At 33.8% G+C, this 69123-nt stretch overlaps 5 protein-coding genes across 10 annotated transcripts; 3 read left to right on the top strand and 2 right to left on the bottom strand.

Annotated features, from left to right (window-relative positions):
- Window positions 1-5856: 5856 nt before the first annotated feature.
- LOC142643956 (uncharacterized) lies at window positions 5857-6348 on the top strand. The gene has a single exon (XM_075818656.1). It carries the CDS (start codon window positions 5857-5859, stop codon window positions 6346-6348), a length of 492 nt encoding a protein of 163 aa, XP_075674771.1.
- Window positions 6349-12617: 6269 nt separating this feature from the next.
- Window positions 12618-22768, top strand: LOC142642031 (RAF-like serine/threonine-protein kinase 24). Of its 2 annotated transcripts, none has more exons than XM_075816379.1 (9): window positions 12618-12820; window positions 14127-17200; window positions 17297-17377; window positions 19435-19587; window positions 20005-20168; window positions 20267-20414; window positions 20858-20980; window positions 21233-21320; window positions 22274-22768. In XM_075816379.1, the coding sequence occupies exons 2-9, from the start codon at window positions 14321-14323 to the stop codon at window positions 22474-22476; spliced, it is 3840 nt and encodes a 1279-aa protein (XP_075672494.1). In that variant the 5' UTR covers window positions 12618-12820; window positions 14127-14320; the 3' UTR covers window positions 22477-22768. The 2 variants fall into 2 exon arrangements, with proteins under 2 accessions (XP_075672494.1, XP_075672495.1); XM_075816380.1 differs by having other exon boundaries at window positions 12621-12820; window positions 14113-17200.
- A 6462-nt stretch (window positions 22769-29230) lies between these two features.
- LOC142644674 (potassium transporter 11-like) lies at window positions 29231-37119 on the bottom strand. The gene is made up of 8 exons (XM_075819248.1): window positions 36991-37119; window positions 35478-35703; window positions 34255-34500; window positions 33421-33471; window positions 32752-33012; window positions 32474-32641; window positions 31179-31433; window positions 29231-30334 (listed from the first exon to the last, which is right to left on the bottom strand). The coding sequence occupies exons 1-8, from the start codon at window positions 37117-37119 to the stop codon at window positions 29289-29291; spliced, it is 2382 nt and encodes a 793-aa protein (XP_075675363.1). The 3' UTR covers window positions 29231-29288.
- Window positions 37120-37983: 864 nt separating this feature from the next.
- LOC142642962 (urease accessory protein D) lies at window positions 37984-51879 on the top strand. 5 transcript variants are annotated; one of them, XM_075817436.1, is made up of 11 exons: window positions 37984-38137; window positions 39409-39537; window positions 39679-39744; window positions 39879-39953; window positions 40138-40182; window positions 40643-40876; window positions 41483-41565; window positions 41702-41870; window positions 41961-42048; window positions 42223-42404; window positions 42509-44017. In XM_075817436.1, the coding sequence occupies exons 2-9, from the start codon at window positions 39436-39438 to the stop codon at window positions 42009-42011; spliced, it is 825 nt and encodes a 274-aa protein (XP_075673551.1). In that variant the 5' UTR covers window positions 37984-38137; window positions 39409-39435; the 3' UTR covers window positions 42012-42048; window positions 42223-42404; window positions 42509-44017. The 5 variants fall into 5 exon arrangements, with proteins under 5 accessions (XP_075673551.1, XP_075673549.1, XP_075673548.1 ...); XM_075817434.1 differs by lacking the exons at window positions 41961-42048; window positions 42223-42404 and adding an exon at window positions 51716-51879 and having other exon boundaries at window positions 42509-42687; XM_075817433.1 differs by lacking the exons at window positions 41961-42048; window positions 42223-42404 and adding an exon at window positions 44068-44376 and having other exon boundaries at window positions 42509-42687.
- Window positions 51880-53447: 1568 nt separating this feature from the next.
- On the bottom strand, window positions 53448-64355 carry LOC142642961 (UDP-N-acetylglucosamine diphosphorylase 1-like). The gene is made up of 15 exons (XM_075817432.1): window positions 64011-64355; window positions 63451-63505; window positions 63202-63353; window positions 61145-61184; window positions 59962-60054; window positions 59723-59835; window positions 59522-59596; window positions 58537-58576; window positions 58329-58411; window positions 58153-58230; window positions 55968-56111; window positions 55321-55388; window positions 54367-54481; window positions 54098-54254; window positions 53448-53742 (listed from the first exon to the last, which is right to left on the bottom strand). The coding sequence occupies exons 1-15, from the start codon at window positions 64185-64187 to the stop codon at window positions 53645-53647; spliced, it is 1488 nt and encodes a 495-aa protein (XP_075673547.1). The 5' UTR covers window positions 64188-64355; the 3' UTR covers window positions 53448-53644.
- Window positions 64356-69123: the final 4768 nt, after the last annotated feature.

Below are 69123 nucleotides of genomic sequence, written 5' to 3'. Positions count from 1 at the left end.
CTACTTATTATAAATTAAACTCACTTCCTGAAAATAAAAAATAAAAAAATAAAAAACTCTCACCCCCTAGAAATTAAAGTAGGATATATAAGTCATAAATAGGTTATTTCTTCTAGTCCACATCCAAGTGAATCTAAGACCACAAACTATTCAACAACTTTTTACCACAATTCTAATGTGGTAAACTGTGAGTAGTTGTTTGTCACTTATATATAGACTCATTATTTTTTCTTCACTACTTACACTGTTTCACATCACAATTATGACAAAGTTGTGCAATAACTTGTGAGACTAAATTTTTTTTCCCTCCACATCTTGCTTAAATCAAAATCATTTGCTAGCTATCAGCACAATTCCTGCTAGGGTCAACTATGCTTTCCTTGTCCTTGCTTGTCATAAAAGTTCCAATCTCCTCCATCCATATAGACTCCTACTCATTAATGATCATTAATCCCATAGTCAACAAAGCTAGCTCACCAAAAAATGAACCAAGTTTTATTTATTTATTTTTTTATTACAAACTTTATAGCGAACCAACATTAAATATCATAGCCATCAGAAGGTTGGACTCTCACAATGTTAAGAAGCCAAGGTTAAAGAAATGCTGAAAAGATAGCAGTAGCACAACATAAGCCATACCATCATCCATGGTATCTAAATTTGACAATTAGTGCTCCATGTTCTTAAGAAACCAATGGTTTTATGCATGTAATGTCATTTTTTTTTTCTCTTTGGTAAAAGAAAATAAGTGGATAAGATTTACAAGCATTTGTCATGATCAATCTATCAGAATACACTAAAGTATAGTAGCTCAATGGCATGGCCTGCTCTCCTTTATTTGGAGAACCATTATTTGAATTCATATCCCCTATTGTTGTAACTACCAAAATTTATATATATATAACCATTAAAAAGCACACTATCCTTCTTAACAAAAAAGAAGGAAAATAAAACTCTTTTGATTAATGATATAGATAAGTTAAGCCTTTTTTTTAAAATACTATTTAAAGGTCTCACGTAAGTTACTTACTTATTTTATTTTATTTTTATATTATATTTATAGTACTTTTAATAAAAGACTTTTCAGCAAAAACTGGATAAATGGTTTTAAGCGGAAAATAATAATATAGTATCAAAGCATGGCAGATTACAAGGCCCATGGTTTTCCAATCCTCCTCAAGTCCAATTAAAAGAAAAAATAAATTGCAGCCCACATGTCTTACCATGTGCTTCACGCAATCCATTTTCCACACTCCAACTACAGAAGCCAACAAATGGTGAAAGCAGCATATGCTTTTGTACCATGTCAAGTTTCCATAAACTCTTTATTTCTAGCTCATAAATCACTTGAGAATTACGTAAACACTCATAATAATAAATCTATGTTTAGCATAACTTATTTTTATAGGCTCAAGAATACAGTTATGTCTAAAAAAAAGGAGAAACTAATTAAAAAATAAATCAACTTATTACCCCACTTGTCATAAGAAGAAAAAATTCTATGGATAGAACATACATTTTTTTCACAATTTATTGAAATGAAAAATAGTGATTGATGGAAAATAATACACGAGTGATGGGCTCATTGATCTTGGGCATGATTTAAATTTAAAAGTTTCAAGTTCAATTCAACTATATTATCAATCCGTTGGATTTTCTAGGTGTCTTACGAGTAGAGAATGGATATATAGTGTGCGTTTAGCTCCAAATTAAAAAGTTAGCTTATTTTTGCTACATTCATGAGTCTCATTGCACTTTTTGATACTATTCATGAGTCACACTGTACTATTTCAGCTAGCTTTTACCTTTATCTACAGTACTTTTAGTAAAAAGTTTTCAATTTCAACAAAATAAGACGATCTCAAATAAACCCATAGTCTGGCCAAATATTGAGACACCATTTCATTTTATATACAATGGATCCATATAAAATTGGTCTTTTTAGTTGTTGTTGATAATAGCTTATAAAATTGGCCTTAACCTTATTATTCTCCAATGATAAATGTTATGTCCCTTCCGTTCAGCTCTCCAGCTTTCTATTTCTTTTCTTTCTTCTGTTCAGCTCTCCAGTTTTATATTTCTTTTCTTTCTTCTCTTCTTCTCAAGCTCTCAACTCTCATAGACAACGTTCAAACTCTCATCCTCCACAAAGGCTTTAGCTTCACCGATTCCCATCATCCTCATCCACAAACTCTCACTAACTCATCAACCTCCTCATCGTCACCACCAAAGCTCACACATAGTGGCAGAGCCAAGAATTTAGGTCGGGGGTGGGGGGGCAAGATTAAAAGTAAAAAACTAATCTAAAAAAATTAATCAATATTAATAACAAAATATATAAGCAACTATATGCTAATGTAATTGTCATATAGAATCCAACATAAAATGTAAACTTTAATTTGGCTTTTCACACCTAGCTTAATTTACTTAATTGCCTTCGACGATTTTTTTTATTTTGAAACCGCTACCGGGGGCTTGGAAACCTCCGGTCAATTAACGTCTTGGAAAAGGTTGTTCGAAAAAAAGATCTCAAACTTGTCTTCCTCATGGAGACAAAGTCTGATAAGAAGAGTTGGATGGATATGGTTAAGGATAAATGTAACATGAAAGATGGTTTATTTGTTCCGAGTATTGGGAAGAGCGGGGGCCTGGCTTTATTCTGGAAGGAAGGGGTAACAGTAATGGTTCAAACGTACTCTTAAACACACATTGATGCATTAGTGGATAGGGGTGTAGATGTTGGGTGGTGGCACTTCACTAGGTTTTATGGAAACCCGGACATAGCCAAACGTCCTAAGTCTTGGGAAAAACTTAAATACCTTAAAGGAACTTCAACTCTGCCGTAGTAGACAATTAATGACTTCAATGAGATCACCAGGGCATCGAAGAAGGAGGGGGGTAGTGATTGATCGAGACAACAGATGTTGAACTTCATTGAGACTACAAATGCCTGTGGGCTCCGTGATTTAGGGTATAATGGACCAAAGTTTACATGGAACTATGAGAGGGCAGATGGTGTGCGGATACGTGAGAGGCTGGATAAGCGCTAGCAACTCTTGAATGGCTCAGTGTGTTCCCTTTGGCAAAGTTATACCACTTATCTTCATCGGTCTCAGACCATACTCCCTAAGTGCTACATATGGCACAAAAATCGAGGGGTACAAGACAAAAGAAACATTTTCGTTTTGAGTCGATGTAGTTGAAAGACCAAAGATGTGAGTAGGTGGTGACTGACGCATGGGCAAAAGGCTCTGTGCAATGGAAGGCAATGTTTTACAGAATTTTTTAAAGCAATGTAGGTCTAGTCTGGATGTTTGGAATAAAAAGGTATTTAGGCATGTGGGTAAAAAGGTGTCTGAGCTCCAAAGGAAAGTAGAATGGTTGGAATTTCAACCTTCCTTAATTGAAACTAATCAGGTTCTGAGAAGTACGCGGTCCGAATTGAACAGTTGGCTTGACAAGGAGAATGCAGTGTGCAGACAACGATCACGGCTAAAGTAGTTCTAAGCTAGAAACACGAATACAAGCTTTTTCCATGCAAAGGTTTCATCTCAACAAAAAAAGAATTTCATTACGGGTTTACTAGATGATGAAGGTGTGTTGCAGGAGGAGGAGGGTAAGGTGGAGGAAATTGTAGTGGGTTATTACTAAAACCTTTTCCGGACAAACAACCCCACGGAATTCACGGAGCTGCTGGTTGCCATCCAAAGAAAGGTTACTTTGGTCATGAATCAACAGCTCACCAAAGAATACAGTGAGCAGGAGGTGAAGACTGCTCTAAACCAAATGTATCCGTTTAAAGCACCAGGTCTAGATGATATGCCCTCCCTATTTTTTCAGCACTTTTGACCTACCTATGGTGATACGGTCTCTAAAACGGTTCTGGACTTCTTAAACTAAGGTATCTCTCCACCTAATTTCAATGAGACTCATATTGTGCTAATCCAAAAGAGTGAAAGAACCTAAACGAGTGACTGATTACAGGCTCATAAGTCTATGCAATGTCACTTATAAGATTGTATCAAAAGTTATTGCAAACAGACTGAAAAAAGATCCTACCTTCTATCATTAGTGAAACCCAAAGCGCATCTGTTACCTATTCTATCAAAATCGATGGAAGTCCTAAGGGCCATATTATTCCTTCAAGGAGCATCCGTCAAGCTGACCCTTTATCACCATCTTTTCTTGTTGTGTGCAGAAGGGCTCTCAGCTCTTATAAAAGCTTTAGTGGCTAGTGGCGACATGAAATGAGTTTTAGTGTGCCGAGGGGGTCCCATTTTATCTCACTTATTTTTTGCAGATGATAGCCTCATATTCTGTAAAGCGTCCCTGGAAGAATGTGATACACTTCAGAAGGTCCTATGAGTGTACGAGGAAGCCTCAGGTCAACAATTGAATAGAGCAAAAACCTCCCTCCTTTTTAGCAACAACACCTCCACTACTATCAAGGAAGAAATTAAAGGGAGATTTGGAGCATAAGTGATGAAACAGCATGAGAAATATTTAGGCTTACCTTCCTTGGTGGGTAGGAATAAATGTAACTCTTTCAATGACATAAAGGAAAAATTGGGCAAGAAGCTAACTGGTTGGAAGGAAAAGATGTTATCCAAGGTGAGAAAGGAAATCCTAATTAAGGCAGTGGCATAAGCAATCCCTACCTACATGATGAGTTGTTTCAAAATTCTAGACTCCCTTTATGATGACCTTACCAGTATGGTACGTAACTTTTGGTGGGGTCAAAAAATAGAGGAGAAGAATATTGCTTAGCTAAGTTAAGAGAAAATGTGTGAATCAAAATCCAAATAGAGGTATGGCTTCAGGAAGTTGAAACAATTCAACTTGGCCCTTCTAGCCAAGCAAGGGTGGCGGCTGCAAACCGATCACACATCTTTGGCCTATAGGGTACTCAAGACCAAATATTTTCCTAGATGTGAGTTCATTAAAGCATCTTTGGGAAACAATCCGTCATATACATGGCGAAGCATCATGGATACTCAACCCGTGGTTAGGGAGGGGATTAAATAGAGGGTTGGCAATGGTAGTAGCATTCGGATATGGGGTGACAAGTGGCTGCCTTTAGCCCCAACCCACAAAGTGGCTTCTCCTAGGTTATTTATGCACCCAAATACACTAGTGGGAGAGCTCATTGACCACGAAAATGTCCGATGGAAAACTGAAGTCTTGGTTGCTTTGTTCCTGCCGTATGAGGTTGACATTATATAGAGTATACCACTAAGTTCCCGGTTTCTAGAAGATAAACTATTGTGGGCCGAAACATCAAATGGTAAATTTAGTGTTTGTAGTGCTTACACAATAGCAACACGACTTTCTTCCAACCCTAACAATGGCACTAGCTCGAATATGGGTCAAGGTCAACAATTTTGGAAAAGGTTATGGGCCCTACCTCTCCCACCCAAGACTAGACACTTCGCATGGTGAGCATCCCGCGACATACTTCCCACCAAGATGAACCTTCTAAAGCGTAAGGTAGTGCAAGACAACCTCTGTGATGGATGTAGGTTGGAGGTTGAAACAACAGGTCATATTTTCATCTCTTGTCCAAAAGCACGTGAGGTGTGGGCATGCTAAAAAATAGTGCTGCCAAATGGAGCTTTTTCTATGAATTTCTTTTATGATCTGTTGTGGAAGATGCTTATGGTAGACAAAGTTGATGTGGACATGGTGGCATGGGTGGTCATTCTAGCATGGGCAATGTGGTATCATAGGAATGAAGTAAGACTGGGAGCTCAGAGAAAGCCAGGTAACATATTGGTGGGTTGGGCAGCATCCTATTTGGAGGAATATAATGCTGCTACAACAGCACACATAAACGTGGAGCCAATGATGTAGAGAGCCATGACATGGTCCCCACCACCAAGACCTTTCTTTAAAATAAATGTGGATGGTGTGGTGGATAAAGTCACAGGGAGGACAGGTGTGGGTGTGATTGTTAGAGACGAGTTGGGCAGGGTAGAGGCAGCGATATGCAGGAACTTGGGTGCCCCTTTCGGTGCCATTGAAATCGAGTCCAAGGCTATTAATGCTAGGTTGTTGTTCGCACAAGATATCGGTATTCGAGACATTATGGTGGAAAGTGACTGCTTGATCATGATTCAAGCTCTGAATGGTACCTCAGCTCCACCGTCCGTGGTCTCAACAGTTATTCAAGGCATTATGGATCTCAGTAAGGGCTTCCATAGGGTGGAATTCTCCCATGTCAAAAGACAAGGGAATAGGTTGGCTCACGTGTTAGCAAAACATGTTTTTGGTAATGTTGATTTTATTGCATGGATTGAAGAGACATCTTGCTTTTTAGAGCAAGCTCTTGTCCACGATGTAACATTTTAAGTATTTCATTTTCTCAATATTCCTATCCAAAAAAAAAAAATAGTCTTAAATATATCTTTCTAAACAATCATTCATCAATTGATTTCTCATTCGATTGCGTAGTCGATATTTAATTATGTTCATTGTAGAAAAAGCTCTTTCAATAATAACTATTGCAACTGATAAGATCAATGCTAAGGTTACTAATGAGTAAACCAATGGAAATGAAACATCCTTTTTCATTTCTACCATCTTTTCAGCAAGCTGTCCAATTCCTTTAAGTGCTAAATGCTTTTAAAAACTTAACAAAAACTCTAACGTACAAATCGAAAGAGACTGGTATCAAAAGAATTTTTTTTTTTAATGTGAGGCATCCTTTACTCCTTTATACTATATATATATATATATATATATATATATATATATATATATATATATATATATATATTATTTATTTATAGAGTCCTATTAATATTAGTATTATGTTGTGTAATTCCTTTTTCGTTTGGCAGTAGGATCCTCTTTTCTTTTCTTTTCTTCTTTCTTTTTTTTAATCATTTTAGGTCAGCCCCATTCCCCTATTATTTCTATTTCCTTATGGCAGTAGGATTTGTGTCTTGTGTACAACTACAACCTAATGTCTTTTGTGTCAGGGGAGCATGTGTGATACATGTACCATAGTAGTACTAAAAAAATTTGAAAGTCAGGGGGCACCTGCCCCCCCCTTCCCTCCGCCCCTACTCACACACCATTGTTGAAGCTCACGCACCTGCTGGGTTTCCACCGATCTTCATCTTCATTTTCATTTGTGCTAAGTTTTCGCTGAGCTTCTTCTTCATCTATGCCCCAGCTCGCTGATCCACCCCTTTCGCTGACCCAGCTCGCCGACCCATGCCTTGTTTGGGCTATGTTGGTGATTTTTTATTTTATTTTGTGATTGGTGATTTTTGATTTTGTTTGTAATTAGTGATTTTGTTTGTCTAGGTTGAAGAAAAATATTGAGGATTTGGGTTTTTTTTTTTTTTGGTGGATGTTTTTATTATTATTCTAATGAGTTATTTAAATTATTTTAATCAAATAGTTAAAATTTTAGATCGGTTGGTGTTGAGTGTGAGGAGATAAAATAGATAAAGTGACTTTTATAGATGCCAAATAGCTATATTTTTAGCTCCACTGCTATGAATGTTTTTGCTAAAATTTATAATCAAAATTTGTTCCATTAGTAAATGTAAAACATAGCAATGACAAATAAAACAATTAAATTTTCCATTTAAAAAAAAAAGGTTAAATTCTCCCTCCCATCTTCATCCTACTTATAAATTAAACTCTCTTCCTCCAAAAAAAAAAACTGACCTCCTAGAAATTAAAGTAGGATATATAGGTCATAGATAGGTTCTTCTTCTAGTCCACATCCAAGTGAATTTAGGACCACAAACTATTTTACAACTTTTTACCATAATTTTAATGTGGTAAATTGTGAGTGGTTGTTTATTACTTATACATAGATCCATTATTTTTTTTTCACCACTCACACTCTTTCACATCACAATTGTGACAAAGTTGTGGAATAACTTATGAGACTAATTTTTTTTTTCCTCCACATCTTGCTAAAATCAAAATCAAAATCAAAATCATTTGCTAGCTATCAGCACAATTCCTGCTGGGTCAACTATGCTTTCCTTGTCCTTGCTCGGCAATTAAGTTCCAATCTCCTCCATCCATGTATACTCCTACTCATTAATGATCATTAACCCCATAGTTATAAAGCTAGCTCACTGAAAAATGAACCAAGTTTTTTTTTTTTTGACCAAAAGGCATTACAGACTTTATAGTGAACCAACATTAAATATCATAGTCATCAGAAGGTTTGGACTCTCACAGTGTTAAGAAGCCAAGGTTAAAGAAATATTGAAAGCAAGCAGTAGCACAACATAGGCCATACCATCACACATGGTATCTTAATTTGACAATTAGTGCTCCATGTTCTTTTCTTTTTTTTTAATTTTTTATACAAAATAGAATTCTACTATAATCTAATTTAAGTGTAAATGTGTGTGAAACTCTCTTCTGGAGACTTGAACCCCGGCCCTTGCCCTTTTCCCATACAAGTGTTTATACTTGTGGAGTGACCACCGCACCAAGGGTGCGCGGTGGTGTATGCTCCATGTTCTTATGAACCCAATGGTTGTATGAATGTAATGTCCTTTTTCTTTTTGGCAAAAGAAAATAAGTGGATGAGATTTATAAGCATTTGTCATGATCCATCTATCGGTATATACTAGAGTGCAGTAGCTCAATGACATAGCCTACTCTCCTTTATTTGGAGAACCATTATTTAAATTCATATTCCCTATTGTTGTAACTACCAAATTATATATATATATATATATATATATATATATATATATATATATATATATATGTATGTATGTATGTATGTATGTATATAAACCATTAAAAGGCACGCTCTCCTTCTTAGCAAAAAAGAAGGAAAAAAAAACTATTTTGATTAATGATATATATAAGTTAAGCTTATTGTTTTTTTTAATACTATTTACGAGTCTCAGACAAGTCACTTACTTATTTTATTTAACTTTTATATAATATTTATGGTACTTTCATCAAAAGACTTTTAAGCAAAAAACTAGATAAATGGTTCTGAGCAGAAACATAATAATACAGAATCAAAGCATGGCAGTTTACAAGGCTCATGGTTTTCCAATCCTCCTCAGGTCCAATTAAAAGAAAAAATAGATTGCAGCCCACATGCCTTGCCATGTGCTTCACCCAATCCGTTCTCCACACTCCAACTACTGAAGCCAACAAATGGTGAAAGCTGCATATGCTTTTGTACCATGTCAAGTTTCCATAAACTCTTTTTTCTAGCTCACAAATCACTTGAGAATTACGTAAACACTTATAGAATAATAAATCTATGTTTAGCATAACTTATTTTTATAGGTTTAAGAATACAGTTATGTCTAAAAAAAAAAAAAGAGAAATTAATTAAAAAATAAATCAACTTATTACCCCACTTGTCATAAGAAGAAAAAAAAAAAATTCTATGGACAAGGCATACATTTTTTTCACAATTTATTGAAATGACAAATAATGATTGATGGAAAATAATACATGAGTGGTGGGCTTATTAATTTTGGGCATGATTTAAATTTGAAAGTTTCAAGTTCAATTCAACCACGCTATCAATTCGTTGGATTTTCTAGGTGTCTTATGAGTAGAGAGTGCATATATAATCTGACCAAATATTAAGACACCATTTCTTTTTATATACGATGGACCTATATAAAATTGGCATTTTTTGCTATTGTTGATAATAACTTATAAAATTGGTCTTAACTTTATTATTCTCCAATGATAAATGTTATGTCCCTTATTATGCTAAAATTTATAATCAAAATTTGTTCCATTAAAGTGGGATACGTTGTATGGGTTGATTGAGATTGATATACAACATGTAACAATTTTATGGACAACAATCAATTTCCGAAAATGTTGCATGATAATAATAGGATGTTTTATCTCGAACTATATATATATATATATATATATATATATATATATATATATTATAACACATGAAAGAGACTTTAACAACTCGTTTATATGAATATTAAAAAAAAAAAAAAAAACTTTGATTTATGATATGATAAGATTATCTTATCTGATTGATTGATGGGATGAGTAATGATGTAATTTCAATTTCTATAGATGCATGAAGAGAGAGCATGGTAAGTGTGACAAGGACACCCGTATACTATTCTTGCTCCTAGCTTTAATGTATATTAGTGCCACTACGTCCGGCAAGTGGGACCCACATCCCACCTTGACACCTACGAAAGAGAATATTTTAAATTCAACAATTGGACCGTAATTTCAACGCTCTCGTACACGCGTGGGGTCTCAACAAAATCCCAAATAACCGACCTATCTTAGATGGGTAAAACTAAAGCTGTGTTTGGTAACTAAAGCAGTGGAGCTAAAATTTAGTACGTGTATTTAAATAATAATTTTTAATTTTTTTAAAAATATATATAAGTAAAAAAATGTGTGAAAATACGTGTAATGTTATTTAAAAACTGAAAATATATGTTTAAATACATGTATTAAATATGCCCTAAATTTTAATAAAACAAGTGTTTTTCATAAAAAGTTAAAAACAGTATACACTTTTTAATAGCTCCTTGGAAGAGTATTGGATCCCTTTCTAGTACCAAACATGCCCTAAATTTAGGTCATTTTAGTTAATTTGAAAATATTGTGTATTTTGTTTTTCATTTCCTATTTTTTGTAGGATCCACTAATGAGAAACTATTTTGAGTTTGTTCTTTATTATCGTTTGAGTTTTTAATACCCAAAAAATGTGAGAATAAAAACAAAATATGAAAACAACTTTTAGACATTTTTATTTTCAGTTATATGAGTTTAGTAGCATTTTTGTAAAGAATTAAAGATTTTGAGCAATCAATTAAAAAAAATAGCTTTTTTCATATGTAAGGTAACTAGTGTCTTTTTTTTTTTTTGTTCTTAGATTCAGAAAATAGATACATAAAATGAAAATGAAAATGAAAACAAAATATTAGTTATTGGAGGAACCAAACAAATTATTGTTATTATATAAGAGATTTGAGGTTCAATTTTTATCTACACTAAAACCCCAATTAGTATCTTAGACTGATGACATGGAGCAATCATTAAAAAGCAGATGTCATAAATTTTAAATATTAACATATTTATTAATAAATAAAAACTAATGATCAATAGATACATTAACACACCATCCATATGCTTTTAAACTTTTTATATCTATCATTGGTTATCTCAATCCATAACATAACATAATAGAATATGGTATCTCTAGTGTCCATATATTATGGCAAACTTGTTTCCAAAAAAAAAAATTTAAAGAGAAAAAACTTAAAAATGTTGAAGATGTAGAACATCACATGCGTACATTGCTTTCATTATTTTTAGTAGCATAAATTACAATGTGCTACCTTAATAGATGAAAACCAATTATGAAAAGCTTTATATAGGTAATTTTATGATTTTATACTTTTTTTTTATAATAATGGGAAATATGTTTATAATATATAAACAGTACATTAATGTACAATATCAAGTTTATAAAAATATCCATGTTATACATTATTAGCTATTTTTGGTTGGGACAATGAAACGTACAATTTCCTATTGGAAGGATACACAAGGGAGAGAACAAAAAATTATTATGTTTTTCACCATGTGTATTTGATAGAGAGGATGAAAAAGTTAAAAGATATAAAATAAATTATTATTATGTGCTTATTATCAAAAGTAAAAGATTAAAAAGGTAGGGTAATTTTGTACTTTTATTTCTTATTATAATTTTCTCTCATTTTTTTTCATCTCAATTTGGAAGTAAAAAAATGGTGGGTTTTGGTGGAAAACTCCAAGCGCCCTATTTTCTTTCCTTTCAATTTTCACTCCATCCAAACAAAAAAAAAACATTTTTCTCACTCTATCTTCCCCCTATTTTTAATCATATTTTTCTCACACCAACCAAAGCATATAAGAATTATCCATTTAGACACTTGTCTTCTCTTCAATATTTTCTTTTATTTTTGGGAAAATACACTTATGAATAATGTTAATTGTGCAATACATATTGGTAGTTGGAAATTAGATAGAAACAAAACTACACTTCCATGAAGGTAGGGTTGGTACATATTAAGTTACAACTAAAATCAGTAAGGTCATATAACAAAAAGAGAGGTAACTCCACAAATAGAGTGTCCAAAATAACAAAATCTTGCTGCAATTGTGCAATATTATCAACTTATAAAAGGAAATTTTTATCATTATTTTTAGACATTTATTTCTCTCTTTCTCTTCTCTTAATCATTTTTTTTCGATAAACTTTTCTCTCTCCTCTTAATCATTTTTTTTGGATAAACTTTAAACACAAACAAGCAAAATTGCATGCGGCTGTTTAGTCTTTCTCTTAATCATTAAAGTATTGGATATTTGTGCAAATTAGAGTGGGGGAGAGAAAGGTCCTGAGCTGTGCCCTGTGCCCCCTGTCAGCGTGTGTATTGTTTCTATCTACCAAAATAGTTTTCAAAAAACATGTCGTCCAAACAGGCCCCAATGCAGAATGCCCCTATCTCTCTCACCAAAAAAAAAAAAAAAAACTATCATTACCTTACAAAAAAAGTCGTAAATAGAGAGAGAGAGAGAGCTCAAACTAATCAAAAAACACTTAAAATATTGTTTTTATTCTATTTAAAAAAATTAAATATTTTGAAAATGGAAAATTAGAGAGAGAGAGAGAGAGAGAGAGAGAGTCTTTGAGCTTTGGAAGATAAACTATCTTAGAGAGAGAAAAAGAGAGAAGGGAAAATTTTGCTTAAGTCCACCTGAAGAGTAAGCAAAGCTCTGAGTCTTTTGGTGCTAATTATTTCTTTGGGGGCTTTTTTATTTTTTAATTTTCCAGGTAAATATATATACTTTGAGAGCTTGATCTCTCTCAAAATTTGATTTTTTTTTTTTAATTAGTGATTTGTATTTTGTGTTTTGATGGGCGATTTTGGATTTTGATGTTGAATTTCGAGCTGATCTTGATTGAATTCAAGTGGGTCTGACTTGATATGTTAGATTTTTAAGTTTAATTTTTGTGGGTTTTGTTAGTTTTTGTTTGGTGCTGAATCTGGGTTTTTCTGGGACCTTAAAGATTAAATCTTTATTTATTTTTTTGAGGCTGATTTCTGTGTACCCAAAGTGTTTGTTTTCTGGGTTTCTATTTTTTTGTGTGCTTACTTTACTTGTCTGTTACACTGGTTTACTTGTTAATATCATTTTCAAACCAAGCAATATTTAGTCAAAGTGGTGCACTTGGTTTGACAATTTCAGTTCTAGTCAACTCTTTAGGTGTGTTTTTGGTGCTTACTTCGTCTGGTAATGCTAATTTTATGTTGATTTTGGTACCCATTGAAGATAATTGTATGTTAATTACATTTAAGCTAGTATAATTCAGATACCTTTTTGGCTGATTGCAGTTTTATCCAATTCTGTTGGGTCTATTTGAGGTTCGTTAATCATCAGTGACTAATTTACTGGTTAGGAACATTGATTCTTGGTTACATTTATGTGTGCATGTGTGTTTTTTGTTTAATTTTAGCTCCAAGATGTACCCTTTTAATGTGATCGAATGTTAATCTAAAACTATGTTAAGAGTCGATTCTAGGATTATACTAATCTTTCATGGTTTTTCTGTTTGTTTGTGAATTGAGATGAGAAACATGAGCCATGAATTTATACTTAGTCAGCTGTGTTGCTGAGAAAATGAGAAGTAAAACACAATAGATTGATATTTTGAAGCTAAGATTTTGCCATTGTCTAGGGCTCGTGGGTAATTGGAAGCTTAAAATCAATGGGATAAGCCTAATACGGTTCTTATATTGTTTACAAGGAGTTAGCTTTGTTCTGAGTTGTAGTGATGACATCTTTAATTTAATTTATGTTAAGATGTATGTTGATTTATAAATGCATTACTCAAATTCTCCAAAATTCTGTGCTTATTGTGTTGAGTGGTTTGACTACTGTCTTTGGCCTGTTTTGTTTTAGATGTAAATTTCCTTTATACAGAATTATCTTTTACAATTTTGTTTCCTTTGAAGTTTGCTGAGATCTTCGATATAGTGATACAAGATCTTTGTATTTATGGTGTATAATTAAATGCTTTAAGTATCCTTTCTTGTTGGAGAATATTGCTAATTTTTCTTAAAGATTGCTTAATGTAGGAGAGTTCTATATCTGGGTGACTGAGTTACTGAAAGCTTGTGTACTCTTTGATTCCTGGTTGAAGATCTGAAACACTTGTCTGCATTTGAGGGCTATCTGCAGGAAAAATGCACTTAAGGTTGTGCTGATATTGCACTGGGTCAATATTTATGGTATCTCACCTTGGGGGTTTCTCCCATTGAAGTTGAACTGAATGGAGAGAAATCTCGGTAAGGGCACTGGGGATCAACAGATTCGATACAGCAATGTTGAAAGTAGAGATGAGGGATTTGGGTCTGCAAATCAAAGATTTTCCCAGGATCCATCGAGTAATATTAACACCAACTTGCGACCTCCAGATCACAATATGTCAGTTGCAGCTAGACCTGTGAATTTCTCCATTCAAACTGGTGAGGAGTTTGCATTTGAATTTATGCGGGAAAGGGCGAATCCTAGGCAGCAGTTCATTCAACATTCTTATGGTGAACCTCACGGTACAACTGGGTATATGGAGCTCAAAGATATACTGGGAAATAATCACAGGGGTTCAGAAAGTGGGTCAGATATCACAATGCTCAACTCGGTGGAAAAGGGCCGCATTCAGGATTTTGAGAAAGGGGGATCTTCCACACATGAGGACAAAAGTGGTTATGATTCTGTGCGATCGGTGCCACGAACCTCATCAAGGAATGACGTTAATCGAGGACTTCATGGTTATGCCTCGTCGGGGGCCTCTGATAGCTCATTGACAAAGGTGAAGTTCCTCTGCAGCTTTGGTGGTAAAATTTTGCCTCGTCCAAGCGATGGAAAGCTTAGATATGTTGGTGGTGAAACACGTATTATCCAGATAAGGAGGGATATTTCTTGGGAGGATCTTGTGCAGAAAACATTGACAATTTACAATCAAACTCATTCAATAAAATATCAGCTTCCTGGTGAGGATCTTGATGCATTAGTGTCTGTATCTTCTGATGAGGATCTACAAAATATGATGGATGAATGCGTTGTACTGCAAGATGGGGGATCACAGAAACCTAGGATGTTCTTGTTTTCTAGTGTTGATTTGGAGGATGCTCATTTTGGTCTTGAAAACCCTGAGGGTGATTCTGAGGCTCAGTATGTAGTTGCTGTGAATGGTATGGACTTAAGTTCAAGAAAGAGCTCAAGTGCTTTAGCAAGTGCTTCAGGAAACAATTTGGATGAGTTGCTCAGCCTAAATGTTGAAAGGGGGAGTGGTCGAGTAGTGCCAGAATTAGCCGGGCCCAGTACTGCACATTTGACAATTAATGCACCTTCATTGACTACTCAATCATCTCAACTGCAGCCACCAAGCTCATCTAATGCTTTTGAATCCAAATCACAACCTTACCAGGGACAGAGGACACATCATGGAGAAGCTGGGCAGCATCTGTTCTCTCCTTTCAACCCATTGGAGAGCTTCCCTAAGAAAGATGATAAGACTGTTCCTTTGTCTGTTCCATTGCAATATGTTTATGGTTCTGACCGTTCTAACCATGCAGCAGCTGGGGAGAATTTACCTCCAATACACGTCCATGGCCATCTGACTCAACAGGCAGGTTTAAATGAGCAGCTGTATAGTGGCTTTCATGCACAAGATTCAGAAGTATCTGTGAAAGAGCCAAAATTGAAAAGAGATAGCTCGGGCCAGAAGCTAAATGAACCTGAGAAAATTCAATTGCTGGAGAAGGAAGCATCTTTTAAGGAGGCAAAAATGAAAAGAGAGAGCTCACTCCAGAAGATAAATGAAACTGATAACAATCAATCTTTGGCCCATGAGTATGATGTTTCTTCTCATCCACATGATTCTTCTGCTCCGAATTATATTTCTAGGGAAGAAGTATTGGTTGCTAGTTCAGCAGCAGATATAGGATCTCCCTTGGTGTCTACAAAAAGTAATAAAAAGCTCCAGGAGTCCATTCAGAAAAAAAAGCTCCCTGAAGGTGTACATGATGGGACAAAAAATGGTGATGATGGCCATTTTTATGCATCTGGTGGACGGTTCACTCCGGGACATGGTGGCTCTGAGGGTTATCCAGCTGACTTTAGCTATGAATCAACCATGGTTCCTCCACCGGTTTTTCATTCTGAGAGACTTCCCAGGGAGCAGGCAGAGTTGAATCGTTTGTCCAAATCTGATGATTCCTTTAATCCTCAGTTTCTGATGTCTCAAGCACGTTCTGATCGTTCTCAATCAATTGCAGAATCAGTTGATAAATTGCATGATGGGCAACATGTTTATTTGCAGACTGAGCAGGTGAATTCATCTTCAAAACCACTATATACAAATAGTCAGACTGTTGAAGATGAACTGGCAAAATTTGGAAAATATAAAGAGTTTGCTGACAATATCAGTAACATAAATTCGAATATTTCTGGGGACGCACTTGAGTCAAATTTACAGAGATCTGAGTTGAGACATGTAATTAATCCTGTGGATAATCGTGGATTGGCCTGGGTAAAAGAAAACTACAAAGACGCCTCTATAAAGGATACAAACACAACTGGTTTGAACAATGTAACAGCAAGTCAAGGAACTTCTGGCAAGCACATGGAAGAGTCTGCTGTTGTTGGCACTCCTGAGCAAGGGGATATTCTTATTGATATTAATGACCGCTTTCCTCGTGATTTCCTTTCTGATGTATTCTCAAAGGCGAGAATCTCAGAAAATCTCTCTGGTATCAGTCCACTGCATAGTGACGGAACTGGCTTGAGTTTGAACATGGAGAATCATGAACCTAAGCATTGGTCATACTTTCGAAACTTGGCCCAGGATGAGTTTGTTAGAAAAGATGTTTCTCTTATGGATCAAGATCATCTGGGTTTCTCATCCCCACTTACAAATGCTGAGGAAGAGGTTGCTATAGATTACAGCTATCCGCCTTTAATGTCTGATGGAGTTGCCCTTAGTAACATTGACTCCCGAATCAATTTTGATGAGGACATTCGACAAGGGTCTGCTGTTCTTGGATCCAACACCATGAATTTGCATCCAGATTACAGTCCTGAGCTCAAGGGCAATGAAAGTGTGCAATTGGATGGGGTTAACGTCAGAATGCCAGAATCAGATTATCAGGTACATTGTCTATACATTTTTCTTTAGCAATCCCTGTTATTACACTTGTAATTCTTTCCTGTGGCAATTCATTCTTATTTCTCTTTTCACTTGTAGGATGGGAAATTGGATATTCAGAATACTGGTGCACCTCTTGTTGATCTTTCTCTTGAAGATTTTGATATTAGTACCTTGCAGGTATAATGCTCATAGTTTGAGTTAAATCATGCCTTATTTTGCCCATCTGAAACGAAGCTACGTGTTATTTTTATATGAAAGCCTTTTATCTTACACTCCAATAAATTTGTCAAGGCACTGTTTGGATAGGACTTTGTAGTACTTTTCTTGCATTAGCAAGCAATTGAAAAATAATGCATTAAAAGCATGTTTGGTATGGACTCTGAAGTTTCATTTACAACTGTGTGTCAGTGTGTGTATATGTGAGAGGCAAGATTATTGGATTACTTGAAAAAAAATGCTGCCTTCCCCTCTTCTTAATTTTATCACTACAACCAGATAACTGCAGATTTATCTTTTAGGTCTAGGTTTGCGTTTAAAGCTTTCCAAGAATTTTAATGACACATTAAGATGACAGTCTCAATTGCTCACTGTTGTGGCTTTCTAACATACATGTTCTGATGTGTGATGTATGTAATCCCTCAAGTTGCATGATTATTGGAGTATGTTATTTTGAAAAGAAAAGTACTGCCTTCCCTCATATTTTTTTTGATAAGTACAGCTAGTTAACTCCAACTTGATTCTTTTTGGTCCGTGTTTGCTTTAAAAGATGTTCAAGATTTGTTTTTTGATAGCTAGATAGTGGGGGAAGTGGGGTTCAAACAAAAGCTTTTCAAAAATTTTAACTAACATATAAAGATGCTAGTCTCTATTGTGTAGTTTTGTGTCTTTACAACGTAAATGTAATAGTGTCACTTAATATTATGGAATTGGAAGGGTCTCACATACTGTCTCAGTGGATTGTTAGGTGATTAGGCTGATATGCTCATGTTCTTATGTCTGATGTTTGATCGAAAGGCTAGCTTAGGCTCACACTTGGTTTGAAAACATTGAATATCTATGTTGACAAATATGGAAGTTTAGAAACTACAGCATGGAACAATATTAAAGAAGAGGAGTGAGAGTGTTTATTTCAGAATACCTTAGGATCCACATGATGTCCAGAGCATAAATAGATACCTATTCTATTTATGTCTCTGTATATGATCAGATGTGACAAGTATAAGAAAGTGTGCATGGTGAAAAAAGTAGTGCAGTGGTCACAGGAATACAATTCTTAGTTCAACGGTGTGTTTGAGTCAATTAAATTATGATCTACTTTTTGACTTTTAAACTTCTAATTTTTTTTCTTTTGTGCGTGCATCTTTTAGAAAATTCCGAGGCTTTATATGTTCTTTGGTTTCTAGAAGCCATTCGTAGGTGTCTGAAAGACATTTTAAAGTGATTGAGATCTAAGCATCATCTCCTTCTATTAGTACTGTGTCCAGCATAGTAAAATCAAGCTCATCCTTAGTTAAAAACATATTCTGCAGTCATCATTGTCGAAGACTCCAAAATAGCTCTTGAGGCAAAAAGCTTTCCCTTAATGTGGGAAACACTGGTAATTCCACCATGACCTCCTCAGTTGTTGTTTGATGGCTAAGGGAAGGAGTTTTATACATTGGAGGTGCAGTAGTCTCTGAGAATCCATTAAACAGTTTTGTTAACTCATTCTCCATACTTGTTACCATTTTATTTTTCCAACCCACAATCGATTCAGTTAACTGATTCTCTTCATACTCATTCCAATGCACATATGAACTGACTGCTGTCCCCCCTTCTCTCCAAAATAAAAAACAGAGAGAATGAGCTCTTTTTTTCCACCCAAAAATCATTTTGATTGTTGTTTTCTCTGCCTTTAAAGCTAATGAACTCTAACTCAAATGACACTTCCTCTATAAGAGCGAAGTGGAGTGTGAGGTCGTGGGTTCAAAACTTACTGGGGGTATGTGCAACTTGCTCATAGGAAAAAAAAAAAGGTTTTCTCTGCACTGCATGTTGTTTTCTTCCATGACAGGATTTTCTGTACTCGTTTGTGTTAAAGTTTTGCAAGACCATCTGGTAATTTATGCATTTATGTTGAACCAATTTTATGCTTCACTTGATTGATTACTTCAGGAGAATGTCAACTGATGACATTGATTTTTAGTTTTTCTATATAAACCCTTTGTTGTTTATATTTTTGGATTCCATAACAGATCATAAAGAATGAAGATCTTGAAGAGCTGAAAGAATTGGGTTCTGGCACATTTGGGACTGTTTATCATGGAAAATGGAGAGGAACTGATGTTGCCATTAAGCGAATAAAAAAGAGCTGTTTTACGGGTCGCTCATCAGAGCAAGAAAGATTGGTGAGTTTTCTTTCATTCAATGGATCTTTTGAGTGTTTATCTTACTTATAATAAAAGAAATTATCTTGCTCTTTAATTATTGATTATAAGCACATAAAAGGCTTAGTTGTGAAAGTTTCAGTTGTGATAGTCAAATTTAAGTTGGTCACTTAACATTTCACTTGTATTACCCAAATTATGAAATGGAAGCCTGGGAAGGATTTATGTTACCAATTTGAGATGGCCGTGATCCCTCAATTATTACCTTGGTGGGTAGTTCTGTTTGTGGTGCTTCAGTTTCCTTCTTACACTTACTGGTGGATGGTGGTCTTCATCAGCAGTGTTGTGTGTGAATTTGTTCCTTTGGTTTCTTTTTGCTCATTAAGGGAGATTGATTTTGTCATATGTTTCTCAGTAACCAGTAATCATACTTTTCAGACTGTGGAGTTCTGGCGTGAAGCTGAAATTCTTTCAAAGCTTCACCATCCCAATGTGGTGGCATTTTATGGAGTGGTGCAAGATGGACCTGGAGGAACACTAGCAACTGTGACAGAGTTCATGGTAAATGGCTCGCTTAGACATGTGTTGCTAAGCAAGGATAGGTAATATTTTGGTTTTATTTCTAATATGTCAGAATTCCCTCTTATCTTAGACATGTTGCTGAGGTTTATTTTGTCTAATATGTTTTCTGAATATCCAGGCATCTTGACCGCCGCAAGCGACTCATTATTGCAATGGATGCAGCTTTTGGAATGGAATATTTGCATTCAAAGAATATTGTTCATTTTGATTTGAAATGTGACAACTTGCTTGTCAACCTTAAAGATCCTTTACGACCTATTTGCAAGGTAAGTTTTACTGATGCTTTGCTTTTTTTGGCAGACCTCATAAATAGTTTGAGAAGTTAAGATGAATCTTGAGTAAATTACTTGTTGTTCTAAAAGCCTAAACTTATAGGAAAAGGTGAATCTAATCACTTAACCAATACTATTCTAACAAAGTTCTCTCTCTCTCTCTCTCTCTCTACAAACAATAGAGTAAAAACCTAACATCACAAACCCCCACTAAGAGGTTGAGCCTTAGACTTCCACCTTTTAGAGGAAGAGACATACCACCGGCCTGCAAAGCTATTAGTAAATGTCTCTCTTTTAATGATCCACAAGGCCTTTGTAGTGCCTTCCTTTTTTTATTATTTTTTATTTTTAATTTTTATCTTCCACCCATATTTATTACTAATTACCAAGTTCTGAATCAAACAACAGTTTTTAGGTGAATTGCTACTCATTTGCAGGTAGGAGATTTTGGCTTGTCAAAAATTAAAAGAAATACCTTGGTTACTGGTGGTGTAAGGGGAACACTTCCATGGATGGCTCCAGAGCTATTAAATGGTAGCAGCAGTAAGGTCTCTGAAAAGGTGAGATGCTAAAATTTTATCTAAAATTTTATTTCTTACTTGCAGATTGAAGAGGAAGAAATTAGCTATAAACATTATAGTGGATGATTCTTTAGTACTTTCAGGAGACGCAAACTTGGCCTATACCATCTGTTGGTTTGAGAAATTTCTATTATACTTAAAAAGAGGATTTTCTTGCATGAACCTTTTTTATCTGTTTTGAACCCAATCAATCCTAGTTGCATGCATGTGTAACGTGTTGTGTTTTTGTAGGTTGATGTGTTCTCGTTTGGTATTGTCCTATGGGAGATTCTCACCGGTGAGGAGCCTTATGCAAATATGCACTATGGAGCAATAATAGGTTAGAAACAATCTCTCTCTCGCTCTCTTTAATGTCTTACAAATTTTAGTCTAGAGGCATGTGGGCTTCAGTCCATTTTGCAAATTTCGATTTCCCTGGAATTCTAAAACATTGCTGAAACAGCGTGCAAGAGAAATTCTTTTCTAAGATTAATGCATGAGCCTTTTTAGTGGGGAGTTTAATTTCGATTTATAACATAGTTTATTAAGGGCTATCAGTTAATGGTTTAAGAGAGGTTCTTGAGGTGTCCCTTCAAGGTGTGGCACACTAAAACCCTTAAATTTTATTTGTGTGGCACACACTCCTGCACCTGGAATGTGAAACTTTCCTTTTTAAGTGTATCAAATGGCAAGTGAGCTTTCTGGCACACATTGGAAAAATATGTAAAATATGACTTAACTCTTAATGCGGTAAACTAGCATGGTAGGAAATAAACTTAATCCAACAAATCAAAACATTGAAACCAATTGACTGGCAACAGAGCTGAAGAAGGTCCTAGCATAGATATCAGAGACCTAACTTGATGGCCAATATTAGAAAATGATCACTGCCAAATCAAGTCTCTCCAGCAAGCTTTACAGCAGATAATCCTTTTAATTTCTGAGTTCAATTTGGGACTTCATTTAGGGTTTCTTTTTGAGACTCAGCCTCTCCAAAAAAAAAAAAATGGTGGTAAGGCTGCCCTAATCACCTCTCCCAGATTCCACAAAAGCGAGAGTTTTGTGCTTTGGATAAGACCTTTATTTTGGGTTTCTTTGGCCATATTTTCTATTCTCTTCCCTTTTGGAATTAGTACTACTAGTTTATTAAAGAAAATGACAATTTCTAATTTTATCTTTCTAATATTTCTTGCCAGTTTGATATTTCTGTGGTTTCCATCACACCTTAGTGGATAGGGAAGTTATGCTAGAAATGATACTCTATTATCTGATAGCCTCTCTTTTTGCATGCAGGAGGCATAGTGAACAACACATTGAGACCGCCTGTGCCAAGCTTTTGCGATTCTGAATGGAGACTACTAATGGAGCAGTGTTGGGCCCCTGACCCAGTGGCCCGTCCATCATTTACAGAGATTGCCAGGCGCTTACGGGAGATGTCTGCAGCTTGCCCAACTAAGCCACAGGGTCATCAGCCACAGACCTCAGTGCCCAAGTGATTGTCCTCGATGATTCCTTTAATCCATTTTAGCTCTTATCAAGATTTGTGATGTTGAGCGTTGTTTATCTTTGTATACCATGTAAAGATTGTGTATTATATAATTAGGGAGAAGGAGCTCCCATTTAGAGGTTGAAACTATAGGTTGGTACCAAATCATCATTGGACAGTATGTTCGTGTTTGAGAGAAAGCTGAAGAAAATTAGTTTATATGTAAAGCTATTTCTTTGTATCCATAGTAAATACAGACATTTGGTTTTATGTGTGAATAACAAAATACAAATTTGTCTTTATGGTGGAGCGTTGCCGGGTGATTGTTGTAACTTGTAATAGTAAATATTATCATTTTTTATTACTCTCAGGATGGAAATATTTTGGAGTGAAGATAAAGTACCAACCCTGTTTGTTGTGTAGAACTTACATTTTTCAGTGTTTCCTGGCCTTAAGAATATTAGGAAAGAAAGCCTGACCCTTTGTGGCTTTTCTTATCGAATAGTATTTTGTAAGAAAACTAGTATTTTCTTGTGGTTGTGATGGGGAGAAGCTTATATCAACTTAAGCAATATGAATTTGAAGTAGATCTACAAATTTGCTTGTAGGGTCCCTGATCAGTGTCACATGGGTCAAGGTCAACTGTGTACTGTACTCCCCTTGTGTAGGAATCATGGTTTGTCATTTGTTCAGGGCAATGCAACCTTTAATTAGTTCATGAACTTTATAAATTAAATCAAATTCTCTTGAGATAATGATGGATGTTGCAGCATTGCATATCAGGAAATATAACCTGTTTCCTGGAAAGAAAGTAAACATTTCTACTGGAAATCATTAGGTTCAATTTGGCACTCGTTTGTAAGAAGTGATGTAAAAACTATAATAGGAATTCTTTTACATCTTATAAATCTTCTTTGTCAAAGGTGAAATATTTAACTCACTTCGTAAAAGGTTTACCAAAGAAGAGTACACAAAATTTTATCTTTTACGAGTGTGATAAAGGAAAAGCATCCTGAGTCTTGAGAGACAGCTGTCTTTAGGGAATAAAGTGCTGACATAGACGATATGCATAGGCCATATAAAGAAAAGTGTGGAGTGGTGGATTGATATCAATAGCCAAATTTGAATTATATCAAGAATGGAATGGATTTTGTTTGGAGTTTTTAGACTGCTTTAGAATACGATAGGTTGTTTGACCTCAAAACAACATTGACATGATTATTATCCTCTACATGTTTGTTTGTTTTTTTTTGTTTGTTTGTTTGATTGTTTTTTTTTTCAATTCTCTTTGGAATGCGTGCCTATATTGGATAATCTATATAATTTTTAAAAGTTGAAGTGTAGTATTTATTATTGCTATGCTCTTGTTGAGCTACAGCAGTGTAGTATTTTGATTCATTTCAGTCTACTTCGATCTGGTACGGTCTACTTTGGTCATTCAGTCCCATTTGGTCCACTTCAGTACTTTAGCTTCAATTTGGTGCTTTCGGTCTAATTGGTCCACTTCAGTCCCACTTTGGTCCATACCTTTCACACTATTACACATGGACATACGTGAATATACATATTCCTTAGTGAAGTGCTTTATCAATAACAATATCACAACAAATTTTAGGTGGCAAGTTCTATTGATTTCAATATGGGCCTATCTCTGAAGTTACTTTTTTACCTATTAATAATAACTTGTTACTAAAGATATATGGTGATAATCATTAGGACATTTGAAAACATAACAGCTTGCTACTTAAGATTTGTTACAATATACTTATGCCATTTTTTTTCTCAATTTGGATATGGTCTTTGAGTTGGGTATATGTTTTGGATAGGGTATACTTTGATTATATTTTATATTCAATTAAATGTAATCACCTGATTAACACTATTTTTGGGCTAAACCGATTATGGAGTTAAGTGTTTTTAGTTGTGAGAATATAACCTTTTCAATTTAGGTGTGATTCTAGATTTTGGTACACATTTGAGGTTAATTCTATCTTGATTGTTCTTCCTACATATTCTTTCTCATGTATGTTATATATTTTGATAAATATATGTAAGTTGTAGGTTGGGAAGGATATAAATAATTATTAAATTGTAAAATATATTAGTAAATAACTAAATGAGTTAATTCAATTATTTTGTCCAAATAAATTAGTACAAGAAGTCATTTAAGCAATTTTTTAAAAAATATTATCAAACAATAATATCTTTTAAATAGTGCATCTTATAAATGTTTTCAGTTAAAAAATTTTAATTGTATAAAGAACATTTAAACGATTTCATTTACTAACTAAAAGATTTAGACAAAGAATTAGATTGACTATTTAAAAAAAAATAATGGACTAAACTGATAATAATTTTAATATGAAAAACTAATTTTATGATTATAGTCAAAATTAAAGGACTAAATTTACACTGTTTGATTTTTATTATTTATTTATTTATTAAGGATATTAACAATTTTAGTTTAATCATGAATGATAGGCTCCAATAATATTGCCTTGATGTTTTTTTTTCTTCATAATTTCATGATAAGCTCCATTTGGTCTGGTGGTGATGATGCTATTGGTAAGTATTAGGATGTTTCTTTTGAGACTCCAGTTTTAGAGCTAGAGTTGTAAGAATTATGTGTGTTGTGGTGATTTTTCACCTGTTAGTTATGAAATGTGTGTCACTAGGTCATATGATCACATGGTTAAGCTTTGGGATGTGAGAGTGGCAAGTCTGAAATCGGTTATGGAGGTTAACCATGGAAAACCAGTTGACAGCATATATGACAGGTGAAGGTGCATTTGGGTTTTAATTGGATTGTGGGGTGAGGATGATTGGGAGTTTGAATGTGGTGATGTATGTCGGGAAGAGGAAGATGAAGGAGGAGAATATGAAGAGTGGTTTGAGGAGCTTTTGGAGGCCTTGGTACTCTATTTGTTATCATTTTGATTGGTTTAGAGTTTTGTTTAATATATAATTATTATTGGAAGTGGGTATTTAAGTTTTATATAATACTAGTCGCAACCCCGAGTAATGTGTGGAAGTATCTAATTATTTTAAAGTAAAATGTAATATATAATTTATTTTTTAAAATATTGATAAAATTATATATTAGGACTAACATAGTATTTTCTCATAAGAGAATTTCATTTTAAATGTATTAAACTATTAACCAAGTAATTTTTTTTCTTATATAACTATTTACAACACCAACAAAGGGCAAGGGTTTTTTTTTTTTTTTTTTTTAAGTAATGAATTTTTTGTTCCCTATAAATAAAAACTTATATATATATTTTTATTTTATTTTATATTAAGATTATTTTCATCTATTCATATCATGAGCCTATTTGCTTTTTGATACAAGATATAATTTTTACTCTAGCCTAATCTAAGTGTAAATGTGTGTGAAGCTCCCTCCTGGAGACTTGAACCTCGGCTCTTGCCCCCCTACACTTCAGAAGCATTTAAACCTGTAGAATGACCATCGCACCAAGGGTATACGGTGGTATTATGAGCCAATTTTCTAGTGATAGAATATAGTGTGGATTAAAATTTTCCAATTATGACATTTAGAAAAGAACGAGAAAAATAGTTTTCTTCCACCATTAATAAATTTCAACTTGTAGCATCCTATTTTAATGTTATTTTTAATTCCGAACAATCTATCTCTTTTGAAGTATACAAAGTATAATCATGATATCTCTTCTTGAATACATTACTTATCTCAATACATCCATAAAATACATCGAATCAAAACATACCTATATGAAGACGCTTTGCAAAAAAACAAAATGTCTCATCAATCATCGTTTTGCAAAATGTCATATCAATCACCGCTTAACAATGACTAATTTGATCGATTAGGAAATTTTTATTTATTTATAATCTATTAAGATTATTTTTTTTATAGAAACTGCAAATTTGTCCACTCAAAAAAATTACAGAATAAAAAATTATTGGCAAAATCTCATAATTAAGTTTCTATGTGCATCATTATAATATTTAATAACAACAACAACAAAAATAATAATGAAAATATAATTGCGGAAGCTAAAATATGTCACTCATTCAATTATTTCCATTTGATTAACCTTTGCTTTTATCTAAATAAGTGGCACTATATAGTATTTCTAATACAATTATTAAGAGTACTTTCTCTACAAAAAATACAATTCTGTTCACCCAAAATTATTTAAAAATAAAAAAATTAATAAAGTCTCATAGTTTAACATCTAATTGAATCAATAAAAAAAAGAGGAATTTTTTTTATTGGGAATTGGAATACCAAAATACCAAAATATGTATAAAAGTCTATGCAAATTTGCCAAAATGAGAAACAAATGTGAAGTGACAATTAGATCAACAATAACAAAAAGAAGCATTAGGGGGGGGGGGGGGGAGTGGTTGAAACAATAAAAAAATCAAAAGAGACAAAATTGGGGAGAGAGAGAGAGTTGAACTTTTTTGCAATGAACAACTTGGAAGGAATAGGGAAGAGAGGAGGAAATGAAGTAAAAGAAATTTATAAAAAAAAATCAAGTTGGAAGAGGAAGAGTAAAAGCAGATGAAAGGTTCAAAAAAGTGAAACTGTAGAATTTATGAAGATGAAAGGGTGGAAGTAGTTGAAAGGTTCAAAAAAGTGAAATCGTAGAAATTATGAAGATATAAAGGAGAAAATTTATAAATTTATAAAGGGAATCAAATGAAAAATTTTAGAAGCCAATGATCGGAGAAGATGAAAAATTGAACTAAGAAAACAATGGTTGAAAAAGATGAAAGGTTAAACAAAGTAAAAATTGCAAAAAATTAAAAAAGATTGCTAATGACATGAACCAAAAAAAGCTTTTGTAAGATTTGTTTTAAAGCTTCCATTATTATATAATAGTATAGATAAATATGCATAGACATTGTTTTTTGTTTTAGGTTCTTCATTAATTTTATTACTTAGTTATAACATTTGAATTAAAGCAGATACATGTATAAAGACAAAGTTACACATAAAGTTAAAACCGATCAAGATAAATGTGTAAAGCCAATCTATATATATATATATAAAATATATTCTCAAAAAAATATTTATATATTTAATATTGTCAACAAAATTTAGGAATAAAAATTAAATAAAAAAAGAATGATTATGTAGTCAATGACATGGCAGATGAGGTGACGCAATATGAACATAGCAACAATAAATGCTAGCTTTAGTTTTTAGATATATATATATATATATATATATATATATATATATATATATAGATTTGTGGGTTCTAGTTAGCTTAATTGGTAAAGTTTCTGATGGTATCTGGGGTTCAATCCCCGGTTACACAAAAAATTGATTGGTATTTTGGTTGATGATAAAGAGGTATTATTAGGAGTAGACATCATAGGTTGAAACTCTCTTAGAAAAAAGTTTTATATAATATGTGAATATGTGCCTAATAACTATTTGGTAACCAGATCCATGTCATTAGAGAGAATGAAAATCAACTTTATAATAGGAAGTCTTCCATTCGATCCATTTTATTTTCTAGCCTTTAGGTTCCAAAGTTTGTATTGGTAGAAAGTTTCAGTCTATTAACTCATCAGCTATTGTAGATTATGAAGTGTATTTATATGACTGGCCATCAAATCATTATAAGGTTTATCTTTGCCTCCAATTAGAACTATTGCATTTTTACATAACCATAGGAACATAACAATGAAGGAGTTGCATGCCCACTAATAAAGACTCTAATCCACAAATGAACAAGACCTTTGGGCCTTTTGCCAAGAACGGATTCATCATTCACCAGCAAGAAAACTAACACTCCAAGTGATGAAAATATAGTAAAGACAAGTAGTAGTTTTTGGTTTTTAAAAGATGATTGTAACAATCATCGGATATGCTTACATTGAGAGCTAATCATATCGTTTACTCCATGTATAGATTCAAGAACCATGGTGTGGATTTTTCTTTGAATTTGCTCTGGAACAAATTGGGTGTCATGTTATAAATGGATTTTTTTTTTTTGGTTGTAATAATAGATCTCTTTGTATTCATTCATACCATTTTTTGGATTTCTAGGGCCTGTTTGTTATACCATTTAAAACTCACATTTTTACATTTTAAACAATATTACACATATTTCCACATACTTTTTCACCCACGTGTATTTCAAAAAACTACAAAAATCTCATCTCAAATTACTCTATCAAACACCCCCTAATCTTTTGGTCAATGAAGAAATGTATTATCACATTAATGCAAAATTCCTAAGCATCGCACAAGTTGGCTAGTTGGGTTAAAACTCGTGCTTCATATTGATTATGGGTTTAAGGAATTGGAAGTAGTTTAAGGAGTGATTCAAAAAAATTCATATATACACACCATACCAGACAGTCGGGCACTTCACTTCAGTTAAAATACTTGTCTCCTTCTGTTTTGATATTGATACGACAAAGATAATATATTACTACAAATGTAAGGAGTTTCTATGAAGTGCATAACAACCTTGGTTGAAGATGTTAATTAGCTTTGGTCAAGTTCACAACAACAGTCTTTTGATTTCTTTTGTATGGTTCCATTTTGGCAAAGGCTTGCCTAGTTATATCCCAATCTTTGGAGATTTTTCTCTTAGTTTGCTTTCCAATTTGAATTTTGGACGCTAAGAGCCTTGTAGCTCGCCATATAGCTCAATGGCATACTCTGCTCTATGTTATTAGGAGAACTAGTGTTTAAAAAGAATTTTGGATGAACCTTTCCATGTAAGTATGTAACTCTATCTACAACAGAACTATGGCAGTAATAGTTTTAAGAAAACAAATCCAGGCTCGAATGGTCATGGTACAAAAGAATTATACATAATACACTTGCCCAACATTCAAGAGACTCTCGTAGGGAATATGGAGGATCACATTCTTCTCCCTGCATATTTTCCTAAGAAATGCATATATATAATCAATGGTTATCTTCTTGTAGAGTCGTGAATCGCTCTTAGCTTTCAATATTGTATTCCCCATTAAGTGCACCACCCCAGCATCTCTGCATCTTTTCGTGAACTCTAACCCATTAACCTCACTATGTTTGCTTGCCTGACAGGAAGACATGATAGTAATGTTTGTAGGCAAGGGAGAATCAACAAGCACAATTGAATCCCCAGATGAAATGTTGGAATGCACATTAAATTCAGGTGCATTGCCATTACCATTCAACAGGCAATCATCTCTTGACCCCTCAGTTTCCTGGTCGCATAAACTACGCTCATCTGAGTCTGAAAACCCATCCATCAAGCTCTCAAGCCGGAAAAACATGAAGAGGCTATCAAAGAGCTTATTCTCAAAGTCATCATCTTTCTTACGGAGGTCACTATAACCATATCTCACAACACAACGGAACATGTGGAAATCCATGGTTCCTATCCTCTTTATAAGGAATCTCTCTCCTTCAGGGACTGTGTATACGGGAAGATATTTCACACAAACAAAAATAACAACAGAATGGATGGCTGGTACATTGGTGATTAAGTGGGAAAAGATGTTTGGCACTCCACTGGCCAGCTCACTGTAAACGAGTCCAACCCCTGGGACCCGAACCAGTCCTAAACTTGGGCCAAGCCTAAGAATCCACGCCAGTGGAGCCTTATTGTGCATTTCAAACTCGTAGTGTTTCACAGTACCATAATGCCAAACGTACATGATGATAAAGAAGACTGTTGCAATCACAAGAGGAACCCAACCACCCTGATTTACCTTGAGGATTACGGCAGAAAAATAAGTCAACTCCACTACAATTGATAAGACAGTGAAGATCAGGATAAGCATCCAGTGGCTGCGCCATACTAATAACATGATCAGAATCATAAGAAATGTGGTTACCAGCATCACTATCACGACTGCTGCCCCTGTTGTGACATGAAAAGTTATGCTACTGAATGCAATTCTTATTTGGCAACAAAGATTTCTTGGAATCATTAGTAGCAGACATTAAGAAAGATGCAAGATCAGACAAATAATATTTAATTTTACCTAGCATAGTTAGCCCTATGATCAAGAGCATCACATTAATCACTGTCTACCATTCATGACAGGAGGTGTTTACACTACTAACAAAAGGAAAGAGACATGAGAGTGCTACAATTTTGATTTACATGGGCACCGATGAAGGTGACAACTATGTCAGAACCATCTAGTATGATGAAACCATAATTATGCAAGATAATTTGTTTTTATAAGGATATAGAACTGACCCAAATGCATAAAATTTGCATATGAAACAATGTATAAAGAAATAGAAAAATAATAGAGACAGTGTAAAATCATTCTATTATGCATTATGATTAGGGCATCTATCTTTGGAATTTAATGCAACGAAAAGATGTCTCAAAATAAGGAAGAAATAACATATAGAAAAAAGGACATAAAACATGTCATGTCTTGAAATAGTCCTCATTTCCATATATATATATATATATATATATATATATATATATATATATCCCTTAGTAACTATTTGTGTGACTGTATATTTTGTAATATTGAGACATCACAGAAACGTTGGTCTATAAAGTCTACAAATGAAGAATTCAGTGGTTGGTAGGCATAGAAATTGCATTACTACCTAAAAAAAAAATGACATTTGCGACAAGTAAACAATTTTAGGCTCTCTCACCCAAAGCATTTGATTTATCATGATGAAAGAAGATGTATAACATGAACTTCACTACATTCAAAAGTGGATAAACCTACCAGAGGCATTTCCAATTTGGTATTGGCTTTTGAAGGCAGTTGTCACCGTAATGCAAAGAATCATGAGGATCCAATTAATATCTGGAATATATATCTGGTTGGGAAACTTCTTTGATGTATGTATAACTTTGACTCTTGGAAAACAGCCAAGTGCCACTGCTTGCTTGATTAATGAAAAAGTTGCACATATGGTGGCCTGACTTGCAACAATAGCAGCTAAAGTTGCAACGACATATACTGGAAAATATATACTATCTGCAGAATAGTGAATAATCATCATTAGAAAGACAAACCTAGCCATGGAGAATGGGGCATCTACCACTTGACAAACTGATAAAATTATTAAGAAAGACCTACAATAACAAAAGTTTGAGTTTTTTGATATCAGTGAGGCAAAAAATCTTTGATCTCCACCAAACATGATGTGCTAGGAACCACTTCATATAGATAAAAAATTCCTTCACATTACCAACTGAATCCTACAAATCCTTGATTTCTTAAAATCTTCCCAGAATGTATAGGAAAAAACAAGAGTTTCCATGAGACCAAATCTATTGATGAGTGTTTTAAAATATTAAAATAACTCAAGAAAGAAGTTATTATAAATCATTTCTGAGAGCCATAAAAGTCTTTGGCTTCTAAGTGTGAGTTTAAAATCCCAATGCTTGAGAGTGGCTTATCATTCACTCCCTCAAATGCAAGGCAGCATTAAGTTATTTCCTCTCTAGACTATACATTGGATAACTGACACTAGTAATGGCCACTTCTCTCTGCTTGGATCATGTGTAGCGCTTTATTTTTTTCTCAACCAGTCCCTTGCCAGCAAAAATGAGGATTGTTAGGCTGATGGCCAGTTTTAAACCATATTCAAATTTTATGTCCTCTTCTTTACAAGTGTTATAAAGTTATGATCTTAGTGTTCCACATGGATTAAGTGTAAGCTTAAACATGTGTTTATAAGTTTTTGGGCACCCTCCCCTTGCAAGCTGGTTTTCAAGGTTGAGTTCTACCCATAGGTTTGTATCATATAATGTTCCAATGAAGTTAGGCAAACCTATTTACAAAGGTGAGTTTTTCGCATGTAACTTGGCACACTATAAGTACGTAGTTAGGCCACATCACGTTAATGATTTGTATCCATTATGGCACAGTATATAAACAATTTTCCAAATCTCTGAACACTTTTACAAAAATATGAGACCATGGAATGGATTAAGACATGAGATTTTAATCACCTTATAAATTTTTAGTACTCCCCAAGTTGATTCTTTTTTTTTTTTTGGTTTAGAACAAACCTGGAATAGAATGATAAAATGCACCAACCACTTGATCTGAGTTTTGCACAAGGTATGCAGCTTGTCCAACATAGGCCAAAAGAAGGCAAGGAAACACAACAACTGTGAAAGAAATCTGTATAGCTGGAACTGGAAAAAGAGATAGGTCGGCAAAAAGTGCCTCTGTGCCTGTAATAGTTCATAAGTAGTCATCTAAATCTGAAATCACAGAATTTTTTTTTTGGATAAACCTTAAAAATGTGAAAAAGAAGGATTAACTTAGACAACAAGAAACTTACCGGTTAAACTAAGCATAACTCCTCCCAGGGATGTCCAACTATCTTTCCCTCCCCGTTTAAAATACCTATATATATAGACAGGAGAAAAAGCTTTCAAGACACTGGTTTCGTATTTGCAAATGTTGTATATGCCAATACCTCCAATTAAGAGGAACCAAACGAACACAATTGGTGAAAACAGCCAGCCAACTTTATCCGTACCATAATGTTGCATACTAAACAAAATTATTATTAGGGCAACGGCAATCATCAAAACCATATCTGTAATACAGAAAAAAGGTAAATGTTAATTAACTAATGATGAAAAACTGGAATATGATAATTATTATTAGGGCAACGGCAATCATCAAAAGTATATCTGTAATACAGAAAAAAGGTAAATGTTAATTAACTATTGATGAAATACTGGAATATGATGAAAAACTGGAATATGGTTGCACACTCTCTTTTATTGGAGTGTGGTCTTTTCTCATTTTTCTTGTTCTTCCCTTCCTATTTTTCTTGATTGTTGCAATTTTGGTTCTTGATTTGTGCCCTCATAGTACATACCCAATGTACTGGGTTTGGCAATTTTATTAATAATATTTTTACGTTATCTATCAAAAAAAAAAAGTTGCAAAAATAGGAAGCAAATACAAGAAAATCTATGATTCAGCAGCATTGAGATACCTTTACTCAACTTGGGGTGAGTTATATTGATCCCGTCAACAGCCGATAAAACTGTAAAATATTGTATAAGAGTTATGAAAGAATAATTTCATTTCATAAGTACTAAACATGTCATTAATACTAACAAGCATGGTAAATCTTACAATTGCAGCCTTAGACATAAAGAGTATGGAGAGCATATGTTGGATGTGAGAGAAGCTTTAAAAAACAACTTATCTAGGTTGCTTGTAGAGCTTTATGATTTGTATTGGTAGGGTTGTGGTATTTCCCTTTTTATGTCAATGACACTGATTGATTTGTATGAAGTTCTTGCTTTCTGATTATTTCTACTAACTTAAAAGCCCCAATTGGTGTTCTTCTTGTATTATATGGAAGTGTCCTTTTGGATAAATTACAAGATCTCTATTATTAATCCTATTTGTAGCTTGGCATTTACCAAACATAAAATTATTTTTTTCTTAATCCTCTTCTTACGTAGATACAAATAAATGCTTTTAACAACTTATATATGGTTAATCTTTTGAACATGTTTCAAGCCACAATGAGTAATCACCCATTCTTGGGGTAAACAGTTTCTTCTTCTTGTATTTATTATGGTCTAATCACTAAGAGAAATTAAATTTGCTTATGTTCATGTCTCATCCAACACAAGGCACATTGCTGAACAGTGGTTAATCTGTTTGTTTCATATGCTGCTTGCTTGTCTCATTTAGTGGTTAATCTATTATACCATGCAGGCATCAATTATATCTAAGCACCTGATTTTCTAGACAGAAAACTCAAGAATATTTCCGAGTACATAAAAAGGCCCCAAGGACTCATCTAGAAATGTACCTGATATAGCTGGAGTGAGGATCCCATCACCAATCACCATGCAAGAGCCAACAAGGACAAGAACAAGAAGTGCAGTTTTCCTATATGCATATTTCTCCAACCATCTCTTGGTTTTTGCAGCAAGGGATTTTTCAAGGTATGAATGATAATTATATGTTGTTAACTTCTCATCACTCTGGTCATAATTAGGAATAATCTTTATTTTTGCATGTCGACAGAGTAATGAATAAAGAGCAAATGTTCCACCTGCGGCATAAGGATATGAGTATGGAGAAACCTACTGGTGCTTTGATAGCATTAAACAGGTGTATATGCTTCAACAAAAAAAAAAGGGAGATGATATTGTTAAGCTATAATACCTTTGGAGGAATGCAGTCAAAATCATTAAATTCATAAAAAAGGATGTGCAATACTATTTTGTTGATAAAGAAAAAAAAGACTAATCTAGAATATAGTGGTATGTAATATGATGTAATTAAAGCTTTAGTTTCCTTTTTATATATCATTTCCACAAGATTGTTATTAATCCTGTATTCCTGTGTTTTGGAGAAAGATCTTCAGTTTGGTGTAAAAGGGGTGTCAAAGCATAATTTTATGGCATACTGCATATTGAAGCAATGTTGATATAGGGCACCGCTTTCAAGATATTTATTTTCTTAATATTTTATCATCTTTGATAAAATATTTTCAACTATAAATTTGTTCTGTTCACTCTGTCCATGTGACTAAGGCAGGTAGAAAGCCTAAAATCTGTTACTTTCAAGGTGGATCTTAGATATCAAAACTGTGATCTATATATCCTGCATATGAAGAAAAATGTTAGGCTATCTAAGTTGTTTAGTGATGTGTACGGGTGTATCATATGTGTTAATGTTTGTGCAAGTGTTTTTTAAAATCTTCAACTGCCACCACCCCCAATCCCTCCTCAAACCCCTCTTTCTTCCACCTTGAACTGATACATCTTCCAAGTATCTATTAGATGAAGGCATCAGAAATAAAATTTCCCACTTCTCAAAGGAAAAAATTCTACTTAATGAGAATGAAGTAGGAAGAAATACTAGCAATGTCCTCATTGTTCCTTGATGTACAGACAAAGACAAAAAGGCATAACACTATCTGTAGTTCCAAAAATATTATTTACACCATGGGATGTAAGACATACATACAAAATAATATAATTATCTGCAATTAAAGAAGTAATTTGCCAGAAAATAACGATTTACCTTGACCATTGTCAGTTGCTCTACTCACAATAAAGACATACTTGATGAGTGGAACAAGAGTAAGGGAATATATAATCAATGACAAAACACCAATCACATCCTCTGGTTCTGCAATTCCACGAGGAAATGTATTGTAGTAAACATACAAGGGAGATGTGCCTAAATCTCCATAGACCACTCCAAGACTCTGGAATGCAAGTTGCAGAAGCAATATGGTTGAAATTTCCTAAAGGAGATAAAACTGCGTCAAGTCGTCAACAAGGAGAATTAACTCAAATTCCTAGGACTCTACAATTTTATTTTATTTTTTATATTTTATTTTTTATAATAGTAGACTCGACAATCTTTATATGTGCTAACTTGGTATAATATTTTTTTATAATTTTAAAAATTTCAATTAAAAAGGCGCAAAATGGGGTGCTACCCATGTACACAGGATGTATAAAAATAAAACCCCCCCCCCCCCCCCCCCCCCCCCCAAAAAAAAAAAAAAAAAAAAAAAAATCTAATGAGCCCAAAGATTTGGCAGCATGTTCCCACGTATATGAGGACCACAGAAAATAGAAACTTCGGTTGAGCTATGGATATTCCTGTCCTACAAAAGTTCATGCATTCATTTCTCTCCAAAGACATTACATTAAGCACAACAGAATGAACTTCCAAGCCTCCAAACCTTTTTTTTGTTGTTGGTCTTGAACAGACCTGTCCAGCAAGCAAAAACTTCAAGAACAGTTCTTGGCACTACCCAACACACCCCAAACAAGCACAAGATAAGCGACCATGAGTCTCTTGCAACCTCACAATTTAGAGAGAGGTGATCCACTAACTTCCCATTAGATTTGCACATGCAGCACTAATCCTTAACTATAATACAGTCTTTGGCGTGATTACTTCAAATATATCACATGCAAGAATTACAATGACTATAATTACAATCTATGAAGCACAAATACTTCATATGGGGTGTTTGTACCCATCTCATACCGATGTCGTACTTGCCATGTTGTGTCCAAGATCACAATCAATATACTGTAGACTCATAATTTAACAACACTAATGCACATTCCTTTCCATGGTTTCAATTCCATAGTCCTCTTAGTACCAGCCTTAAGTAACAATGAAATCATATCTGAGAAACTTTAAATATAGAAAGATATCAAGATTAAATTTGAACTTGAAATTTGATTATAAATTATCCTTTGAATCAACTTAACCAACCCAACAAGATACAAAAATTTGTTCAATTCAATAAATTCAACTGACTCCATTATATACCAAGGATATACATATTCATAGCTTTATAAATTTAAACTGTAATATGAAACTACATTTTAGGGTAACATCATAACAATATGAATATTCTAAAATTTTTAAAACTGAAGAACGACTTAAGTATCATAAGTCATAACAATAGGGGGTCTCACACACATGCATTATACATAAGAGAGTAAAATCACAAGGACATGATTATCTTAAATTATAAATTCACACCAAAAGAGAAATGCAAACTTACCTTTTCTGTAGACGTATTTTTGAGCCTCATGGCCTCCTCATCCATTGGTTGATCAAGCTTCTGATCCAACATCCAACCATTACTTTCTTTCTGACCCATTTCCTCATCAGTCCCCATTCTTGAGGCCATTTTGTAACCTTTTTTTTTTTTTTTTTTTTTATCAGATATGAAACTAACCCTTTTAGTTTTAAGCCAATCAACACAATAAGCACGTCCAATATGTACCTATCTCTCAGTCCCTATTCTTATATTCTACGTTCTTTTCAATTCTTGTCAGATACCCATGAACCAAAACCAATGAAATGAGAAAAACCCAGGTCTTGTTTTTTCAGGCCATGCAAGGAGGTGGTAATTTTTTGTGGCCAAACGAGGAAGCTATTGTCAGAGAACAGACATCTCTGTTGTTGTTATTGTTGTTGTTGTACGGATGACAATGTTTCAAGCCGTCCGTTTTGGGGAATTTTAATAAAGAAATGCTAAAATTGTTAGCATGAAAAGAAAAAAAAAATTATAAGTACCCTTCTGTTTGTCTATAATTAAATTGTAAGATTAATTTAAATATTTTTTTTATTGGTTTGAACTTATAACATTGATAATATAATAGTTGCTCTTTTTCCCTTTTTAGTTTATTTTTGGTATAGATGAAATAAATCTCAACGGGTCAAATTTCTTAGCATTGAATAGTGTTTTTAAGTAGTCGAGCTATATCTACAATATTTTCACAACAAATTTTAGTTGAAAGGTTATAACAGTTTTTAATCTATATTTTTTACTGAATTTACTTTTTTGTTCGCTAATAACAACAAGTAATAATTATTGTGAAAATGTTATGGAAATAACAATTAAGAATTTTATATGATTTTTAAAAAAAATTTTATAGTTAAATGTACATAAATAAATGATAGAATAATGTAATTTATAGTTATATTTTATATAATTTTATATGATTTAAAAAAAAATTTATAATTAAAGAAACAATTACTCTTAGACACAGTGAACCGTCTTTCCCAAAGTCAATTGTCAGTTTTCCGATGCCCATATTTCACGACAGCAATCTTAAAGCTTTTACATCTAACTGCAACGGCAATATATATATAACTCTAGTTTGAGCCTCTCCTACATTTCTTTTTAAGGCTTTCAGTTTCAGGTAAATATAACTATTTTGAGCATCATCTCTCACAAAAATTTCATTTTAATTTTTAATATTACTGATTGTGTTTTGCTCTGTGCTGTGTTGTGATGGAGGATTTTGGCTCTTCATGTTAAGTTTCGAGCTTATCTTTGAATGAATTCAACTGGGTCTGTCTGACACTCTGACTTGATATGTTAGATATTTAAGTTTGGTTTTCGTGTGGGTTTTGTTAGTTTTTGTTTGGTGCTGATACTGGGTTTTCTGGGAGCTTAAAGATTAAAGCTTTATTAAATTTTGAGGTTAATTTCTGTGTATCCAAAATGCTTGTTTTCTGGGTATCTTATGTTTGTCTGTGCTTACTTTTCAGTAACATTCATTTACTTCTTTTTCTTCTTCTCTGTAACATTGGTTCACTTGTCAATAGCATTTTCAAGCGAAAACATTTAGTTAAAGTGGTGCACTTTGTTTGACAATTTCAGTTCTACTTGATTCTTTGGGTGTATGTATCTGTGGTGCTTGATTTTGGTATCCATTTAAGATAGATTGTATGTTATTACACTTGAGCTGGTAGAATTCCTATCGCTTTTTAGCTTATCGCAGTTATATTCCATTCTTTGAATTTATTTGTGTTGCTTAATCACCAGTGACTGATTTACTTGTTAGTAGCATTAATTATTGATTACATTTGTGTGTGCATATTTTTTTTTTTAGGTTGGTGAATTGAGATAGGAACCATTAGCCATGAATTTGTGCTTAGTCAACTGTTTGGTTTATGGGAAATGAAGTAAAACATTAGAAGAAAATAATTTGTAGCAATGGTTTTGCCATTGTTTGGGGCTTGGGGTAATAGGAAGCTTCAAATCAATTGAATGAGCATAATACAATTATAAGATTGTTTACAAGGAGTTAACCTTGTTGTGAGTTGTACTGATGGCAGATTTAATTAGGTATATGTTATGAATGTGGATTTATATATGCATTACACAGATTCTTCAAAATTTTAAGCTTATTGGGTTGAGTGGTTTGATTACTTGCTGTATTTGGCCTTTTTTTGTTTATCTTTAACGAATTTGTTTCCTCTGAAATTTGCTGAGATCTTAGATATAGATATATAAGACCTTTATATTTATTATTTATGACTAAAATGCTTATCCCCTATTGTTGGAGAATATTGATTATTTGTCTTAAAGACTGCTTAGTCTAGGAGAATCCTGGACAAGCAGTGCTCTGGACCTGACCTGAGATTAAAAAAAAAAAACAATGTGGTTTATACGCTGGCATTTCAGTTTCAGATAGCAAGAGCGAGAGACAGAATGGCAAGTGATGGTAAGGTTGTGGTGGAGAAGGTGGGAGAGAAATCATCAGTAACAAGGTGCTTCTCAAAGTACCCCCTCAAGTTCATCATTCCCAGAAAGGTTTACTAGCTGACTGTTTCTTTCTACTCTAACTCAACCATGTCTTACATTGTTGTATAGTTATTATGTGTCGCCAATTGATTTTCATCACAAATAATCTTAACTGAGGCTGTCGGCATGTTCCTTCTGCTTTTTCCTTAGGTTGGTCCCTCCAAAACTGACGCTGTTTGGATTTACAGCCTTACATATGGTGGTGGAGTTGTTTCTGTATGTCATTATATATTCATCTCTTACTCCTTCCATCTTTATTTTATTGTGTTATATATATCTTTTGATAGATCTAATTATGCTTGCAAAGTTGTAATAGTTTCTGAAATTGTGTGATATTGGGTTGGGTGTAGGGAGATTCTATTTCATGTGAATTTACCATTGGAGATGCTTGCACCACTGTCCTTACAACCCAAGCTTCAACAAAGGTTGATTTTTTTTTTGGCTTCTCTCAAATTGATTTATGATTTGTTAATAACTTGTCCTCTTTTTTTTTTTAATGGATTAATGGGTTTTGTACGTTCGACAAATTTCTATATGATTTTGCTATCCTTCGTTTGATTCTTGTTCCATATGGGTTTGTCAACATGGTCTTTCCTTATTCTACCGCAGGTATACAAATCTATGGGATCCAAGTGCTCTGAACAAGTCTTAGAGGTAATCATCTTGCCTTAACCAAATTAAAGATAAAAAGTATATGCCATTGTTTTACTTTTAAGAATTCAGTAACATACAAATATTACGTTAAAATGCTCATCTTCCATATTCTGGTTGCTGTTTTGTTGACCATTTGCATCTGATATGGTGTCCCTTAGTTGGCAACTTGTTCTTTAATTTTTGAGATCCAGAGATACAAGGAATATCGGGGTTTGACCTACTTCTAAAAATTTTCATTTCTACTTTTTCTATTTGATCTTTTGCTTTTGTATATGGTTATGGTTTATTATGTCAATAATAATCCATTTGTGAGGATTAGGTGTAGGAGGTTCTCCTGTTGGAAATTACAAGTTGACATTCATTGAAAGACATAATGACTTATTCAAGAAATTTTCCTTTCTGCTTATTGGTTTGACTGATGGTATTAAAGTGACGGTGGCGAGTTTATACTGTGCAGTAGGCAAGTATTGGGAGTGATGCTCTATTGGCTGTCGTTCCAGACCCGGTGACATGTTTTTCCACTGCAAGGTACTCTCAGAAGCAAGTCTTCAGGGTGGTTTCAGACTCAAGTTTGGTCATTGTAGATTGGATTACCAGTGGGCGCCATGAAAGTGGAGAAAAATGGGATTTTGATCTTTATAAGAGCACCAACCACATATTCTTAGAAGACAATCAACCTTTGTTTCTTGACACGGTAATGCTATTTTCTTAATTTGTTGCATTATTAATTTTCTGTTGCATATTTAAGTTAATGCTAGGAAGGAAATTATTTTTATTGAAGGGAGTTCTGGAAAATTCTCAAAATTCTCTTTAGTGGTTCTGGAAACCTCTCAAAATTCTTTTTTTATTGGTATCTATTCTGAGGACAATGTTATAAAGAGGCGATGTCCTGTTCCATGGCAACATCCAAATACTTATTTGACAAAATTACTTATAAAAAAAAGTATTTCAATTTTATCAGCTCTTTTAAAGAGGCGATGTCCTGTTCCATGTCACCTTATGCTATTTTCTCTCCTTGTACCCACCCCCTTTCAGTGTCTTCAAATTTATCTAAATCATAGCATTTTGATGCCATATTTTGGTCTTATTTTTGCATCATTTTGTAAAATTTTAATTTTGGGTTATAACTTCTGTGATTTGAGTTGATTCTTATTTTGGACTAATTAAAGATTTTGCAAAGTTGGTCTGATTTATTGTTATGCTAAAGTTTTGAGAAATGCAAATCTGTGCATCACACTACTGGAGATTATAATTTCTTTCCGTACTGCTTCATCTCACATGACTTAATGTTCTAGCACAGATGCTTCTGGAGCGAGGAAGCATAACCTCTATTGCAGAGTGCATGCAGGACTACCAAGTGATTGCAATGGTTGTACTCTTGGGGTGAGTACTTTTTAATGATTTATAACTCGTTCCCAGCTTACCACTTTTGTATTTTTGGCTTTATTTACATTCAAATGGGATGTAAGTAAGTTGAGTAAGTAAATCAATTTTAGGCCTTGCAATTGCTTCATTGTAGGCCAAAGCTGAAGCAAGTTCAGGACCAAGTTCAAAGAGATGTGAAGAGGATAATGTCTGAGCAATTACACATTCCTTCTGCTTCATTGGGACACCAAGTAATAACAAAATCTGATAATTTCTTGATGAAACCAAGCTTTATTGCTTCCACCAGTGTCTTTGGTCCTAAGGTAATTTTGTCAGATTGTTCAGCCACAAAGTTGTCAATAAACTGTATATTTTCGTTTGCCTTCATATCTGTTTATTATGGTACTTTTCAGGAATCAAGTTTAGTTCATTTTCATGTTTTTACTTCAAATTTATGTAACTAGGATGCAAAGATTGCTCTCCTTGTGTGTATTCGATGTGGTATGTTCAACTCACCTTTAAAAACAGTTTTTAATATGCCTATCGTCACAAAACAGTTCTGCTATTGGCAATGGCTGAAATCAGAATGCAGTAGTTTTTTTGTTATGTAGATCATAAATAAGGGCTCAAAGTGTGTTATCTGATCTCTCTCTCTCTCTCTCTCTTGTTGGTCAGTTACACATACACCCAAGGGTACCGATGACTTTACCTCTTTACCCTTAACTCTATTATTAAGAAGAGGTGCCCTATGAGCTAGAGTTCATTGGTTATTTTAATCTTTGATGTCAATGAAATTGTACTTCTACTCCCTCTATGCCTTCAAACTTTGGTCATGCATTTGAAGATCCAATTGAAAGGTTGCTCACATTTTTCTGAACATTTAACATAAGTATTATACAACAGTCATATTGCTGAGCTATCTGAATAAAATGCTAGCCCGTGTATTTGTGTGTGTGCGCAGGGAAATGGTGTTGTTGTTCGTATAGCTGCCATGACAACTGAGTCTGTTTATAAATTTCTGCACCACCAATTGGCTGGCCTGGAGCCACTGCTTGGGATTTCACCTTATCGTTAAACATGCAGGGAGGATGTGTTTCTTACAGACAAAGTTGTTAGTGGCACCAAAGCCTTGTTTCTAACGTAAGTATATCACTATATTGTATTTCCGTCATTATTTTATGAATTTGTACTTTCTCCTTGATTTTCTGGTGACCACAGTATATTTGCCCCCAAAATCTATCTAAATGATTTCTTTTGGGCAATGTCATTATCATAGCAATTGTTTCCTTATTCCTTCACAAAATGTAATTAATATTTAAAATGTTTAAGGTTCCAGTATGTGGGAATTCAATGCAGGGAATTGTAATATAGAGGCTGTGTGAGAAAGGAGAAAAATATTTAGATTAGGACTCATTTATCAATTTCTTAACAATGATGTTTCTTCAACCATCTTGTAAAATGTTTACTCTATGAGGGCTCTGACTATGAGGTCTAGAGTAAACATAGACTTTTATTTATTTATTTCTATTGGTGAGTTACACACACACATACAGTGGATCTTAAACTCATGACCTCACCCTCTATCCCAATAATAATTATTATAACTGCAGATGTGCTACCAAAAAAAGATGTTGCTTCAAGTTTCACCCTGTTCTTCTTCTTAAAATACTAACAGCATGAACACAAGCCATATCAAACTTAGGAGTAAATTTTAAAAAGAGCCTTCGTGGTGTTACTTAAATTATGCTCACATCTGAAGAGAAGGAATAACAGGCAAGTAAATATAGACAGATGATTTTCACACAAGCGAAAAAATTGAGTGGCTTTCTTCTATTTTCTGACACTTGGTTGTTTTTTGGGCATTCAAAGCGGTCCAACTGCCATGAATAATAGGTTGACATGGCATTAGACATCTAAATTATTAATTTCCCATGCTATCTGTCTTGTGATCTAATTAAGGGATTTGTCACATCGAAAAATTTATTGTGGAGAGTTTTATATAATGCATTACTTCTAGTCATTTGGTGAAATCTGACACCCATCGTTCACAACCTCCTCCAAATCATGATTTTCTTGTCCTTGAAGAATAAATGCAATATTTCAATCTTCTTGATTTGAAGCCACTTTGAACTCTCAGATGTACTAAATCTTGACTTTGATGAACATAATTTCTTTTTGGCAACTCAAGGAAGATATATCAGTGGAAAAACCTGTCTTTTTGGCTAACTGGAATAGGAATTCTGAGGATATTTACTATAATGTACCTATTTTTGGCAATGTTTAGGCTACCATTAATATGCTTGATGATTTTTGTGAATTTGATATATCACAAGCCATCAACAGCAGCTGTCAAAGTTCTAGAGTAATTGTACTCATAAGTTAGTTAATTTGATTATTGCTGGCGTTAAATTTAAAAATTGATTGTCATAAATACAATATATTATCGTTGATGTTATATCACGAATGTACTGAGCTGACATTAGCATGGGCTTGTTTTAATACGTACTTCATCATTGTCAGGTTCCCAGACTACCACATCCCAGTTCGACAGCTTTTTTTTGCATGCTGCTTTTGCAACAGAGCAAGAGTTACAGTCCATGGATTGGTGTCTTGCAATAATTTAAAGATTGATAAATTGGATTCTGGGTTCAATAATGTTGTTTAATCTGATCTTTTCTCTAATCTTCATGATGTGATCTAAGAATTAATAATCCTTCTATGTTGGCACCCCACCCCTTACCCACAAAAAAGGAAAAAGAAATTCTGTAATCTGTGACCTGTGACCTGTGACCTGCGGAATAAAACTGACTTAACTGTTTTTTCCCACACAAGTCATTGTGCAAACTTTTGTTGGAGATTGGAGTGCATGTTTATCTAGTTAGTTGCCTTGGAGATTTTCGAAATACGAGTTCAAAGAAAGAAGATTACTTTAGTTAAAGCCTGTAGCCATTAGCCGAGGGGTGTTTGTGCAGCTCTAGAGAATAATGCAGTGGAATATGAAACAGTCTAGCCTCGAATAGTGGGGTTTGTGGATAGGATTTCCCCCACTTTATAGGTACTAAACTAGAATGAAAAGTTCAAGTGAAGGGGCTTGAGAGAAGGTGGGAATTTTAATTCACAAAACACGATTCAGAACATGTGCAGCATAAGGAATTGCTCTGCCTTCTTGTTTAGCTACCTCACGAGAGCTTTGGTTTATTCACCTCTTCCAGAATTGTGTACAAAAGTTGCTATTCGATAAGTTTGGTGTCAACTCTCTGTTTGACAGTGATTTATCTCAGTAGGGAGAAATCTAACTCAATCTGAATCTGCTGAACCCTTGTGCATCAGAATTCCAAAATAGTAACTTGTTTATCACATAATTTCCATTTATACAAACAATCTCAAGTTTGTTTGCTTCATACATGTTTTGTTTGGAATGAAAACCGTGCAATCAACTAAGAGTCCTTGCAGTATGTCTAGAAAGACTGCACAAATACAAGGGCTGTGCTCATTGAACATACATAGTCTTTGTACAACCTAGCATACGTAGCTTAGTAGAGTGTGGATGAAGTACATATATTTAGCCAATTCAACAGACTGTTATTAGGTTCCTACATATCAGTAGACCAATAATCACCTTCTGATGGTTCTCCACATCAGCCACATGGCTATTGAACATTTGAACCATTTCTTTTATATTGGAAAGTTACACATGCAAGGGGTAGCTGAATAATGTCTCTGTAACATGGCACAAATAAATCCCTGAAACAAGTGGGAGCTGAAAATTGAATAGTAATTAATTCTCTCATCTTACAAGTTACATTTGCACACGTTTCTGTGATTTTTCATACAGGTTTCATGGAAAGTTTAGTTTAGTTTAGTTTAGTTTTGTTTAGGTTTTTTTTTTTTTTTTTTTTTAATTTTTTTTTTTTTTTATGAGCAACGGAAATCTATTGAACCAAAATAAAATCACCCAAGTACACCGGTATTGTACGTAGGAAGCAGTACAATAAATTTTCCAATTACAATGCTCAAGCATACCTAATAAAGAATAACACGGAGGGGATTTGAAAGAAACATTCCAATCTAGTGTAAAACAAATAGAGATTTAATTTCAAGAATAAACTATTCACATCCCTCAAAGCAGCTTGCATATCGTTCTTGCAATCCATTTATGGAGAGTTTAGCGAAAAAAATAATTCTTAAATAACTATCATTAATTGAAAACATCAAAATTGAAGCTTGATATCCCATTCTGGTTCTCAAAAAGGTTTGAACTTGCAAAGCAACTACCACAAATGGAGCACGACTGGAAATGAAGGGGCATCACAGCTCAAAAATAAAATACACAAAATATATACATATACACAAATCAATCCTAGCAAGCCTAAAATATCCTTAAAGTTTAATCCATGTACCAGCATTTCACCCACTCTATTTGATACATGCATGAGATAGATGAACCTCGCTCATTCGAACATTAGTTGAAGTAGAGCCGCATAATTTGAGAATATATAAATTGAACTCAACTAAAATGTAAGGGTATTATTCACGCGTGCTGATAAACAATAATCTATAATAATTATATTTCTTGGAGGATCTATCTAGGAGAGTGAGTGTTCTGTCTTGTTTGGACCTAATAGAGATCTGATAGACACTAATAAGAAACATGGACTATGATGATATAGATGATAATGATGAAAATTATAGCATAAAAGATATAGACAATAATTAATTAAATAGGAACATGGATTATTGTGAAACAGATTTTGATGATGATATAGATAATTATTACTAATGTGGGGTCATGGATTTTGGGATTTGGCCGAGAGTATGTGGTTTTGGCCGAGAAGCATGGGTCGTCCGAGTCCGAGGAGTACTATCTCCTCGGACTAAAGTTAAACGCAAATCTAAGTATAGATCCTAATGATTAAAGATGACCTTTCAGGAAGTTCTAATGATAAGAATCGAAGACCATGAATGTACAAGAGGATAAGGGAAGGCTCAAAAATATCTAAGTTGAAGGCATACCACCGCATTAATTAGGACCTCCGAACGATATACAGCCTTACACAACCACCCTGAAGACTTTTATGGCCGATGGAGACAAGTATCAAGCATAAACCATCAACTACGTAGTCCACATGTAGGGTAAGGATGAAAGGAGAGATGTAATATAAATAAGGGTAGAGATCCCGAGAGAGAGGAGGAGGAAAAAAGGAGTAAGAGAAAGCACTATAAAGAATCTCAACAACTCCCGTAACCATTGGCCATCCAATATACGCTAACAGCAGCTCTGACCGTGCCGAGAACCAACTTTCTCGCACAAACCGGGTTCAATTCTTGTTGGCTCATCATCCAAAACCATATTAACTATTATCCAAGCACTAAAACCTAGCTCTTTGACCCACTCTCTACAAATTTATTGTACTGGGTTCACTAGGCCAAGATCCCTTACATTTTGGGCTTGGTTTGAAAATTGTGTCCCCACAACTAATATGATAACATAAGATATAATAATTGGAATACATCAACAGAATATTAAATCAACTGACATACTAATAGACATGATAATAATCTTTTAGAATTAGTCAACAATAAGTTAAAAAATTTAGAATCAATTGAAAGACCCATGACATACACCCAAGTAGAAAAGAAAAGTAATAGTCTAATGGATTTGTTAGAAAAAATAAAATCTTTAAATTCACCTTTAAAAAAGGCCATGGTATGTCTTCAAAAGTAACTTGAGTAAGTAAAGTTAACTTGAGTAGTTAATTTGTCAGTAGAAACTTGTAGAATATTGTAAAAATTACTATTGATGAATAGTAAAAGTTTTACTATTCATGAACAGTAGTCTAATCTAGGAATCTGTCAGTGTATTATTCATGTGTGCTGATGAACAACAATTTGTCAGGGTATTATTCACGTTTGCTGATGAACAATAACAACAATCTGTATGGAAATCTGTCAGGGTATTATTCACGCGTGCTGATGAATAATAACAGCAGTCTGTATGGGAATCTGTCATAATTATCTTTCTTGGAGGATCTGTCTAGGAGAGTAATCGTTCTGTCCTGTTTGGACCTGATCTTAAATGTGTGCAAATGACTCCTTTGAAATCCTCAACTCTCACAAGTTCTTATGAAAAATTTGATTCATGAAACGAGGGCAATATGATCCTACTGTCCCCCCCCCCCCCCCCCCTTCTTCTCCCCCCTAAAAGAAAAGCTGTGAATTTTGCGTGATGCTCGTGGGCATGATGCTTTATAAGCTGTTAATTTTTACAACATTGTATGTTGACATGCCATATATAATAAGCAGCATGTTTACATTCATTTAAGTATATTGAATGCTCAATACCAGCATGTTTGGCTTCCTTCTCAATGTTTTTAGTGAAATTTGATATTGGAACCATAGAGCACCAGATTATGCTGTGCATTTTGGTTTCTCATGTGCTTATTAGTTATTGTTGCATTGATAATGGTTTTACCTTCTTCCAGAGTTTTCTTACACGTTTGCTCATCACTTTCTGCTTTTCAGGTGTGCTTACACAGGTTTAGCTTGGATTTTCTTAACCAAGTGGCAAATGGCCTATAGAAAGACAGCATGTTAGTCTCTCTCTCTCTCTCATTTCATTGATTCTATTCTAGCATGGTTAAATTCATTATCATTTCCATAATCTGAAAATTATGGTTCTTTTATGTAAAATAGATGCAAAATTTTTGTTGCTAATATTTTATTTATAAACATAAATTAAGAAAAAAAAGGATACAAAATTTTAGTTTCTCTCTGTTAACCCATTAAATCATCAATCAGTGACGGGCTAGTAGCCTGGGTCTGCAATTAGTTTATGCATTCTGCTAACTGATGCATTTATCTAGCTTTAAATATAAATAGTAAAATTTTTTTTTTTCTGGTCGAGTTCAAACCTCTATTTGCATAGTCTCTGCTTGACTTTAGCAAGTAATGCTGATTGAGTGAGTCATTAGGATTATGTCTAGCTTAATAGGAAATAGGTGAACATATTTGCTTCCTCATCCATGTAATTTAGTCCAGTACTCGTTTAGCCTCCTGGATGAGGAAGATCCATAAACATTACACATATAGGTCCTATTAGGCTAATGGTCCTTGAACGCCTGTAAGTAGTGCAAGGAAGTACCTGATTCTTGCTTCTGGGTATTGGAACATCCATTTTGGTATCTATCAGTAAACTCTAGGTGTTAGATATGTCTACATACAGGCAAAAGCACTGATAGAATGTGATTGCATGCCACATTAGTATATCAGATGGTGGCCACTAGTGGCGGAGCTAGGATTTTAATTTAGGGGGGCAAGATGAAAATAAAGAATTGAAGGGAAAATCAATTTCAATTTTTTTAATTAGTATAATAAAAAAATACTTAACTAATTAAACAGAAAATTTGATTAATATATAAATATATGGTGTGGGGAGCAAAAAGACCTTGATGGGAATGTGGGCCGTTGGGCCATGCTAATTAAGGCCGACTTGCTCTTGGGTTTAGAACTTGTTAGTGCTACGGGTCGGCCCATACGCCGAGGATCTGAGGATCCAGCCGAGGATGAATTTCCCTTCGGACGGACACCGGAGGACCCGGAACTTCGTGGTAAAGGTTAGAGAATGACATAGTCAAGACCAATGGTTAAAGGGGGTGAACCCTTGAATGTCCTAGAAGCGCCGATGTTAGAGAAATACCAAAGATAAAGGCTGCCACCTCCACATTAAAGACCCTGCACCTACCACCCTGGCCGCATTAATCGTGAAGTGACACTTGAACAGCAACAGAAACTTCGTTACTATTCAAAGCACTGAAAAGAAATATCTAGGCTAAGGGGGAGTTGGGGCAACACGTGTACAAAGTATCAAAAAAGAATATTTAGCAACCTAGAAATGAAAGGGGACTCACTTTTTTTTGTAATCAAAAAGGAAAAGAAAAGAAGAAAGAGATAATATAAGTAACAACCCTCGCTTATATCCAAGGAGACGGCTTACAATATTCCTTATTTGTTTCCAAGCTTTGCATAATCTTTTGGCCATTATTAATCCTCAAACACTTCTAACCCGCTTCAAGCCCACACTCTACAAATTCATATTGATTAAGGATTATCCGAGCCCGTCAACTGTTTGCTGAGAATTATTGTACTTACATATGGTAAGTGTTAAGTTTTTTTTTTTTTTTTTCCTTGTGCGTAACGCTAGATTTAGTATAAATGTTGTTGTATTTAAGATACTTCATAAGTGACTATAAGTATATCTTTCAAACAAGTAAAAGTTAAAAAAAAAATCAATATATAGTCATTATTATACGAAATTAAAAGAGCTTCTTACTAATCATTGGCCGAGAATAGTATATTACAACTGGAGCCAAGAGTGACAGCCCCGTAGCACAATTACATGCGATTGCAAAGTTGAAGACCATAAGCTTAAAGCAAACAAATACTTATACAAAACAAATACTAAATCTAAAAGATATATATATATATATATATATATAAGGGGGTGGGGTTTGGGTGAGGTTAGGGGGGCAATTGCCCCCTCTCGACCCCCCTACCTCCGCCCCTGGTGGCCACTAAATAGAAGAATGCCAGTTCTCAAATCTGAAATTTGTTTTGCAATGTAACACATCACCATCATCTTATATCAGTAGTTCTTAACCTATAGTTTATGACTATTACAAGGATGTTAATGTGCGCATATTTTTTTTTATGGCAGTTACCACCTTGCTGATGAGAAGAAAATTCCTTCTATCCATGGGCATACAACGGGATTAAAACTGGAGCAGTTTATTTTTGATGCATTTCCATGTGCTCCTTCTACTGCACTTTTTGAGGTGACTTTGTTTTCCCATTTCTCACTGTAATTCCGGCAATTACTCTCCTTATATTCTAATTCTTATGAAGGTTGCTTGCTTTGAACTGGGAAAACATTTTGTCAAATTTCAGGTATTACGTGAAGAAGAGCTTGCCCCTGTAAAAAATGCCAACGGCTCAAATTATGACACCCCGGACAGTGCTAGGCTTCTTGTTCTCCGACTCCACTCTCGTTGGGTAGTTGCTGCTGGTGGCTTCTTAACACATTCAGTGCCCTTATATGCAACTGGTAACTTCACGCTTTATTTTGTAGGCATTCCTGCATTTCAATGGAAGCATATAAAGTGCATTCATGAGCTAAATAGAAGTAAAAGTGTAGGGAAATGGAAAAAAAGAGGGGGGGGGGGGGGGGTTAAAAAAAGTAACCATTCAGATTCTAGTAAGGTTTATCAATGTCACACTAGCTTTCGGGAATTATTGCTGAATGGAACAATGGCGTATGAGTATGGCATGAAAGAGAACAAGACAGAAGAGTGAGGGCCTGAGGAGGGAGTCAAAGCATTTTATTTGTTTACAGCTGTAGGAAATAATTTTTCTATGTTCTTAATGTCATTCTTAGTCCTCAGGCATAATTGATCTTATTGCCAGCTGTGGAGGTGTCACCACTATGTTCTTTCGCTGGAGAAAACCTAGAAGCTATATGCCGTGGAAGAACATTCCATGCGCCTTTCAGAATTGGTTAATAAAGAATTAAAGGCTTTAGAATCAATTGATAAACCCGTGACATACACTAAAGTAGAAAGGAAAAGTTATAGTTCAATGGATTTATTAGAAAAAATGAAATCTTTAAATTCACCTTTAGAAATGGAAAGAGACTTTGAACCCCATCATAGATCAACTTTAGGAAAAGCCATGATAGATAATTGGCATAATGAAACTAAAAGACAAAAGGATGGTTTAATAAAGACAATCGACAAAGGATTAAAATTAACCAATAGACTTATAGATATGACATATAGAAAAGCTGGTAAGAAAGATGATTTAATAAAGCTAATTGAAAAAACAACACTGACACAAGAAAACTCAATTGATATAATACAAAAGAAGTTAGACATGATAGAAATAGAAAGAGAAAAAGGTATGATAATACCATTAATATGCTTGGTGATTGTCGTGAATTTGATATATCACAAGCCATCAACAGCAGCTGTGAAAGTTCTAGAGTAATTGTACTCATAAGTTAGTTAATTTGATTATCGCTGGCGTTAAATTTAAAAATTGATTGTCAAAAAAATAATGAATGTACTGAGCTGACATTAGCTTGGGCTTGTTTTAATACACACTTCATCATTGTCAGGTTCCCAGACTACTACATCCCAGTTCGACGACATTTTGTTTTTTGCATGCTGCTTTTGCAACAGAGCAAGAGTTACAGTCCATGGATTGGTGTCTTGAAATAATTTTAAGATTTATAAATTGGATTCTGGGTTCAATAACGTTGTTTAATCTGGTTTTTTTTTTTTTCCTCTCTCTCTAATCTGCATATTGTAATCTAAGAATTAATAATCCTTCTATGTTGGCACCCCACCCCTTACCCACAAAAAAGGAAAAAGAAATTCTGTAATCTGTGACCTGCGGTATAAAACTGACTTTTAACTGTTTTTTCCCACACAAGTCATTGTGCAAACTTTTGTTGGAGATTGGAGTGCATGTTTATCTAGTTAGTTGCCTTGGAGATTTTCGAAATACAAGCTCAAAGAAAGAAGATTACTTTAGTTAAACCCTGTAGCCATTAGCCGAGGGGTGCTTGTGCAACTCTAGAGAATAATGCAGTGGAATATGCAACAGTCTAGCCTCAAATAGTGGGGTTTGTGGATAGGATTTCCCCCATTTTATAGGTGCTAAACTAGATCGAAGAGTTTCGAGTGAAGGGGCTTGAGAGAAGGTGGACATTTTAATTCACAAAACACGATTTAGAACATGTGCAGCATCAGGGATTGCTCTATTCACCTCTTCCAGAATTGTGTACAAAATGCTCTTCGATAAGTTTGGTGTCAACTCTCTGTTTGACAGTGATTTATCTCAGTAGGGAGAAATCTAACTCAATCTGAATCTGCTGAAGCCTTGTGCATCAGAATTCCAAAATAGAAACTTGTTTATCACATAATTTCCATTTATACAAACAATATCAAGTTTGTTTGCTTCATACATATTGTTTTGTTTGGAATGAAAACCGTGCAACCAACTAAGAGTCCTTGCAGTATGACTAGAAAGACTGCAAAAATACAAGGGCTGTGCTCATTGAACATACAGTCTTTGCACAGCCTAGCATACTTTAGCTTAGTAGAGTGTGGATGAAGTACATATATTTAGCCAATTCAACAGATTGTTATTAGGCTCCTATATATCAGTAGACTAATAATCAGTAGACTAATAATCACCTTCTGATGGTTCTCCACAGCCAAATGGCTATTGAACATTTGAACCATTTTCTTTTTATATGGTAAGTTACACGTGCAAGGGATAGCTGAATAATGTCTCTATAACATGGCACAAATAAGTCCCTGAAACAAGTGGGAGCTGAAAAATAGTAATTAATTCTCTCATCTTACAGGTTACATATGCACACATTTCTGTGATTTTTCATACATGTTTCATGGAAAGTTTAATTAAGTTTTTTTTAAGCAATGAAAATCTATTGAACCAAAATAAAACCACCCAAGTACACCGGCATTGTACGTAGGCAGCAGTACAATCAAATTTTCCAATTACAATGCTCAAGCATACCTAATAAAGAATAACACGGAGGGGATTTGAAAGAAACATTCCAATCCAGTGTAAAACAAATAGAGATTTAATTTCAAGAATAAACCGATCACATCCCTCATCCCTCAAAGCAGCTTGCATATCGTTCTCGCAATCCGTTTATGGAGAGTTTATTGAAAAAATTCATTCTTAAATAACTATCATTAATTTAAAACATCAAAATTGAAGCTTGATATCCCATTCTGGTTCTCAAAAAGGTTTGAACTTGCAAAGCAACTACCACAAATGGGGCACGACTGGAAATGAAGGGGCATCACAGCTCAAAAATAAAATGCTCAAAATATATTCATATACTCAAATCAATCCTCACAAGCCCAAAATATCCTAAAAATTTTAATCCATATACCAGCATTTCACCCACTCCTCTATTTGATACATGCATGAGATAGATGAACCTCACTCATTCGAACATCAGTTGAAGTAGAGCCGCATAATTTGAGAATATATAGATTGAACTCAACTAAAATGTAATCTCACAAGGCGCATGGAATGTTCTTCCACGGCATATAGCTTCTAGGTTTTCTCCAGCGAAAGAACATAGTGGTGACACCTCCACACCTGGCAATAAGATCAATTATGCCTGAGGACTACAAATGACATTAAGAACATAGAAAAATTATTTCCTACAGTTGTAACAAATAAAATGCTTTGACTCCCCCCTCAGGCCCTCACTCTTCTCTCTTGTTCTCTTTCATGTCATACTCATACGCCATTGTTCCATTCAGCAATAATTCCCGAAAGCTAGTGTGACATTGATAAACCTTAATAGAATCTGAATGGTTACTTCTTTTAAGCGCCCCCCCCCCCCCTCCCTTTTTTTTTTTTTCACTTTTACTTCTTTTTAGCTCCTGAATGCACTTTATATGCTTCCATTGAAACGCAAGAATGCCTACAAAATAAAGCGTGAAGTTACCGGTTGCATATAGGGGTACTGAATGTGTTAAGAAGCCACCAGCAGCAACTACCCAACGAGAGTGGAGTCGGAGAACAAGAAGCCTAGCACTGTCCGGGGTGTCATAATTGGAGCCATTGGCATTTTTTACAGGGGCAAACTCTTCTTCACGTAATACCTGAATATTGACAAAACGTTTTCCCAGTTCAAAGCAAGTATCCTTCATAAGAATCAGAATATAAGGAGAGTAATTGCCGGAATTACAGTGAGAATTGGGAAAACAAAGTCACCTCAAAAAGTGCAGTAGAAGGAGCATATGGAAATGCATCAAAAATAAACTGCTCTAGTTTTAATCCCATGGTATGCCCATGGATAGAAGGAATTTTCTTCTCAGCAAGATGGTAACTGCCATAAAAAAACATGTGCACATTAACATCCTCGTAATAGTCATAAACTATAGGTTAAGAACTACTGATATAAGATGATGGTGATGTGTTACATTGCAAAACAAATTTCAGATTTGAGAACTAGCATTCTTCTATTTAGTGGCCACCATATGATATACTAATGTGGCATGCAATCACATTCTGTCAGTGCTTTTGCCTATATGTAGACATATCTAACACCTAGAGTTTACTGATAGATACCAAAATGGAAATTCCAATACCCAGAAGCAAGAATCAGGCTCTTCCTTGCACTACTTACAGGTGTTCAAGGACCCTTAGCCTTATAGGACCTATATGTGTAATGTTTATGGATCTTCCTCATCCTGAGGAGGCTAAATGAGTATTGGACTAAATTACATGGATGAGGAAGCAAATATGTTCACCTATTTCCTATTAAGCTAGACATAATCCTAGTGACTCATTCAATCAGCATTACTTGCTAAAGTCAAGCAGAGACTATGCAAAGAGAGCTTTGAACTTGACCAGAAAAAAAAATGATACTATTTATATTTAAAGCTAGATAAATGCATCAGTTAGCAGCATGCATAAACTAATTGCAGACCCTGACTACCAGCACATCACTGATTGATGATTTAATGGGTTAACAGAGAGAAACTAAAATTTTATATCTTTTTTTTTTCTTAATTTATATTTATATTTTTAAATAAAATATTAGCAACAAAAATTTTGTATCTATTTTACATAAAAGAACCATAAATTTCAGATTATGGAAATGACAATGAATTTAACCATGCTAGAATAAAATCAATGTAATGAGAGAGAGAGAGAGAGACTAACATGCTGTCTTTCTCTAGGCCATTTGCCACTTGGTTAAGAAAATCCAAGCTAAACATGTGTAAGCACACCTGAAAAGCAGAAAGTGATGAGCAAATGTGTAAGAAAACTCCAGAAGAAGGTAAAACCATTATCAATGCAACAATAACTAATAAGCACATGAGAAGCCAAAATGCACAGCATAATCTGGTGCTCTATGGTTCCAATATCAAATTTCACTAAAAACATTGAGAAGGAAGCCAAACATGCTGGTATTGAGCATTCAATATACTTAAATGAATGTAAACATACTGCTTATTATATATGGCATGTCAACGTAAAATGTTGTGAAAATTAACAGCTTATAAAGCATCATGCAAAATTCACAGCTTTCTTTTTTCTTTTTTTTTGGGGGGGGGGGGGGACAGTAGGATCATATTGCCCTAGTTTCATGAATCAAAATTTTCATAACAACTTGTAAGAGTTGAGGATTTCAAAGGAGTCATTTGCACACATTTGAGACAACATAAACAATAACAAAGTATTAGTCCCCAAGCTTTGGCACTGGCACAATTGGGACCAAAGATAATTAGAAAATAATGTCAACGCACAAGAAATATTGTATTGTAAACAAGGAAAACTAGATGAAACAATGAGGCAGCAGACATTACATTACTCCAACAAAAACGAAGACGGCCAGTCTGCTGATTGATTGCAGAAGCCAGTGATGAGTCCAACTCACTGTATTCAACTACAGTAAGAGGTCCACCTTTACCTCGCCTTACAAACACACCAACCTTTTCTTGGGGATATGCCTGAAACCAACACGTCCATGAAATTAAGACGTTAGACAACATTATACTAGTGTATACAAGAAACAACAGATTCTATAGAGAATAATGACATTTTTCCCTAGTAAGAATAATGACATTGTCCAAGTAAAACAAATCAAACCGCAGTCTAATTTATGCATTATCTATTTATTTAAAGCTTCCACCCATTAGTAAGAGAGTAAGTTGATTAATATGTCATGTCATATTCATTTAAATCAAAAAGTAGATGCTAAGCCAGATCCATTCCAACTGATCTGTTAAAATATTACGAAACTCTATATGTTAACACTTCTTATAAGTTATAATTAATTATCATTTAACATAAAAAAATACATGGCCTCAACGCCTATAATAGTTTATCGAAGTGATGCAATTATGGAAGATTAATTTGTTACTACTTTGAAAATTCATCCATTCAAGAATTATTATGAATTAAGGGTAATTTGAGTCTAAAGCTTTTAGGAGATCCTAAGAATCTTTATATTCAATGAGTCCAAGTTAGTCTTTTACTATGAAGCATGGGTGTGTTTCCGGATTCGGGTGCGGGTGTGGGACTCGGCAATTTTTGAAAAAGTAGGGTGCGGGTGCGGCGATTAAAAAATTATTATTTATATTTTTAATATATTGCTAAGCATACTTTTTTACATTATAGAAACATATACCAAATAAAAAATCAATATTACTGGGTTTTTATTTTATTTTATTTTATTTATATACATATATTTCTTATATAATTTATTGAAAATATTAAAATTATAAGTCTATGTTTCAACTAGTATATCAATATTACGCCTAAATATCTACCTAAATTATAATTTTAATAATAAGTTAATAACAACTATCACTTTTTAGAATATTAAAAGTTTAAAACAGTAATATAGTATGTACGTAGATAATGAAAAAAAAAAAAAGCAATTAAAAAATCAAAAAAAAGAAAAGAAAGAAAGATAGTACATTTACGTTTGGGGGAAGGGTCAGACTTAATAAAAAAGTTGGAGAGTTTCAAACTCTCTTTGCTACTTTCCAATGCTTTGTCACGTGACTACTGACTAAGCACACAAAACTAAAAATAAAAAAAAAGATAAAAAAGAAACAAAGCAGAGAAACTTAGAGCAGGAGATGAAAGTCGACTCAAAAATGAAGAACAAAAGAGTAAAGAGGAAATTGACAAGAAGAAGCTTGATCTACGATTCTGCGTTGTCTGCAATGAGCTGGGATTGTTCTTCAGGAAACCAGAACGAGGTGGCAAGTGTATCGGGAGCGGAAAAAAAAAAAAAGACACGGCACCGATGCGCAGGCAGCTGCGTCGCCCACCGCACCCCGCGTTGGTGCATCATAGTTCTTTTTATTGGTTATTAACTAATTAGATTTTTAGTTTACTAGTCAAACTAGGAGTCCTAATACTACGAGTCTCCATAAATATTTGTGCTCAATGCAATTGAAAATTATATGTAGTTGATTAATGAATATTGAGTTTTTAAAGGATTGAGGCATGTTGGCCTTATTATTCTTTTTCTTTCCTTCCATTCTCTCTTCTATTCCTCTTACCTATCAATACCATAAAACCCCACATACTTTCCCCATTGTATAGCTATTTAAAAAAAAATACCAAAAAAAAAAAAACACCATTAAATTCTAGCCAATTTTGAACCCTAAACCTTTCTTCTACAACTCTAATCCTAGATCCATGAATCCATCTATACCTGAACCCACCACAAGCACACGTATTCAAATGTTCCAATTTGTCCTGCCACATTTTTTTTGTCTACTGTGATGAAAATTATATTCACAAATCAAATTAATCATGCATTCTCTTTTTTGTAGTAAATTTGTAATACTCAAATACAAAATCCAGTAAATAATCAGAGAAAAGGGACAGTTCAAATTTGGGAAATGATGTCTTCAAGTAGCATAACAAAAGCATCACAAGCAATTCAGAAGCCTCCCCAAATCTATCTTTTAAGTTAAAATAATAATAAATTAAACAATTGTAGCGCATGTCCACTTATTTTTAAGTAGTTACCTTACGGACAACTTTTGCAGCAGAAGCTACACCTTTATCAATGAAATATCCCAAGAAAGTCGGATCAGCTACGCGGACCTGCTTTCAAGACCCTTATTACTATATTCTCACATCAAAAAACAATATCTAGAGAGCTTCAAACATGAAGAAGTGAAGTAAAAGAACATAAAACTGACCAGTGCATTGTCAACACCATAGCAATCCACATATTTAATCCCTCTCGTGGCCATATCTTCTAATAACCTTGAAGACTTTAGAGCTGATGAACAAATAGTGGTCCAGTTAAACCAATGAGTACCGTCCAAGCAATAATGTGGGTAAAAAGGAAATAAAGTTTAGCAGTTGTACTCAACATGTTAACTGGAATTATTTAGAGAAGTATACCTGAATATACTCCTCCATTCCCATCTGGAGCCTTAGCTACCTGGCTTTAAAAAATAAACTCATGTAACCATTGTATTGGCAAAATGGAAAAGTAACTTTTTTTGGATAAGTAACATAAGAAATTTTTATTAGAAAAAAAAAATGGAAAAGTAACTCAGAAAACAAATAAAACAAAGGAATTGGAAATGATCCTAGTAACTGTCTGGATAAAACTTAAATGATGAAACTTTTTGAGAAACGATACAGTAAGGACCACTTCTTTCATGCACCCCAAAAAAAAACACTTTTTAAAAAAAAAATAACTTAAGGCATTCTTTCTTCAAGATTTACAGGTGATCTTCTCTTCAGCATTTCAGAGAAGCCTAAATGAATATGTTTTGACTGCAAATGGGAATAGTTCAATTCTCTATCAAATCTAAAAGTTCATGCATATGTACCCAAATAAACCAGTATGGAAAAATGTATACATCATTGCAATATTGGGCCACAATATTCTTGCAAGCATATTGTGCATTTTCATTATAGTAGTGCTTTCAAATCAAACCAATCAAATTAATTAAATGCCATTTATTAAAATTTTAGGCAGCTCAAAGTTGCAATGTTACAAGATTCAGTAGTAGTAATTCAAAATATAGGTTAACCCATCAGACAGATGGCACATTCAGGAATTTTTAACCTTGGTGACTGATTGCTGACAGCCCATCTTTTCTATTGTAACTAGTTAAAATTGGACTTGTTGAATTCTTCAGCTCTCTAAGCACTTCATGCTTCTACTTTATTAAATAAAATATCACACTATAGTTTACCTTTGCTTGGTTTCTCCTCAATACATTAATAATTCGTGCAACCAAAAGTTTAAATTATTTTGAGTAGAAACCGTAGTCAGGGTCCAACAGAATCTGAGCTCAAAATCAGCTAATTTGCAGAAAAGAAATGAAACTTTACAAAATCCAGCTCAGTTCTTTAGAGGGGGAAAAAATCATACTCTGTATGAAGTCTCCATAATCAATCTACCATCTTTTGAAACACAAGGTATGGTGCCTTGCTGAAAGAAGGTGACCTGCAAGAAGCATATCCTTCAATGTGAGCGCAAAGACCTACGCCCTCCCCCCCCCCCCCCCCCTCCATTTTTTTACTCCTCTGATGAACAAAAAAGAACTAATAGAAAAAAGAAAATAATTCTTACTTGGTCAGGTTCCAGACCAAAGAATCTATGACTTTCAAAAAATCTGCGAGTGGCATCATCAGTAAATGGACTAGTCATTATATACCAATGTATTTGCACCGATCCAGCAGAGCCTGCAGGTATTACGAAAATAGAATGTCAGATGATGTATTAATAACAAAAGATAATAGCTGAACACTGAACATGGGGGTTTTCTGTTGTTTACTCAGACTTCTTTTTGGAGAGAGAGAGAACTTTACCCTCATTTGTAGATTGAGCAGCTAATCTTTGAACGCATAAAATTCGCTCAGCTTGAAGTTGGAAAAGCGACTTGCCAGATGGAAGCCCAATATCTAGAATGGAAGTATAAATAATTTTAAAAAAGATTAAAAGAAAAAGAACCATCTGTTGTAAATCTACCACATGGAAGCTTAAGAATCACATAAATCTGAAAAAATACGAACTGCCATAAAATCCTTTATAGAAAAATATCAGGCTTCTGTTAAACAATGTTAGCAAAAGTAATTAAAAATAAAATAATAAATACATAATATTAAAAATAGAGGAGATTCTTTTTTCCTAAGTAAAAAAGAAGAATAAGAAGGAAAAACAGATGAATATCAAAGATTGTATATCTCTAGTCTTGCAATGCAAACAAATTTTTCAAATTTTTGACACTGAAATTTTAGATATTTATTACAAGTACGAGAATGGAAGTTATTAATCAATTTTTATCCAAAATATAAATTTTATTTTCATGAGAATTTTAAACTTGTAAAAATATTATTAGCATAACACAAAATGCTAGACAGTGAACAGAAATGTCCACCATAAACAAGTGTGGCTGAACTAAAAATGTCAAATGGATAGCTGGCAAGATGAAAGGTCAGAATTTTTTTTTTTTCTGATTAATAAGATGAAAGGTCAGAATTAAATGTAATTGTTGAGAACTTAAAGGAATAGTTTCTTCATCAAGGCCATGTATATCATCAAGAAAGCACAAGGACAAACAGAAGATGACAGAAAACTTTGCCCAATGCCAGAAGGAACAACATGATGCTATGATTGACAAGACCCATGCTAGACCAAAGACAATTTTGTAGCTGACAAAGCATGGAGCTATGATTTTGTAAACAGTCAGGTATCCAATTTTTAGTGATATGTCTTATTAAACCATCCTAATTGTTGACCAACGGTAAGAAAAAAAAAACATTTAAAATTTTTACAACTATCTCAATATCCACACCTAGCATTCTATAAGTATTTCCTATTCAAAAACTCTTTGAGATTGGTAGGAGAAAAATTGGAGACACAGGGTATTGATCCCCTGTATCTCTGTCATTTCCAAGTTCAACACCAATCCTTTAGATTAGACATATCAGCAAATGAAACTCGCACCACAGAAAATTGCTTAAACATGAAGTTAACTTGGTATACACTCACTGAAACACCCTTTTGGATCTGAACTTCCGAGCCGAGTTCCCTGCAATTACATTTCAGTCACAAAAAAACACATGTAATAATTAGATGACACGTGCCAGAGGAAGCTAAGAAAAGAAGAGAGAGGACAGAAACAAATATCTAACAAGTAGAATTATACATGAAATTAAAGTATCTGCAGAGCAACCCATGCCCATGGAGGCAGTATGACATGCATCCCAATGGGGTCTTAAAAATTAATCAACAAAATTTTATTCTTAATCAGTTTGGAGGAATCTCCTCCAACCCTTGCATGGCATCTCAGGTGACCATCTATATTTTTTGCTGCTCTACACTCAAAAGCCACCATTAGTTTTAGTCCCAGAAAATATATTCTATGCCCATGATCCATCTTGTATAGAAAAAAAAAATTTCCTTATTTTTTATTTTTAGATGTGATAGAATTTGAACATATACAATTATACATCCACTCCATGATGATTTTTCAATACTATCAAGCCAAGACACCAATGGGTTTCTTTTTGGTGTAAGCATGATTTGAATCTAATTCCTTTATTTGACAGCAAGACACTTTATTAGTTGACGTAATTGAAACCTACAATCCATCTTTAGAAGGTTTGTTTGTAATCAATCAAACTAAGATTTACCTCAAGGTCCATGCATGGAAGGCTATTCCTCACTACTTGATGTGTTGCATTTGGCATGAAATAAATGTTAGAATTTTTTAGGATTGTGAGAGGTCTATCTTAGAAGTGAATATGCAATGATTCTGAACTTTGCTTGAGTGGAGGATGGTGGCAGGAGCATATCCTTGCTATAATTTACTAGATTTTATGGATCACTATAATCTTAGAACCCAAATGTGTTATTCATATAGAATATCCCCTGTATACTTGATGTAAAGTAGTCTCATCAATAAAATTTATTACTTATCAATAAAGATCTCAAGATCCATGCGATATATTTACAAACCATCTTGTATGGAAGGTTTATCCATTTGAGTTAGAGCTCATTGGAATCTAAAGGTCCATGCAAAATAGTTCCACTCAAATGCTTGTCTTTTTGGGTACATTTATCTCAATAGTTGTAGCTTGGAAAAGGCCAATGAACTCTAAATCAAATGGCATTTCCTCCTTACAAAAAACATGGGTGGCGTTGGGAGGTTATGAGTTCAAAACTTCCTAGGTGCATGGGTAACTCACCCATAGAGAGAGAGAAGGGGGGGGGGGGGGGAAGCAGCTTGAAAAGTATCTTATCCTGTAATTTTATTTATTGAAAATAGATAAAAAAAAAAACATAAATACATAAAAGCTCTCTACAGCTAAGTCCTTAAACAGAAATATATAAAAAAAATTAAAAATATAATTAAAATATTCCCTAAAGTGTTCTCTTTTAACAGATTGGGGCCTAGATTTCACATCTAATGATCTTCAAGGGGATACCCCTAAAGAATTTTTCTTTTTCCATAGTTGCTTCCGAATAAGAAGGCTATGGAATCCTATAAAGCAACTTTGCTGCAAATAATGATTAATCACAGAAAAAGCTAAAATCATTGCTTCACTATAATTAAGTGGACTTCTTAATCACCATCAGTGGGCATCCAGAAAGTGAGACTATCCATAGAACATTTAAAAGCGACTACTTTTACACTATGATTGATTAAACATAACTATCATCAATTGTCATCCCAAAAAAGCTACATTATACCAAAATTATGTCTCGCTTAAATATAATCATTATTTTTGGTACAAAGTTGAACATAAAGTATTAGCAATTTACAAAAAAAACATAGCAGATTATGTATGTATTAAAGTTAAAAACACAGAACATTTAAAGGTGACTACTTTTACATTATGATTAAGTGAGCATATCATAATCTCAAAAAGCTACATTATACCAAAACTCTGTCTCACTCAAATAGAATCATTAAATTAATCTAAAATATTTTTTTTTTTGGATACAAAGTTGAACATAAAGTAAAAGCAATTTACACAAAAAAAATAGCAAATCAAACTATGTATTAAAGCTAAAAACACATTAACAAAGAAAAATAGCAATACCTGGCCACCAGACAAAAGCAACACAGCCAATTTTCCATCTGAGATAGCCTTCAAACCCATTTTCCACCACCGCTCTCTCTCTTCAAGTGTTCGCTCCTCCATTGTCGACACACTGCTCTCCGGCACCGGCTCGATTGCCGCCGCCGGCAAACCTGAAATCTCAAACCGAATCACGTGATTCACAGTTAAAGACTATTGGAATTGCAGTGTGAATATAAAATTCACAGTGAGAGAGAGTGAGATTCTGACTGTGAGATTGAAGCGAACATCGAATGATCCGATCGATCCGTGGAAGATCCAAACTCTGAAGAAATCATCATCAAAATATAACAAAAAAAAATGTTATATAAAAAAAAAAGTTCGTAACTTCATAATGAGAATGAATTCGTTTCAATTCTAAAAACGCTGATTCAATCACAGATCAATGAAATTCAGCAAAAAAACAAAGTCGGAAATTTCTAAATCAGTCATTTTTTGTGTTTGCACTGTTTGGCGCGAGAGAAAAAAAGCGAAAGAAATCAGGAAATGCACTAATTTGATCACAGAATCAACGAAATTAACTCAATTACAAATAACGAAGTCGGAAATTTCAAAACCAGCAAATTTTGATTTTTTTTTTGTTTTGTTTATGCAGTGTTTGGCGCGAGAGAAAAAGCGAAAGAAACCGCCAGTGAAAAAAGCAACATTCATATTTCAAAAACTCATTTTCTTCCGAAGTGAATTGGAAAAGGACAAATCAGGATTCAGAGAGAGATCTAGATTGATTGTAGAGGAGGAGGAGGAGGAGGAGGAGAGGGAAGGGAAATGACCTCGATGTCCTTGACGAGAAAGCTTCGTTCGTCGGCAGAGAGTTCGTCCCAGAGGGCAAAAGCGTCTTCTTGGCCATAATCTTTGAGCCTCTCTAGCAAAGCTTGCGGTGGCTGTTGCGTTGCGGAACCGTTGTTGTTATTGTTGTTGCTCTCTCCTTCACTCTGTGTTTCTCTCATTTTCTCTGAGAAAATTTTTTTTGTTTGTTTGGGGTTTTTTCTTTGCAAAGGGTATATAGGTGTTGTTATTGTTGGGTGGTGGTTGAGCTAAGCTTATAGAGAGAAGAAGAACAGTGGCGAAGAAGACAAGATTCTATTCTTCAGTCAGTGTGTAAACAAGTTGGAGGAGTAACCACCACCTAGCCTACTCTACTGTATTTCATTCATGCCATTTTTTTAAAAATAAAAATAAAAATAAAATTTTTATTTATATTTTATTACAGTAAGAGAAATGCTAGAAGTTTACTTTTAGCCTTTCATGTCGGCAATACTTTTTAATTTATAAGTAACGCTATGACCCTTAAGAGTTGTGAAAATATTGTAGATTATAATGTATATATAATTTATTTTGGGTATCATGCCAATGTCTCACTTGTGTTATACCAATATTGTATTATCCGTCTCGTATTATAATTTTTCAAAAATTAATCATGTTGTCATTTTATGTACTAGTATCCATGTTTGTGTTGCCAAAACTGAGTTTAACCTGAACTCATCGTCAAATAATATTATAGGTTTAGATTAGCTTTTTTTTTTTTTTGTCAAGCAAGTGTAAGTTTGTAGCGATGGCAATGGGACAGGGCGAGGCCGAAGGATGGGATCTTCGTCCCCGCCCTACATGGCTTTGTCTTGTTCCATCCCCACTCCGCCCCGCATGACGGGAAAAACTTTCTCACCTTATCCCCGCCCCTTAGGGCCCCACAAAGCCCCACCCCATTCCGTAAAACTCTACTTTTTGTTAATTTTCCCTACAATTAGTACAATTTTTTTAATGAAACCTATTTCATTAATAAAAATATACTTGAAATTACAACTAAATTTATCTCATCAAATCAAATCAATTTTTAGAAAAAAATTGAATAATATATCCAAGCGTTTAACAAAACAATCACAAAAAAAAAAAAAAACTCATAGTATAATATATAATAAAATAAAGACAAAGAACCACATTAAGTAGAATAAAATAAGCTAATATTGATATGTTATTTAAATAGTAGAGTTTTAGAGTATGAAAAATTTACAATTATAACCGTTAGCAACTCAAGCGGGGCGGGGTGGGGTGGGGTAGGGGTGGGTCTAAAAAGTCTAAACCCATCCCTACCACGCCCCGTGGTGCGGGGCTAAAATCTTGCCCTATCTCCGCCCCATCACCTTTGTGGGGCGGGAAAAACCCGCTCGGGGTGAAGCGGGGGAAGAGCGAGTTAAGTGGGGCGGGGAAAAATTGCCATCCCTATAAGTTTGTTCATGAGTTACTTGACTAATTTTTTTTTCTATATATTGTGAAATCATGAGTAAAATACTAATTTATTTTTTCCTTTATATTATGAAATCATGAATAAATGTTTTATATCTTTACACTTTTATGAAAATTGACTACAAATAGGTTTTTTATATTATCAATAAGTTACAAATAATAATTTAATACCATATGAACAAATTAACAAACTTATACAATCTAATTTCAAATTTATATAAATATATTTTTGGTGAGCCCTTCTATTCATGAGCTTGTTCACAAATAAATAATCATGTTTGAGCTTGAATTGTTTAATAATTGAGCCTAAACTTTAGGCTTGAGCTTAACTTGTTTTCTAGATAAACAAACATAAACATATTTTTTCCAAGTCGAGTTCCTGCTTATAAACAATTTGATTCAATATTTATATAACTAATATGACTTTTGGATCAAACTTATACCTTTTGATTATTAAAGAAATTAAACTTATATAGCTAATTTTCTTAAAGGACGGCATTTATTTAACATTTACTTGGCACTTAAAGGATAGATTATTTTAAATTCGGAAAAGAAAAGGATAGATTATTTATTTTTTTGAAGGATTGATTATTAGGTCACTAAAGGAGAGAGAATGATACGTCAGATTTATGTTTAATGGACGACACTTACCTATAAAAAAAAAAAAAAAACTTATATAGGTGATGTGTTCTAATAGATAACATTTAATGTACAAAATTATAAACAAAAATAGATCATAAGACCAATATAAAAACAGAATCAAATTTGAAAAATATAAATAAATTTTTTGAAAGGATGAAAAAAAAAACCTTTAATTAATTAATTAAAGGTGTGAAGTGTAAACGTATTATTGCCGTTGCTTGTTCAGCTTCAGATTCAGTTGTTGTGTTTTATGCTTCTTAGATATGCAAAGAATCTGCACGTGGCCATTCTGATCCGTTCGATAAAGATGGGCCCCAATCGTCCCAACAGATCTGAAACCACGAAATAATGATTTTTTTTTCAAACCCTCGAGGTAGAGTTTGCTTCAAGTTGAATTTTTCTTCCCAATATTTTTTAAAAGCGGCCCTTTTTTGAGGGGAGAAGAAAGACAAAGAGATATCATTAATCTGAAAAGTTTGCCACAATTGACTAAAATAACATTCGGATGGTGTGAGGAACATCTTCTATCCAAAGTTAGAGCAAATCAGGGATATTTAAAATTTTAAGGGGAAAAAATATATGTATATATTTTTTAAAAAAATTCTAGGAATGAAAATAGAACATTAGGAAGTGTTTAAGTTATGTTTATAATTATAACTAAATTTTTATTTCATACTAGCCTCGTCACATGCGCTATGCGTGTGCGATGAATTTTTTTTTGTTGTCTAATGTCATAATTTTCCTTAAAAAAAACAATTTATATAAGTTTATTTTGAAAATATGGATTAGTATGAGAATGTCCCATTTTGTAAGCATTTTACAGTAGAGTTAGAGATATATTTTTACTAAGTTGTCTTTTAAGTTTTTTTCCTTGTTAAACCTAAAGTTTAGGAGTATTTTTGAATTATATAAAAGTCCAATCCAAAGAAAAAAATCATCTTATAAATAATATAGATTTTGTACTGAGTATAATAATTGCCACCAAAATTAAGAAAAATAAATTGAATACATGGTGTAAGATTAGATAACAATTATATAAATTAATGTGCATGCAATTTGGAGATGTGCTCTTAGTATACCATTTGAATTATGGGCTACGATCATCTAGACTTGTTAGGTTGACTCTACCATAGTATTCTTAAAATTTTATCATTCATTTTGAATTGATTAGATTATCTTTTATTATATCATCAATAGTTTAAATAAATAACAAAAATTGTGATAGTCAATAAATATATATATATATATATATATATATTAATGTTGATGATGCAATAAACTATATTCTACTCATTTCAAACAGAATGGATAAGATTTTAAGAATATTTGGTGGAGTTACCTAAAGAATTTTAGAAAATCTTATGTCATATAAGATGTGTCCCATGGTCACGATAATTAGATCTAGTCACATAAGCAAATCTATATCTATAATTTAAACCTTTTTAGCTTTTACCATAAATAGGTTCATATTAAAATTTCCAAATTGTCCTTTTTGGGGGGGGGGGTGTGGTATGACTTTATCTATTGAAAGGGTATTCATTTCCTGTCATAATATGTAAGTCTTATACGATCATGGATTTCATATATTCTATAATGAAATAGTATAAAACTCAAGTTTTACCTTTTTAATTCCAACATGTCACATTATCATACTTAATCAATTTTAATGCTCATTTTGAAAATCCAACTTAACTGTGAATTTATTGAGATGTTATTGTGTGTGGTAGGATCTATTGAGTTTTAAGTAAAAAACTGATGTGACAATCTCTTATTAGATGGTATAAAACATAAGTTTTACATCTCATTCTTACCCAATTTAGACTCTTCACATAATAGTGAGATTCCCAGGCAATGCATGAAAGAGTTATTACTAATTATGAGCAATTAAATATATCTAAATTGTAGTTTAACGTGACACCCAAAAAAAAAAAAGGAGTTAAATTGTATGTTTAGGCCTAATATGATCCTGCCGACATTTTTGTTATAATTGATTGTGTTGGTGGTGAGGTTACACATATCCTAACAATTATTTGGTTGTTAAAAAAAAAAAAAAAACTCATGAATACCTAGTATAAAAAAGAAAAAAGAAAAGAGAAATATTAATAAGTGAAAAACAGAATTAAACACTGATAATTTTATCTAAATTAAAACTCGTAATTAATCACTGTCAGAAGCATGTGCTGAGTTGTCTGTTTGTCAATCTGATAGTTTACAATTGATATGGTTGATACTTGATAATGCAGTATTTAAATTGGTTTACAGGTCCAATTCTTCATTCATGGGAGACTATGGTTCCATTCGGTGGGCAGATTTTGTGGGTAGCTTCAACTATTATAAATTGTATAACTAGCTGCATTTTTTTAATAAGTTAAAGGTGGCTTCTGCTCCTTAGAATTAGAATACTTTTGAAAAACAGCTTAAAGCCGATCCTTACTTCTCCTTTTATCTGCACTATTATTTAATCTATACTACTATTTAAATGACTTCCTCTATTTGGATTCTTCATTTTTTTAGTACAAAAATGACCCTACTCCCCTATGTTTAAGTATAGAAAAAACTAAAGAACAATTCGGTAAAAATGCAACTCTAATTCCCACTAAAACATTACCTAAAAAATAGAACTACTCTTCTATTAATTTTCAAATTGATTTATTTACTTATAAATTAGATTTTCAAAAAAAAATTATATATAATAAAAAAACATATTTTTTTTTCTACAAAATAGGACCACTAAAAAAAAGCCTCATCGCACGCGCAAAAGGCGTGTGATGAGACTATTTATTATTACTAGATTGTAATACCATGTATAGACATGAACAAATTTAAAAAATATATATTAAAATACATTGTATAATTATTACATATATAATTTAAATGTTATTGATAGTCATTCTTATATATTCTTTAACTCGTTAAAAAGTATTGTAAGAATAATATTAGGTAGAAAATGTAAATTGTCTACTTTTTAAATTTTTTTAATTTAAAATTTTTTGATTTTTG

Source organism: Castanea sativa, chromosome 7 (assembly GCF_040712315.1).
Source record: "Castanea sativa cultivar Marrone di Chiusa Pesio chromosome 7, ASM4071231v1".
Classification (NCBI taxonomy): Eukaryota; Viridiplantae; Streptophyta; class Magnoliopsida; order Fagales; family Fagaceae; genus Castanea; species Castanea sativa.
The sequence above is the reverse complement of the archived record's forward strand: the minus strand, read 5'-3'. Positions and strand labels throughout refer to the sequence as shown.

Excerpts from the sequence above, each read along its gene's own strand:
- LOC142642962 (XM_075817434.1), top strand. The coding sequence starts at position 39,436 with ATGGCAAGTGATGGTAAGGTTGTGGTGGAGAAGGTGGGAGAGAAATCA. Across the intron at positions 39,538-39,678 it reads AGTTCATCATTCCCAGAAAG|GTTGGTCCCTCCAAAACTGA; the intron begins GTTTACTAGCTG and ends CTTTTTCCTTAG. Across the intron at positions 40,183-40,642 it reads GCTCTGAACAAGTCTTAGAG|GCAAGTATTGGGAGTGATGC; the intron begins GTAATCATCTTG and ends ACTGTGCAGTAG.
- LOC142644674 (XM_075819248.1), bottom strand. The coding sequence starts at position 37,119 with ATGGCCTCAAGAATGGGGACTGATGAGGAAATGGGTCAGAAAGAAAGT. Across the intron at positions 32,642-32,751 it reads AGTTATGCTTAGTTTAACCG|GCACAGAGGCACTTTTTGCC; the intron begins GTAAGTTTCTTG and ends GAACTATTACAG. Across the intron at positions 30,335-31,178 it reads CCAAATTGGAAATGCCTCTG|GGGCAGCAGTCGTGATAGTG; the intron begins GTAGGTTTATCC and ends ATGTCACAACAG.
- LOC142643956 (XM_075818656.1), top strand. The coding sequence starts at position 5,857 with ATGACATGGTCCCCACCACCAAGACCTTTCTTTAAAATAAATGTGGAT.
- LOC142642961 (XM_075817432.1), bottom strand. The coding sequence starts at position 64,187 with ATGAGAGAAACACAGAGTGAAGGAGAGAGCAACAACAATAACAACAAC. Across the intron at positions 58,577-59,521 it reads TTATGGAGACTTCATACAGA|GTAGCTAAGGCTCCAGATGG; the intron begins GTATGATTTTTT and ends TTTTAAAGCCAG. Across the intron at positions 54,482-55,320 it reads GGCCTAGAGAAAGACAGCAT|TTACCATCTTGCTGAGAAGA; the intron begins GTTAGTCTCTCT and ends TTTTTATGGCAG.
- LOC142642031 (XM_075816379.1), top strand. The coding sequence starts at position 14,321 with ATGGAGAGAAATCTCGGTAAGGGCACTGGGGATCAACAGATTCGATAC. Across the intron at positions 17,378-19,434 it reads TTGATATTAGTACCTTGCAG|ATCATAAAGAATGAAGATCT; the intron begins GTATAATGCTCA and ends ATTCCATAACAG. Across the intron at positions 19,588-20,004 it reads CATCAGAGCAAGAAAGATTG|ACTGTGGAGTTCTGGCGTGA; the intron begins GTGAGTTTTCTT and ends CATACTTTTCAG.